Source organism: Thalia democratica, chromosome 5, assembly GCF_965202585.1.
Source record: "Thalia democratica chromosome 5, ktThaDemo2.hap1.1, whole genome shotgun sequence".
Lineage (NCBI taxonomy): Eukaryota > Metazoa > Chordata > Thaliacea > Salpida > Salpidae > Thalia > Thalia democratica.
The window spans coordinates 16,573,490-16,645,578 of record NC_139169.1 but is presented as its reverse complement, the minus strand read 5'-3'; the positions used below and the strand labels follow the sequence as shown (position 1 = coordinate 16,645,578).

Below are 72,089 nucleotides of genomic sequence, written 5' to 3'. Positions count from 1 at the left end.
CGTCAATATATTATATTTAACTTAAAATAATCAAAAATAAAAAACATATCATAACAAATACACTGGGAAGTGTTGAAATTAAATTACTTTTAGATACTGACGTTGGGTACTTCAACAAAAGTGGTAAAAATTCTGGATTTATATGTTTCTGAGAGCAATGGACATTTTATAAGTTATGATTTAAATAACGCACTGAGCACGACTAACAGTTTTATTTACAATAAATTTAAACTGAAACAAATTGTTAGTTTTACTAGTTTTAACTAATCTATTAAATAATTATTATCTTTTTAATGTTGTAGCTTGTTTTAAGTTGAAACAAATTGTGAGCTACAAAAATTTTGACTGTTAAATCAAGTAATTTTAATCCTTTTATCATTTTAGTTCAAACTTTGCCAATATACATTGGTTATTCAGTAATGTTAAATAATTAAAAAAGAAAAACTAAGTTTAAATTAGCATTAAATTAAGGAGCAGGTGTTATAAGTTCGAATACCAAAATATTAACTTTTTTAATTTTTTTTTTCATTTTGGTTATTGTTATTTGTATTCGTTATCTAAATACTAAAAGCTTTAATAATTAAAAATATTTTATTTAATTATACCGTTATTAATTATTATAATAGTGAAAAAAGTTATACTTGGTACTCATTTTAAAACATATAAAAGTTTGGTCTAGCGATTTATTTTTATATTTTGAAACCGAAATACATAAAAGTTTAATACAATTATAATTATTTCTAAAGTATAAGTATATTAATTTTCACCTGCAGGTTAATCAGTTTCATTTGTTCTTACGAGCTGACGATCACCAGTCTTTTATACTAAAAGTGCAAGCACCTGATGCCAGAAAATGTTTGTTCAAAGGAACCGTTAAGCACAATTCCTCAATAACTGCTGATGTACAACTATGCCCTCAAGTGGTAAAAATTAACTTTGAACTTTTTGTAATTTATTGAAGTGAAACGAAGTATGAACTTTACTATTGTTTTTGAACAGGGGTGTCCAACCTAAGGCCAGTATATTGTTTTTATTGCAGTAAATTTTTAAAAAGTTGTATTTATAATTACAATAGTTATACAATTATCAAAATAAATTTGAATAATATACTAAATTAACTAGTCGTATCAATTATTTCATTTAGAATATTTATTTATTGAACTCAAGATTAGTTTCAACAATAATAGAATATAAAAATAAATTAATGGATAATAAATTTTAAAAGTTATGTGGTTGTTAAAATTTATGTTTATAATTCACCAAATTACAATTTAAGTTTTGGACATTACTAATTCAGTATAATTACTTAGTAAGTGCTAAAAAGATTCATTAATGCTAAGAACAAATATTTTTCTTAATTTTAAAATTTCAAAACCAACTGTTAATCAAATATTTGTTTTATAGCAAGTGGAAGCTAAAAAATAACAAATTTAAAGTTCTTTTTTGTAGTAAAATAACTTTAATAAACATATGTACAGTTATTTTAGTTATAACGCTTATAAAACTACTGTTCTTGTTTTTTAGAAAATAACCACGAACATCGGAATAACTTACAAAATGTTACAAAAAAACCTGAAGAGAACAAAAAGATCATCATTGAAGAGGGTACACAGAGATGTTGACGTTTACACTGCTACAGGATTCAATATAACAACAAAAAACAATTCCTTGATATTAAAACATAGAATTAAAAGAAATTGTTAAAACAAAACTTTGTTTTAAGTATTTAATTTTAGTTATATATATTTTTTATTGAACGACAAAAAAATGCGCTCAAAATATTTTGTCCTGAGACCTGGTGCACGAAAAAACCTTTTGGTCATCGAGTCGCACACCACGGATACCTTTTATTGTCTATAGGGACAGAACTTGTCATGTTTTAATGAGTAATGATTTTTTTTAAGAAAAGTTTTTCTAACATATTTACTTTTAACTTTTATGCTAATTTTTACCATATAAGTTCATGAAAAATACCGAAATAATTAATGAGTGTAGTAAATTAGATTTAGTCGTGGGTAGTAAACACTTATAAAAGAAAGTAAAACAACAAAAATACTGTCTGTTTATATAAGAAGACACTACGTAAATTGCAATAATAAACAGCGAGAAAGTACAGATACATAAATGGTTCAGTTTTGAAAGAAGCAAAAGATTTTTTTACTTCCGAAAATAGATCACCAGTCACTTTAAACATAAAGTATCTGATGGATTATGAAGGGTTTAGCAAATCTTCAAGTGAAAAAGATGCAAATAATTGGATTTGGGCCATACATGAACAAGTATTTTGTTTTTAATTTACTGATGAACTGTTTTTAAATGATTTTCTAAATAACTTTTTTTATTAGATAAAAAAATAAGAGAATAAAGACTATTTTTCTCAAAGTAATTTTAAAATAAAAGTTGTAAAAATATTAATAATTAAATAATATTTAGATAAGATACTATTACAATAAACTTGGACGACCACTTAAACTGGAAATAGAAAACATCCACTATATTACACAAAACGACGTGAGAGATTTTTTTGTTTGAATGAAAAATTAATCTGTACAAACGCGTACAAACTTTAAGCTTATTAATTATAATACTTTATTAATCTCTATAAGTTCAATCTTTATTATTATAGTCTGCGGAATTGATAGCTTCTGAAGAAGTTATGATGAAAGAGTTGAATCTTTATAAGCCATCACTCTAAGTGTTTAAGTTTTTAAGTGTTAAGTTTTTTTAAGTTAGTTGAAAACTGTATTAAACTGTATTAAAGTTATTTTCAACTACATCTGATATAACTTTTTTGAAATTTTTAATAGTAATTTTGGAAGACTTACTATTTTAACCAATAGTTCATATAACACTTAACACATTCGTTTTCTAAGTTTGTGATACAACTTTAGTATCACAAACTAAATGAAAAGCACTAAAGTTGTATCACAAACTTAGAAAACGAATGTGTTAAGTGTTATATGAACTATTGGTTAAAATAGTTTTTTATTAGTTCTTAATTTTGTAACAAGAATAGACATTATTAAAAAAAAATTACTCGGATATCTGTTACATAATTAAGGTTAAAAAACTAAATTAAGTTATAAACAATTTGTTTTAGGAGATACTTTGGTAATGAATTCCCATTAAGTAGCAAAAGAAACATAACAACTTTGACACCTCCACAAAAATATCCTGGTAGAAGTTTTAGTTTTGAAGATCAATGTAAACTAGTTTCACCTAAATTTTCATACTTTCCCAGGGTGAGAAATACTTAGATATATACAACTTTAAAACTTTCATATCTAAACTCGAACCTTTAAGTTTTTGTTTTGATAAAAGTAACTGTACTAAAAATTAACAGAATGAATAAAAACTAAATTTTGAATTTCTAGCTTTATCAAACTTTTAGATACATTCGTATTATTTATATTTTCATTTATGTTTTTTTTCTGAAGTTAAAGTGTTAAAATATTTAATGTGGTATTAAACGTTGCTATACTTTAAAAATTTTTAATCACAAACATTTTTAATGTAAAATTCTAGGTGGATCTGTGTTCGCAAACTATCTGTGTGAACAACAAACTAAAAAGTTTCATGAAAAACGATTACAAAATCGGTGAGGAAATAATACCCAAAATATCCAAGTTAAATTTTTGGAACGTGAACGCTTACATTTCGAATACGCTGGAAGGAACTGAGTGTGGCGAAAACGCGGTGAGTTTCGATTTTTAAATATTTTTTATTTAAGTAATAAGTAAATAAAAAATAAAGATTTTTTAGTTTAAAATTTATGGTTTTGTTAACAGGTATGCAATGACGGCAAGTGTATTACTGCTGACAGGGCGGCTGAAAGTAAGTTGGAAACTAATTATAAACCGTATGATGCTGGTTACAAATATCCTTGCGCTATGAACTTCTTCGTTCTTTGGAAATCAATAGACTACTCAATTTTTTGTACGGGAAGGTAGGTTTTAGTTTGAGAAATAAAAGCTTACTAAACTAATAAAACTTACACTAACTTGTACAACTCTTTCTATTTTTATTAGTTGTATAATATCTTTAATACAATAGTTTTTTAAACAATTAATTAGATATACTTAGAACAATTAAAATTTAAAAATATAGAATCATTAGAAAGTTGATTTTTATTTTCTTTAAAAGTTTTAATATAACTAAGCTCTTGTTTTAATTAATTTTAATATTGAAAATTATTCTACTTTTACATTTTAGAGAAAATTGCAAGAAATCCTTGAGTGACATCGAACTTTGGAAACTTTGTCAATTAGCTTGCTCAAAAAATTAATAAGAAAAAATTTACTTTTATAACTAGTTCTTATTTCTAATTAATTATTAATTACAATTTATTATTAATTTTTTTTCTAAGAAAACTTTGAGCTAATTAATGAATTTTTATATTAGATGAAAACTTGTAACATTTTTATAAATTAAACTAATTCATTATATGATTACTGTTTTTAATAGTTTTGAAACATCTTAAAACTAAGTAAACTCAATTAAACTAAGTAATAGTATTTTAGTAGTAACTTAACTGCATATCTTATATGTTATACACAACAATTTTGGTTTACTAGTTTTATACTTTGAAGTAGAACAATAGATTATCATAAGTATTAAGTATAAAATATAACAGCTAACAAATAGAAAAAAAAATTAAGTAACGTTACGCAGAAGCACCTTTATATTTATGAACACAATATTTATACTCTATCTGTCTACTGATGTGCATAAGCTCCTTTCATTTGTGTTATATGTGTTAATAAAGTAAACTATATTTAATGTTGGAAAAAATAACTCTATATGTAAAAATAGCAACTAATTTAATTAAAGTAAGAATTAAAACATTAAGTTAAAGTTCTAACTTTAAAACATTAGTTTTCAAATGTATAAATCGATATTAAAATGACAAAAACGCGTGTCATCCCTGAAATGGTGTCAATATATGGCTGTAGTAGTAAAATTTCTGCCAATAACGTTTGTTTTAAACAGAGGCAGATATAAAGATTGCAGTTATACATTTAAACAGCAATATTTATCTTTATTTTTTATTTAAAAACATGTAGATCATAAAAGATATTCCTATGATAGAAAAGATTGATTTTGGCTGTTCAGTTTAAATTAATACTAATTATATTTACCATTCAATAAACCAAAAAAAGCAATCAGAGTTTACAGTTTACGTCATTAACGTGCGAAACCATTAAAAGCAGAGGTTTTGAAAATGACACCTATTTGACTGTAGATCAAAATTCATACTGAATTAATCTGAAAGCAAAAAGTAGTGAAGAGATTGAAAACAATAGAAATAAAACCGAGGTTTTAGTGAAATACTCCCGGTTAGGTAAGCTAGTTGCAAACTTAAAAACTTTCACGACTAGGGTGCTAAGCAGTCATTGTATTTAAAGAAATTAAACACATAAAATTTTTGAATAGCATGTGGCTAAAGTATTTATAAAGTTCACAAACTCCGTAAAGCTAGTACTGGGTTGATAAATTTAAAATAAACTTTGGCAAACTATTGTTTTTGATTAAGAAATAATGAATGCTGTGTACACTTGATTAAACTGTATGTTAGGAAATAGATCTGTGTTATAAAAATTCAAAACATACTCACATCATTTGTACTGATCTTATTTCAACAAACAAGGATTTTAATAACATTGTTTAAACTATCTAAGATAAAGGGTGTCTAGTTACAGCAATAAATCAAAAATAAAACTTTAGGATAAATATTAAAACAACATTTAAGTTATTATTTGTAGGTCAAGTGATGATTGATATCTAACTTGAATATCTAGCATTGTAGTCAATAAATTAATAAAGACTAAAACAATATATTTAACAATTTTATGTATTAAGCTGCGTTCTTTATCTTATCAAGCATACTAAATTAAAAATTAAACTTGGAAGTTTTGAAATTTAATCGATTTGTATTGATAATTATGAACTAACTTAATTAATTGACATATCTAGTTTGAGTAAGCCAAAAAAATGCAGAAAACTTTTAGATATAGAATAATGACAAAAAAGTACAAAGAGTTATGTATTAAAAATTTAAACTCATACAACAATTTAGAAAATTTAAGAATCAAAACCTTTACGCTGAGTGTAAAATATTTTAACTATATTTTTAAAAAAATACGTTGAAACAAAGATAATTATTTTTTTATAAATTTGGAAAAAAAAAATTAAATATAGCAGATAATAATTTTTAAGTTATCTAAAACTTTAATGATTTACTGTTCAAAAGTTCGTTTCAGCAAAAATACAGCTTTCTTATTAAAATAAATTAGTAAACTAATTAGCTAAAGTTTCATTTAACAAATACTTTAAACGTCAGTTTTCTTGTTGTTTGCAGCTTCTGGTCCTGGTAAAACAATAAAATAGTAAATAGATTTCACTAAATTTAAAAGAAAAACATAGTAGTCTTTATTCATTTAAAGATATATTTTACATAGTTATTTTCAAAAATACTCTATTAAATTTTGTAAAAGTTTATATTTTATAAGTAAAATAAAACCTTATTATCATTAGTTTATAAATACCAAGTGTTAAAAAACAAATTTAAATTAAATATAACCTAATACATTTTTTGTTTTCTTCATGATAATGTAGGTAGGTTTTGAATAAATTATGTGACTAAAACTTATATTGTTAATAGCTTTTTTTATTTTTTATTTCTAAAGTAAATATGTTTTTATAATTTTTTTTCAAAGTATAAAAAGTATATTTATTTCAAAAAGTTGTACGTTAAAGAAATAATTATTAATATTTTATTAATTTAGTGTAACTACCTTTGACTTTTATTACTTTGGTGTAATTGTGCAGTACAAGTGGCCTATCTTCCTTAGTTCTAGTATTAAAATCAATAACCATAAACCTAATATTGGAATTGTTGTCAGACCTACTTACATTTTCTATAGTCCATGACATAGTGTATCCGAAAACATCGGTTCTAATTTCTTTATACCTTGAAATTCGTAAATGTATAACTTAACTTCAATAAATTTCAATTTACGTAAAAGGATCATTAATTTTGTTTTTTAAAACGATTATATAGCTTTGTTCAATTAAAACACTTTTGTATAAGTAAAATGATATAGTTAAACAGCTCTGAATAAAAATTATATTTCATTTCAATTTTATAAACTTTAATTGTATTTTAAAACATAATTAAACTAAATTAAATTACAAGTATAACATGTGTAAAAAATTTTGGCAAAAATGTTTTATACTCTCTATGAAAAAACTTAAATAAACTGTTCAAAAGTATTTGAAGAATTTAGACTTTTTTAGTCTGTTCTTTGAAAATACTACAATTTTTTACATTCTAAAACTAAATAGGGTACAAAATATATTTTAAAACAATTTTAATAATTATCAAACTAACGAAAATTTTTGTAAGCTTTGGTATTGTTTTAGCCATTCTGGTAATTCTAAAGCTTTGTTTGTAAATAGGTCGTATACCGCAACAGTTGTCTTAAAAATAAGTTAATTTAATGTATTTAATTTAATGGATTGTTTCATTTAATAAAATAAATGAGTTTTAAATAAATATAAAATTTGGTAGTGAGTAATTACACAATTTTTTAAAACACAGCTTTCCTTTTGAAATTTCTTTATATGATAAACGTATATTTTTCTTTACCTTTCAACTATACTCCGATATACATAGCAAAAAGTAATTATTAGTAGAAATGCATGTTTTTACTCAATTTCATTAATAAAAGATAAAATACCTTATTTATTCTTATTACAAAGTGAAACCCATCCTCTAATCTAGCAATAGGTGTAAAATTAAACTGTATAGTTTTGTTTTCTCCTTCCGCTAAAGTCACTTCTTCCGAATCAAATTTCTTTTTTATGCCGAGCTCTGTGATACATACATTTTATTAATATATAAAAAATTTAAAACAACTAAATGAAAACTAACTTGATTTGCAAGTAGGACACACAAAGCGAGTCGGCCAACCATAATGGAAGCAAAATTTCAGTGAAAACTCGTTTGATACTGAAAATCTAGGGTTGAAGTTTTTATTCCGGCACCTCGCATCGTTGTAGCAGCTTCTTGTTATCTGCCTGCCGTTGTACCATTTCATGTGCGGAACGTCTCCTTTTAAGTTTTCAAAGCACCAGTCTAACTGCGGTATTCCACTAAAACAAGCTGTTAATAAAAATTGAATACTAGTCATAACAAAAAAAATAATAAAAACTGAAACCGGCTGTTACTAAATTATAATCGAATATTTTCATTCAAAAACTCAAAGGTAAATGCTAAAACATTACTGACGAGTTCGTATTGTTACGTTCTGGTGAATTTCCACATATCCATCCTTGAACTTTCCCTTGTAAGCACACTTCTTCCATCCGGGATACTCTACATCTCCATCATCATCTACTACCTTCTGCGTTACTAATGCCCAAGACTTACGGACTGCAAAAAAAAATTGAACTAGCTTTCAAATCTCTGCTCGAAACAGTTTCATAATATTAAAGACTTTTTTTAGTTTTGTACGTTTGGATTTAACTTTAACATTTCATAATACACTCTTTTGAATAATACCCTATCTGAATAAGATTTGTTTAAGCACTGACGAGGTCTTTGACCGAGACTTAGTTTGTATAATAAATTTTTAAAAGAATAAATTCATAATACACTCTTTAGTGTTTAAATGTTTAAACTCTACGTTTTTTTTTAGCAACTAGTACAGTATTAAACTTACAAACAGTGAAGGGACATCCCACTATGGTATGTATATCTGGATCATATAGAAGCCACTCTTTGTCTACATCTTGAAATGTTGTAGACCCATACGAGTCCACATAAGTAATCCATTCTTGCTTCCAATGCCAAGCGTAAGTTGAGTCCTTGATTGCCATTACAATAATGCTTTTTGCCTTTACACCTTTTAAATATTCAACCATTTTCCCAGCCTGAATAAATTAACGATATAAAAAGTATAAGCTGATTTACGTAAAATAGCCATGTTATAATAGCATTTAAAAGTATTCTGAACTTAATTTTTACAACATTATAATAAGGCGTGATGTGTAGTCAATGTTGTAACTAATTTTTGAAAACAAATACAAAGTATATTTTATAATCTGTTTTAATTTCAAAAGTAAAAACTAAACTAAGATATTATTAACCTCTTCTCCACTTTTATAAGTATCAAAGCTGACGGATTCATATTCATCTGTAGTTGGATCAATTGCAACGATATTGTGTCCTCTTTTGTTCTGGCATATGTTGGGTCCATCATTTATCTTGATTATACATTCGTTTCCACTCCAATAAGAAGCAGACTTCACGTAGATCTCGTAATTTGCTAAATGAAGATATAAAAAAATTAGTTATTGAAAGAAAAAATAAAAGATGTAAGTTTGAATATTGTAATTAAGCAACTTTTACTTTTTATTTTATAAACTAACAAACAAAACTACTCTAATAACATTCCGTAGATTAGCAGAATTATTGGTCTTATGAACAACGTAACTCTAAAAAGTTTAAAACTTTACGTTTTACATCAAACAAACTTTGAGCAAAAAGAATTAAAATTAAATTTTAGTTTTTTTTATTTAAAAATTTTACACTTACTAGTTTTCAAACAATCGTATGCTAATGAAACAGGAAAACAAATATATAAACTAATTGAAATTATCAATTTGCTTTTTGATATGACAGTAGAAAAGTTTTACAAAATTATGAACTTTTAAGTAATTTAGAAAAAGGATTTTATAGTTTTAAATTCACGCTAGAACAAATATTAAGTCTTTTTTTTAAATTAGTTCTGACATCTGCTTACATACTACAGTGTCAAGTAAGAACCATAAAAGCAAAAAAGTAGAGTTTAAATAAGTGTTTATAGTTGTACAAGTTTAAAAAGTACTTAAGCGAAGTTATAGCAATAAAAATATAAACATTTGAACTTACTGTCATATAGCTCATGGTTTGCTAGCTTCGTCCTGTTAAATATTGTTACAAGGTTGATTTGCATTATAATTTTTAATAATGTTTTATTAGAAAGCATTAAAAGGCAAACAAAATTTACACACGTTCTGTGTTATAAAAATCTAATAATTAAACTTGCATTGTTACTTACAAAAAGGTTTAATGCAAACTTGTTATAATTTTTTTGATATAATAGATTTTTAAAATAACAAAAAATTTATTAAAACAACAGTTATATTTTATTTTGATAAAAATCTTATAGCAAAACTTACGCTTTCGTAGAAAATATCAAACAAATCAATGTAAAAACTCTCCTAAAACCACTCATTTAATTAGTATAGTTTTTCTGAAAAATTAAGAACAAAGCAATAAGTTTTGTAAAACCTCCATGTTAGGTTAACTTTTAGAAATTAACTATATTTTAGGCTGTATTTATTGTTTAACTCTTTGTAGCATACATTATATTTATTATAATAATTTAACTATAAAGAATAATAAGGTCAAATTGATAATAGAATACAATTATATACTCGTTGTTCGCCTAAGAAATAAAGAGAAATTCTAATTGAAAAATATTTGATACCCATCTTTCATCACTATGATAACTTTTTCTATCAGAGTAGTTGTTAAAACCTATCAGATTCATATTTATATATTTTTTTATTAGAACCAGTTGACATAAAATTTGAAAACGGATAATAGCATTTTGCTTCACACTTTTTGTTGTTTTATATTTGTTGGTACTTGAAGTAAATTAATAAGTTCTCTTTAAAATTACAAAGTTTAAAATCAAATAACTAACCATATTATTTAAATGTCTAAGAGCACTTGTATTTACAGTTGAGTGACTATTTAATTAATCTTTTGTAAAACTTAATGTAATTTTTATTCTTAGCAAAAAACAAAAAAAAAATTAATTAAAGAAATAATTTAAGATAAATTATTAAATTAAAATTATGCTTTGAAGCATTGAACTGATTTTATTAAAACTATATACCCATTAAGTACAAATTCTAGCATAAATAAAATTAAAATCCTATATTTTAAATAACATACCTAAACTCCACAACACTTTTAACTTTATAATTATACTAGGAATAGATAAACGATGTTTGTAACGTATAAGACTTTTTAACTGTTATGAACAGTTCAAAAGAAATTTCAAAAGACCACTTTCACTTCGAGATTACTTTTTTTTTTAATCAAGTGATTTATTCCCCTAAGTGCGTTTTAAATAAGTATCAACTTAAGACTTCGAGAAGAACTAAATAGTTTATTTAAAACACCAACTATTATAAAACAGACAGTTGTTATGTATTTTTAAATTTTGTATTGACTGTTTTAAACAAACTTTAAACGATTTGATTTCTCTTCAGTCTAAGCCCTAAGAGTAAGCAATTTAATTCAAATTAAAAAACAACAAAATAAATATAAAATCTTGCAAGTTCGCCACAAGTTTGAAATGCAGTCATAAATCAATATGAAATTATTAAAATTTATACAGACATAGCTTTTTAACAAGTCTCCCCTGCGATAAACATTTTTAAGTAAACCTGACAAGCTAACTTAAAAATCTGCCCATTTATACTCAAGTCTGTTTTTTACCTTTGAAATTATTTTTTTATATGTATTAAGTTATTTTTAACAACATTTACACGAACATGTTCTTTTGCCCTTCAATTATTATAAAACTAAAATTTACTTTAGAAGCAAAGTTAGTGTATAATTTTCATTTATTAATACAAGAATCACACTACTTTAAATGCTGAAAACTGGATTTCTAAACTCTTAATAATCAATAAATTGAGTTTTGGTAACTCTGTTATCATATAAATCTAAAAAACAAACCACTGTATAATAAACTAAAATAAATATATCTGCTTATTACAGAAAAAAAAGTTCTTAGCGTTTTCTTTTTGAGCAGAAACATTGCACAATAAAAACATTTCATAGGCAAAATGTAAGTAATAAATAAGCTTATTTTAGTTTACTATGTTTAACAATATCTAGGACTTTTGTAATAATCAAGAAACAGTGTTTTATTAAACATGATAATGAGTAAACTAACAGTGGCAAAGCTAAATACAGAATCGTTTAAGTTTAGTTATTGAATAGTAAATAACAAGAAGATTATCTTTAATAACCAAAGAACTAATTTAAAGTTATAACTTAAACATTGATAGTATAGTTTTTCATTATTCTTAATTGCAACTTTTATAAGTTAATATTAATATTAATAAGTTATACTTATTTTATATCATCTAGAAGATTATCAAAATTTTTCAAAATTCTTGCTTAAGGTAGCCATTAATAAAAAAAAAAGATAAAGCTATTAGAATTTGTTTTAAAACTATTTTTTATTTTTTGCTTACGAAGTTAACTTATCTGTTTTAATTTGTATTAAACATTAACTAGAATTTTTTTTTAATATTTCGCCAAAACTTGTTTGATTGTTTTTCTTTAAGTTTAATTACTTCAAAACTTTATTTATAAAACTTATGTAAAAATTTAAACGTATATGTGTTGAAAATTACATTCCGCTAAAAATTTATGTAATTCAAAATTAAATATAACATAAAGTTGCTATTTGAGACTAAATTTCTATTTTTAGAGTTTATACTTACCTTTATTTTTAAGATTATCAAAAAAAAACTAAACTATTTTTTACGCTTTTATAAATTTATGTGGTAAACTCATTAAAATATTATCGGTTTTGTATTGTAAAATTATTAAATATTAGATTTAACTTAACCTCAATAATTTTTATAGGGTATAACATGGTAAAAATAATACTTTAGTCTGTATTAAGCTACTTGCGCTCGGATAAAAGTGATCATTTATAATATCAAGTACAAACAACTTAGTCGATTAAAAACTTGTTTTTTACACAAGCTAAAACTATTCTGAACTAATCAAAAAGCACTACACAACGAAAAAAAGCTTAATTAACACTAAATTTAGTAAATTGATATCATTTAACACAACAAACGATGAAATAAAAAGGATTGCAACAATTTTTAACAGTATTTGTAATAATGGTCAGGTATTTAAACTTTAAGACAAACAAAACTGTCTGACTTTATCTATTTTCAAAGGTTTAAATATATAAGACACGTTTTTGAAAAGTTAATGTCTGTTTTATAAACAAAGCAGAAAATATTTCTTATTTCATAAGTACAGACTTTTTATTGTTTGAAAAATAACTTATTTACGGTCAAAAACTTAAAAAGTGTCTGCTAACTTGAAAAAAACATTTTATTTTTATTACCTCCTTAAAAAAAGCATTATTTTATTTAAAAATAATCAGATTTTCTTTGTACATTCAAAGCTTAATACGCTTAAAATTTTAAAAAACTAAGTTTTAACTTTTAAAGAATATGTATTTTGTTTATTTTATTAAATCTTTTCTTTTATATGTTTAAATTTGGTTATCTTGTTTGACTTAACGATGAAAATTCCAAATAAAATAAGAAAACTATTGCCGCAAGTAAACTTAAACTGTTCTTGATAAACCTTATGTAATTAGTTATTACCATATAAAACTTAGGTTTTGTGAATATTTTAGTTAAAATTAGAAAAAAAGCACGTTATTTTAATATTTAACTGAATATTATTTATGGGTTTAAAAAAATTATAGACTAATTTGGTGTATAAAGTTAATTACTATAAGTTCTCGATCTTTAAAGCAAAAAATATTTTTTTATAAAAAAAAAAATTGTTTTGAATAAATCACAATCAGCAACAACTTTCAAGCATACGCAAAAAAAAGCATATATGTCATTTAAACTTTGTAGTTTCGAGTTAAAAGTAAAATATGTTATGCCGTAGTTACTTTAAAACCGCGTATCTTATCTATTATCTAACAATTTATAGCTTAGGTACACGAATATTTGCTTTTTTGAATATAATAAAAGTTAATAACATATATATAGATTCCTTGTAAAAAAGCAGAACAATTGTTTATTTAAAATACTAAAAGAACATTACTAACATTTAAGTTATGCAAGAAAAAAAAATATAGGAACTAGTACATATTTTAATTTTAAAAAGTGTAAAACTTAAAGCATCGCTAAAACAATTATATATATTTTTTTTTATTCAGTGTTGTTAAACATCGATGTAGGATAATAAATTAGACGACATTCGTCATATGTGAATTTAAATACTTATTTACTACGTTTAAAAAATAATTGTTGTAAAATTTTATTGTTTGTTACTATAAACTTATAGTCGAATTTTTTTTCTAGTAAAATAATTAATTCAAGCTTTTTGAGTAATGTTCTAATAAACAAAGTATTTTACTTATATAAAATTCCAAAAAAAAATTTCTTAATTATATTAACAACACATCTACTACACTTGTTGGTTGTAGTAAAACGATACAGAAAACAATTTATTATTTAATTTTAATATAAAAAGTTTATACAAAAGTTTAGAACTTAATACAAACAAAAAAATATGAAAAAATAGATCAATCAGAATAATTGTTTTATATTAAAGCTTTGTATAGGTTACCAATTTTTTTTTTGTTTTAATATTTTTTGTAAGTTATGCAACTGATATTTAAACTACATAGCAGAGTTAAGTATTTACGTCATTTGAATAATATCACGCAATTTCTGTATGTTTGATTGCATCTTTGGTTGAAAACTAATTTCAATCATACGATGGAACTATAACATTTGTAAACGATTATAAACTGAAGCTGTTAAAAATAATTATAAATTTGATTTTCTATATACTTATTTTGTAAAACTATTAACAATTTAAATAACTTGCTAGCAATTTTTAAACATTCGTACATTTATTCTAAAAAGAAAAATTAAAGTTTATCTGAGGTGTAGAAGTTTTAGCATTAAATCTCTTCAAAATTGAGTAATATAACTATGTTTTAAATTGTTGACAATCAAAACTTTTAGAAAATTTATAACTTTTAGAAAATTCTAACACTGTATGAAGTGTAGATAGTTTTGGTTATTTAAAACATTTTTAAAAGTAGTAAATAACAAATACGTCCTTATAATTTATAGCTTTTAGTCATAGTTGAGTTTTAAACTGTGCAAAAGTAATGATTTTTTTTAGTTTGTTGATACTAAATCGTACAACTATATTTTTTGTACTTCTTTGATTTATTAAACCATTTAAACATTGCAACATTTTTGTTGCAACTGACTTACTGAAAATAAAATTATGAATAAATAGTACTTGATTGGCTTTAAGAAATAAGATTTAAGAATTTTGTTTTAATAGACATCTATTTTGTTATTTAAAAGTAGAACTAGATATTATGTTTATTTATTGCTTATATCTAAAACTTCTATCTGAATAAATAAATCAGAAAAGTGATAAAAAAATTACAATAGTTAAATTAGACAATTAATTAAAACACCTGTATTAGAAACATAAGTTATTGAATTTTTTCTAATTTTAGATATAATTAACCAGTCTTAAAGCAACATTAAAAAAATGTCTGAAACATCGTGTACTAAACTATCAGCGAAAAGTAAAATTATTAACTCTGAAGCACTAAAAACAATTGAAAGCGGTCCGCCTAACTCAAAGTACTCTGTAGAAGAAATGAATACGACCGATATTGACTACCCAATTATAATGCAAGCTTACACATGTTCGACCGTAGAAGGAAAATATTTAGCTGCGCCTACAAAATTATACAGAGTTGTTGAGAATGGAGAACCGGTGGTGAAGAAAAGAAAGAACCTGATGTTGTTCCATGGAACGGGGTGCAAAGGCGTGGCCGGCATCCTGGAAAAAGGTTACTTGTCAGGAACGGGATCTTACGGACCGGGAGTTTACCTGACCAACTGCAGTAATTTCTCATGCTCCTACTCATTATTGAAGAAAAAAGATGAAAATGAATCTTTTGTGTTCGTCAACGAGATTTTGAGTTCCAAGTACTTGAGTCATGTTGAAAGCAGAAGAAAGCCACAAGATGAACAAAAGAATATTGCTTGTAAGGAAAACACTTTTGAAACGTATGTTGACAACTACACTAAAAAGAAACGAAAACTGGACTTTATATTTGATTCTGAAGGAAGAAAAATTTCTAAGTCATCATATAAACACGAATATAACTCCGATCAGTCTATTTTTCGAGCTCACGAGAATATGGTTATTCCAAGATATCTTGTATACACTGTATGGTAAATACTAAGAGTTTTTAGGTTCAAACTACCATAGTAAATTATAAACAACGTATGTTGTGTTGTATAAATTATATAATTTATTTTTTAATTTTACCAAAAGAACTACGATTATCAATTAGTTTTAATCTATAAAAAACTTATTTTGTTTTTCGTTACAGCGATTTTTGTATAATATTTTTAATTTAGTAGTGTTTGTTATATAATTATAAATTTAGGAAACATTTAGTTAGCAACTCTACAAAATAGATTTTAAAAGTTTTGTTTAATTGTCTGATGCATATTTTTTTATTTTTTTGCTAAAATGATAATAGTGCATTATTAGAAAAAGGTAGTTTTTAAACAATTTAAAAGTAATAAAATTTAAACCAAATAAAGAAAATTTCTAAGCACTATTTTCATTTTGAATTTGTAAAACACGAAACGACGTCTTTTAATATTTATGTGTAATAAAGTGAAGGCTAAACAAGAAACTTGTGATTTAGTCTGTCGTAATTAGTAAACAATTTATAATATAATGGTCAACTGGTGTTATTCGTCCTAATAAACATTTATTTTATCTTTTTCATTTTTTTGCTTCGCCTATTGTTTTTGGGCTGTTTTTTTAACTCTTACTATTTTTAAAAAAGCAGTCTAAAAATTAGTTAGCCGTCATTTGTTCAGTCGTTAGAGAATGGCTCGGTTAATATATCATTTTCATGCATATCACATAAATAGACATCAAATATAGAAATATCAAACTAGTTGGTGGTTACAAGTTAAATAGTAACTTTTTCTATTAATGGTTGTTAAAAACCTTAAAAAGTTGAAAAAAGTAATTAAAAATTATTACATAAAAATTGAAATTAAAGATTTTAACAACAAATACATTTTGAATTGTCACACAAAAGATTGGTTTATAATTGACGAGTGCATCGTGAATCGAATAGTTTTCTTTGTTATGTAGTCTGCGGGTTATTTCTCGTTTTTTTAATTAAAAAAAGTTAATAGAAAAATACAATTGCTATGAAGACATACTAATTTGTTTTTAGTTTATGTATTATAAAAACTTAGTATTAGGTTAAAGGTATTAGAAACTATAGTAATTATAGTCGATAAAAAATAATCTATATCCATTTTAGCAAAACAAAACTTTATGCAAATAAGTTTTGATTAACTGATTAAAACTAATTAAGTTCATTTAAAGATTTTTTAAAAACAAATACAAATTTTAAATAGTAGTATACTTCTTTGTGCAACAGTAACAAAATTTGTAATATTTAACGACCTACAAAAGTTTATCATTAGTACTAAACATGAACTCGGGTGTAACCTTTTTAAGGTAGGCGTAGGATGCTTCCTTTTTTAACTATCCTAACAAAATATCAGTTTACATAGGTCAGTTTTAAGAAGACTACTAAAATTCAAAACTCAAATTTTTTAATGTGCAGAATTAAAAGTGGTATAATTTTTTTATTAAAATTTTATAAGTTATATTCAATTATTTAAATGCTTTACTAATGAAGACTTTGTACCTTTTTTAAATTTCTTCTCTACTTAGGTTTACTTTATCAAAAAACAGTTAAGTGTTATATTCTCAAAATATTTTTGTTTATTGAGAATATGTTTTTTGATTTAATAACGGCAAGCATAGAAGTGTTACCAACACGTAAGACCTAAGGTTTTAATTTTAAGAATTCCTTTTGTATATAAGATTAGTTATCAAATGGAATGAAAAAACTTTGAATTTATTTAAATTTCCTGAAGTTATTAATAAGTATTTACTTTTTTTAATTGTAATAGTTTAAATCAGTGATTCTTAACCTTTTTTCATATTTAAAACTATTATTAATAAAAATTACTAAACTTACCCCCAATATTTAAAGTAGTCTTAAGTTTTGAGGAAAAAACTAGATTTTTCGAACGTAAGTTAATGTTGAATTTTTTTTTTAATCTATGATTTATTAAACTTAAAAAACTACAATTAAATACTAACTTATGGATGAAAAAATACAATTCATAACAATTCACATTATACATAACTTGTAATACTTCTAACTTTAAAAACTAAATTTTAGACTGCGTATTACCTTTTTTTCTTAGTTTTATTAATTTTTTACTATGTAACTGTTAAAAAATTTCATGAATACTCATAACACACCTACCACAATATCATTATCGCAATCTAGACCTTTACACTTGAAAAAAGTAGAGGTTAACTAGAAAGTTAATTCGTTTATGTTTGTTTTTTTTTTGTAATAAAAACAATAAACCTTTTAAAACTAAAATGATCACAAAAATGAGAAGTAACTTTTAGTATTCTAATTCATTTAAAAGCGAGAAAAGATTACAATTTAATAAAGTATTACACACTTAGTCAATTATTAGATTCAAAAATAAAACTGTCGAATGTTTTATAAACTTCAATGTATTTTGATTATTTATCGTCAAAGATTTACTTTGAAAATCATAGAAAAAAAAAACTTGAATTAAATTTTGAGCCTAAGCATTAAATTTTTGAACTATAAAGTAGTTAATGATATAAAATGTCAGACAGTAGTACAGTAACCTCTCGCTTATTTACGCACATTGTTTCCACAGAAAAAGTGCGTAAAGATATGAGAGATCGTAAAGATACGAGAGATACCAAATATACTTTCTATAATGGCTGTTTTTTGAGATTGCTTTTAGTTAAAAGCATACTTGGGTCTTTCCCATTTTAAAAAATTATTTACTTTATTTATAAATATGAAAACAAATGATTAAACTATACATAAATTAAAAAAAAAAGTATTTAAATTTATTTAAAATAATAAACTTGTAGAAAATTTTTACTAATTTTTATAGTAAGTAGATTTTATCTTTATGTAAATGTAACATTTAATTATATCCTACTTAGAAAATTAAATTTATAATTAAGTATTTATTTACAATTAAGAAATGATGTGGTCGTTATATTAAAATTTGTGTTGCTTTATTTTATTATAGGGTAAGAGTGCTGTTCTATATATGTGTTTTATATGTCATTATTTCATTACGCTTTCATTATTCTTTGAGAATTTTGGTTTAATATCTTACTATTAACATTATATCATTTATTTAAATAAAACAGTACAATAAACCTAATTTGTACAATATTAAAAAAAAAAAAAATTTTACTTTTTGAGTTTTTAGAATTTTAAAATGCGTAACTAAACGAGAGTGCGTAACGTCATGAGTACGTAAAGATGCGAAAGGTTGCTGTAATTATCAAAAACTATGATTCAATTCATTTTAACTAAATAAAAGTACTTTATAAATTTATTTTGTAAACACCATTCAAACTTGTTTAAAAACATTACTATTGCAAGAAATTAAAAATAATTTTATTTTTGTCATTTTAAAAGTAGTAGTTTTCGTTTCTAAATAAGATTATACCTTTCAAAATAAATGATATCAAGTACTTTTATTAACACAATGTTAAAAAGCTTATGTTTACAGCTTTTTGTAATCTCCTATAACTTTTAGGCCTTTAAAAAGATAAATTCAAACGAAAGTAATGTTTGCTTAAACTTAACCAACGTACAAGTATGTTCGCACAGTTTCCGTACCAAGTTTGCAAAGGGGAAATAAGGTAAACAATTTTCTTAAGTGTAAGCAAAGTTAATAATTGAAGTAGCTAAATTCGCAGTAAATTAAACTGACGACGTTAAGTACAATCCGTGTAATGCTTTGTAAATAGCATTATCAAATTTTTTATGTTAAATTGTATCTTTTATATATTACTGTTTATCAAGCTTAAAGAAGGGTTTATGCAACATTTCAAACTTTAAATTTTTAAGTACCTCTAAACCAGGGTTTCATAGACTCAATTTCGCTTTTCAGAAAACTGTAGAATTATCGCCCCTACATAATAATAAAAATATCTTGAGTTAGTTTAAAAATACCTCATGAACGTTTATTCGTTTGATAAAAACCGATGCCAATGTAGTATACCGTAATAAAAAATAAAATTTTAAACAAATTCACATAACTTAACTTATACTTAATTTTACTACAAACAGTTAAGAGTCTAATTCTAAAACCATACTAGTACTTAAAAAAGTTGTAAAAATTGTATATAATTTCCTTTTAAAACTTTCATCTAGACTTTGTTATCACACATGAACTTTTTTAAGATCAATTTAAATTGTTGTAAATAGTTTACTTAACAAAAAAGATTGTACACTTTATCTCCAAGTAAATTTAGTTACACAATAAACTATATATCTTTGAAAACATAAAGAGTTTATTTAAAAAAAGTGTTTATTAATGATAAAAAGCTTTTGAAATAATTTTCTGCTTATCAAAATAACGAGTATTTTAAAAGCATTAATCTGAAAACTAAGGAGTTAGTGAATTTTCAAAACAAGAAAACTATTTACAAAATGTAATTAACATTTTGCAAACTCAAAGACACGTTAACATTAAGTTTTTACAAATGAAGAAAACACAAATCTGTAAAACTTAAGAAGTATACACACAAATGCCGAGTAGTCAGTCGAATGAAATTTTTTCAAATTTAGCAAGTCAAGAACTCGAATCTCAAGCTGACGTGCTCGTGCCAGACTGTCGGGTTGATTCTGAAGTATCTCGCTTTTATTGTGGACGGAAACTGGTTTGCAACTACTGTTTCCTTGTCGTAATTTCCAGGAAACAACTGTTTTGATTTTTAGTGTAAGTAAAGCTGAACGTCTTAAAATTAATGATTGTTTGTGATAATTGTATAAACTTATTGTTTACAAATAATGTATATTTAGATTAATAACGAAACTAAATTATTCCAAACTCACAATAGTCGCCCCGCTCTCATCAGTGACAAACTGAAAAACTCGGTTTTCGTCACTTTTGTAACTGACGGTGTACTGCGACACCCACTGGTCTGAACCCTGATGAATTTCACCGTCGCCCCTGCCCTGCGTGGCCACTCCCGTTATTTCCACCTGATCCAGGTAATCAACCTGAATCCACTCGTTTGCAGTATTAGCTGTTTATGTTTTGTACTTACGTTTTTTGAAGAATATATCATCGAACATAACTCAACTAGGTGTATATGTAGGTCAAGTAATGTGTTAGATCAAAAGAAAATTGAGATATTGTTGAGATTCTTTATAAATCCAAGGTTTAAAAAATTTCCAGATTTTAGCATTCAAACAGTTGTTCTTTAACTCAGAAGTTTTCTAGAGTCTTAAAATAAGCTATCTATTGAACTTAAATAAAAAAGGAATCGTCTGTTAGAATAATTAAAACTTATTTTGTTTTATAAGATTTTTAAATACTCTAAAAAAAATTGAAACTAGTCATAAATGCACGGAGCGTCACTTTTGTACGAGCTTTAATTTTCAGGTTATAATTTTTTCTATCTTTAAACTTATTTATTGTTGTTTTCAAATAAATAAGTAAAAATAGTTTGTTAATTTATATTAAAAATGATCAATTTTAATAAAAAATCTGTCCTTTGTGCAAAAAAAAACGGTATATGTGTTTCTGACACCTACCCAAATAAAGTACAACGACATTTATAAAAGAAAATTTCGAAACTAACAAGTTTATTTAAATGAATAAAAATTTTAAAAACTACAACAAAATAAAACTTCAAAAAACTTTACAACTTGCTATAATGTCTTCCTGTCATTGTTTTTTAACATGTCTGTTGTTTATTTAAAGCATTTCGTAACCTGACATTTAAAATTGCTGAGCGAGTAAAGTACGAAATAAAAGTTAAATATGTAAAAACAAGTTGTTTCTTTTTATTTAAAGTTTGTCACTATATCAGGCATGCAACGCTCTTATAAACAAAAAGAAATCCAACAAAACTAACATGCGGCTGCCCAGGCTGCGACACCGGTCTTTCCGAAAAGTCTTCCGTGGTGGAAATGGTAGTCCATATGACTGTACCAAAACGAACTGGCGGACAGCTGGCTGTCAGCAACCTTCGATTTGCTCTGCACGCCCGACCCACAAGTAACTGCTGCCTCTGAGTTTTATGGTTACTTTTAGTGTATACAGTTAAACCATTTTTACAGAAGTATGCAGCTGTTTAATTTAGCTCTCATCATTTTTTCAAGTATGTAATTTTACGGCAGACAGATTTAACCGTGTATAAATAAGGTACCTTCACAAGTCCTGTCGTTGCAGTCGACAGTTATTTCGGAGGCACCTTCGCAGTTTCCATGGATACACACCCTCTTGTCAGTCCGTGAACCCCCCAAACACGCCTTGCTGCACACCCCTTCCTCCCATTCCGACCATATTGGGTCTGGAAAATAAAATGTTTGGTTTTTATGAAGAATAAGAAAAACAACGTTTGAAATTTCTTTAATTGTTTTTGTTTTTGGTAGCAGCTACAAAAAAAATCTACTAAAATAGATTATACTTTATAAAAAGGTTTCAAGGCTTTTTGTCACTTTTAGTAATCGTTTTCCAATTAAAAAAAATTATTTAAACTCATTAAACGCTTAACTTTAAAGTTTTTGTTTAATGTTTTATTTCAAAACAATAATTAATGTTATGTACACTATAATAATCCAACTAACACTTACCTGGATTACAATAGATATAAGCTTTTAGTCACTTAAATAATTGTTTTTCCATTAAAACATAATGCATTTCAAAAAGATTAAACGCTTAGCTTAGAAAATTAGATTTAAAGTTAAAAAAAAATCGAAATCAAATTAAGTATGATCAAACAAATATTCACCTGGATTACAGTAGATGTTAGCGTCGGTGAACGAAGGTTCAAACGCGCCGTCTAAGCATTGAAGCGTAACGTTTGAGTGATCAGCCATCGTGTAATTCTCATTACAATAGTAAGTGACGTTGACGCCTTCCTTCGCTATTACGTCACCGTCAGAAATTACGTAATATCCGTTTTCGGTTTCTTCTGGTGTTCCGCATGCTAATGTATGTTACATTATGTATAAAAATGTACAATGTATCATGAACTATTAAAATATTATGTATATTATTACTTATACGTCAAATCATTTTGCTTAACTTAGCATGGTTTCCGATTATGCGGCTTATTTTGCTTCGGTGGTAACTTACTAAGTTTTGCTTTCGCTGGTCTATACTTTATTAAACAAAACTTGTACGTTGTAACTAGATTCTAAGTTTATAATCATATTGACATGTTTTGAATTACTTTTGTAGACTATTTATATATTATTTGTTTAAAACAACTATTGCAGTCGGCTTTTGCAATTTTTAGTTGCTAACAACTAATATAAATTTAAAATTACGTTTTAAGACAAAATAAAATATTGGGAATATTTTTTACGTCTTGAGATAAACTTGTGATCTGTTAAACTGAATATTAAGATTTTAACTTGCGACGGCTTTAGTGTATAACAAAGTTTAAAAGAAACTAAAAATTGGTTTTGAAAAACTTACACGGTGCTTCAGTGGTTGTCACAGGCGATTCGGTGGTTGTTATGACGTCATCCCTCACGGCGGTGACCACCGCGGAAAAACCCCCTCGACCGACGCTGCAGTCCGACTTGAATACCACCATGATCTCGTTGGACAAAACTTTGAGTTGCTTGGCAACCGTCACCTCGCCAACCAGCCGCTTCGTTCCGCCTGACTGCACATCGTACACCGTGACCTGGTCGGCGCCCTTTTCCACGTCAACCTCCTCGAAATTGACCAATAAGGTGTGGCCCGGGTGCGTCCTCACCAGCCACCGATGCTTCGCCGAGTCCGGGTATTTCCCGTGAGCGAAATTGGCCGATTTCAGTTTGACCCTCATGTGTTCGGGGTGCTCGCTGTAGAGGTCGAGCACTGAGAGGAACTGGTTGGACAGTTTTGAGTCTTTGGAGTCTTCTGATTGGTAGTTGAGGTTGAAGCTAACTTCGTTGCCGCCTGATATGAAGCTTCTTGTTGAGGCGGTTTGCATTTCGTGAACCAGAATTTCGTCGTCTGTGTAGATGTATTAAAATTTAAGTGTTTTAATAAACTAAATATCATTGATTGAATAAAGACTAAGGGTATCTTAATATGTAGGTTTATCAAATTATTAAAAAAATTACATTTTTATCACAATTGGAACTTACCTATGGTTTGGTTTAATTTAGTTTAAGAGTTCTATAATTTAATATAAAATATACTAATATACTAATACTTTTGATTTTATTAAAAGCAATATATTTTCAATCAAAATAATGTTAGTACAAATACAATATTGAATATTTTTTCAACTGTTAATTCAAAAGACACTAAGCCTTTTCTACACTTGAAAAAGTTTAGATTAAAATAATAAAAAATAAATTATTTTGCAAAATGTTTACAGCTTTATTTTGATTTAGTAATTTTGAGCCAAGCTGAGATGTTTTAATAACATTTAACTTCATGGTCGTGCGGTGTAGTATAGCATTTATTGAATGTTTAACATAAAACTCTGAACATTTACAATATTATAAAACGAATACTTTTTACAAACACAATTATGTTTTACAAACAGTTGAAAACATACAATCGTTGTGCCGAAACCTTTTATTATTTTTTATAACAGAGTGATTACATTTAGTTTCAATAAAAGCAATGCAAAATTTAACCAGTCAATGAATCGAGCTGAAGCGGTGAATTTTCCGAAATCTTCCTTTTCAGGGGTTTTACCCTGGGTCCTGTCAACTTTGAGCTGAACTCAAGTAGGTCTACCTGCTCGGGAAGGTACACCTGGAATCCGACGTATTCGGACAAACCTCCGCCGTTTTCCACCGATACACTGACCAGGTCACCATCGTACTCTTTTGTTCTGTTCTGTTTTAGAATTTTTAATAAAAAAAAGTTTTTACATTTAGTATGATAATAACAAGTCTAGTTTGTGTACAACCTTTTACTGAGGTTATGTTATAAAGCAGGTTATATTATTATCGTCATAGCTAGATTATCACATCACTATTTTTGCAAGAAATTTACTTCAAGTTATAGTTTTATAAACAAGTGTAAAGAACTTATTTTACTTTTCTTTTAAAACTTTGAACAAATTTAATGTTTTTTATTCAACATTTTAATAGTTTTAAACTATATAAAAGAAATTTTAAAATTTCATATAATTTAAAATTACTAGAATAAAACTGCAGTTTGTTTTTTAAACTTTTTATAATTGTTTTTTTAATTTTCCTACTCATTAATTTTTTTATGAGTTTTACATTTAAAAGATCATCTTTTTTATAAAAATTGTTTTTGGAACTCGATATAACCATTTTGTTTAAACAATAGTCACCCGTGTACTTTAAAAATTTATTTAAACAGTCAGTATTAAAGTATCAAATGCTTGAACTATAAAATAATGAAAGTTATTAAACAACTAAATGTTTTAAATACTGATACAAGTATTGTGTTTAGCGAAATAAAAAGTAACTAAGTTTACTTGTATCAAACTATCAGAAGAATCTTTGGTGAAATCAGCAATTTCCAAGCTGATAATTTCATCTATCGGGTGAAATTCGGCCGGGTTAAGATTAACAGCGAGCAAAAATAATGCTACCAAGTACTTCATTGCAGTTGCACTAAAATTTATGTTTATTTTGATGGAGTCGCTACTACTTATATACCCTACGACCAACGCCCATAAAAATGAATAACATTTTTTAAAGTAGTTGTAAAAGTTTATAGAATGCTTTCATAATCAATAAGCTGTTGACTTTTGATTGTTTTTTCCGGAATTTTATTTTTTGCATTTTAAAATAAGTATTAACAGTTTGGTTAAACACCTTTTGTTAAAGTATTAAACATATCATTTTGTTTAATTTAAATTCTATTTAAAACTAATTTTATGAATTAAGTTTATAATTTGAGCCTTTTAACTCGACTTTAAAAGAAAAAAAAAATTAAGCTGCGAATTCTTTAAAATAATTGTTCAAGTAGCTTTTAATTCAGTTGATTAAAAAACGGAAATCTTTATAAAAAAACATAATTAATTTACTTTATAGGTTCAACTTTCAAGCTTTAAAAGCGTTTTATAGTAAACGAATTTAATCTTTTTATTTATCTTGCTAAGCCTTAAATATTTTTAATTACGCAAAAACATCTAAATTTTTCGCAGAAAGATTAAAGCAAAAGCTATTTGTTCTTATATCATTAACTTTAAAACATAATTTTAAAGTACAACAGTTCTAAAACTTATAGGTTTTTAAAAACTATATGTTCTATTAAAATCATAATGATAAAGAAAAAAACATAAAATAAACAGATGAATTAATATTAATACAAAATTTTCTTTGTTTTTATATTGAGTATGTGTGAGAAAACAATGTATTAAAATAAACCTAATTGTTAACATCATCAAAAAAGTCTTAGATAACTGTTTAGACAAATAATTATAAAAACGATTCAAAAACTAAAAACGTTTAGATTTCTTTAATAACATTGAAATTGTTAATAAAACTTCTAACTTAGATTGTTAAAATTTGATATAGCTTAAATATAAACGATAAGTTTTCATAAGAAAATTATAAATGTTATAGACGACAGACAAATTTTCATTATCTATTTAAATTCATAAAGTTCTGGCATGTTTTAATTTATTTAGTCAAAGCTGATTGGTTTAAAAAGCAATAAAAATACGCTAAAACTTTTATGTCAAACATAAGTAATAAGCAGATAGATGTTATAAAATATTCCATTTGAGTTAAAATTTACAATTTGAAAATCCGTTTTGCGGTGAAACAGTGTAATTGTGTTTCTTAAAATAATAAAGTTTTAATATTCAATATATTTCTTGAATAGATTACTCTGTCAAATTTGTTTTTATCTCAATAGTTAGATAAATATTATACACAAAAGGTTCAAAAATCATAACTTTTTATATATAATTATAATTGTTAGGTTAAACATAATTCAAAAAAAATATATGACTAAGTAATCGTACAAAAATATTTTATTTATAGTTTGTTTTTAATTTTTTATTTTACCAAAGCAACATATTTACTTCGGTATTTACACAGTTTAAAAAGTTTAGTATTGCAACTATTGGTTATATTAGTTATTTACTGAATAATTCTACTTTGAAATTTAAATTAATCTCAAAATCTGAGTATAAACTAAAATGCTTTACACTTTCAAATCTTTTTAAATGTTTTATTTAAAGTTTTTCTAAACAAAATAAATAAATAAATTATTCATAATTATAATGGTTGCACTATTATTATAGAAACTACACTATTTAAGCTAAAAAATTAGACTATTTCATGAGGTTGTTTTTTTTTTATTAAAATTTTTCCATGATTAAAGTTTTTAGTTAGTTTATAAATATACCCAAAATCTTTTGAAAGTTTTTACATTACAACATATTTTCTATTTAAAAAAATTGTTAGACAAAGTTATTTATTTAAAAAACACTAAAAAATTTTTGTCATATTTGTGTTTAAAATTGCATAAATTAAGTTACGTGAGTGCCAGATATAATTGAATAGTTTTAATACATATTTTTCTTAGGTTAGTTTAACAAAATATACTTAAATAAAGAAAACAAAAAGCTACTTTCCTATTACTCAAATTTGTTTATTTGTGTTGGTTATGTTTTTACCATAGTTTATAAAAACAGTTTCAAATTAAGTTATACTGTTAAGAAAATAATTATGAGGTTATAAAATTATATTGTTTTTTTTAAACAAAAAAACAAATTGACGCTTTAATTTATGGTCAAGCACCTTTGTTTATTTTTTTTTTTACGAAAAATACGGTTCATCGAGCTTATTCATAGTTTAATCATTATCTGTTATTGTATTAACTTATTTACATATAAAATACCAACTTTTAACAGCATTTCTAACAAATTTGGTTCTACAACTGATAGTCTTACAGTTCAATACTTTAACGCGAGAGTAATTTATAAAACCTTATACAAAATTTTGTCCTTAGATAACTAATGTTTTAGATCGCAAGTAGCTAGTAAAAAAAAAATAGAAACTATTATACACTTGTAGATCTTAGATAATGTTTATTAGTTATAATATACTAGTGACATTATACTTTAACAAGATATTCAATCATTTACTAAATACGTGGTCTTCAAGAAAATCGAATTTTGCGCAACTAAACTGACAAAAAAATATTCAGTATACCCCAAGTTGAAATCTGTTTATTTACATGTTACATCGTTTTTACTATATAATTTAAAAAAAAATGAAAATAGTCACGTAGTATATATATTGTTTTGGAAGTTTATAGAGTAAAAAATATCACGTTGTAACTAAAACTGTGGCCCGCAAAGATTTTTATTTCCTCAATTTGGCGTGCGACTATCAAATGGCCACCTACGCCAGAATTACTTGATGCATTTCTATCAAAAATCGTATGTTTAATTTCAAATGTAAATTTAACAAAAATTGCAGAAAAACTAAATTAAAGGAAACAGTTTCGTTAAAAAAAAGTATGCAAAATAAACTACTTATGACGTAAACCTGAGGCAGTTAGAGTCTGTTACTTTTTGTTATAAAAAGTAGTTTTGTTCAAAATATAACATTTTTAGTTGGTGGTTGGACCAAAAAACTTCAAATTAGTAAAAATTTTTTGAAAGGTCACGAACGGATTTTTTACCAAGTTCAAAGTAAAGATATGGAGAAAACTAAACAAAGTAAGCATTTTGCTTTGTACATACTAGTTTAAATGATTCTTTTCATCTGTATTTTCTAATACTCAATAAACATTTACTTTATTTAACTAATAGATTTTAGCTTGTACCAAGGAAATTTTAGTCTTTATTTTACCGACTTACAGCTTAGTTTTTGAGTTTTAACAATAACATAGATTAATTAGATTAAAGTTTAAAAGTAAAATAAAAAACAGTGTAAAAGTTATTTTTTCCAAAATAACCTTTGAAAAATCTTAGTTATGCAGAAAACTTGAACTAAAATTAAAGTTTTGTACAAAAAAAAGAAAATATAGTTATGCAAAAAAATTTCAAATAAGTCAATAGGCTATATAGTAAAATACTATTACGTAGTAAAAGGAGAACTTAAATAAAAACAAAAAGAAAAACATTAGGAGTCTACTATAAACAACAATTAGCGTCAAATGAACATTTATGAGAATAATTAAATATTGTTGGAGTAAAGTTATACAGTTTTCAAAGTTTTTTAAATAAATATACTAGCTTTTGTATTGCTTTTGTGATTTATTGGGTAAATAGTATGAACTAAACTATTTTTTGTTAGGCCTACTTCATATAATATCATACTTTTTTAAATGAAATTAGAAAAATAAATATGCGTTTTAAAACCATTAACTATAAACAAATATATCATTCATAATTCAATTTATTAAATAAGCCATATATTAATTTAATGTATAAGCCAAATTCAATATATTGAATAAGGTTTACTTTAAATAAAAAACATAAAATGTCAAATGAAAATGGAATTAAATTGCTGATTGAAAATTCCACGGTTGGAAAGCAACTGAAAGAGAAATTTATAGCATTTGGAACTCAAAATGATATGGAGTTTAGTTCACTCCAAAGTGATATTTGCAAATTAAAAAATGAATACACTGAGAAAAGTTTGAGTCTTGATCAAAGGTTGGTTGAATTGAAAAATGATGATTCCACATGTGAAAAAAGTCTTAGCCTTGACAAAAAATACACTGCAATAGAAGAAAAAATTAGTGATCTACAGACATTATTCCTCCAGTTTAAACAAGAAATTTCTACAAAACTTGAAAAGTTTCAAACAAAGTTTCTGACCTACGCTGATGCAGTTCGATTGAACAAACCAGCTGAGTTTTTCACAGATATAAGTACAAAATTGAATTTGGTTACCAAAAAATTGAAGCTCAAAGTGATGAAAAATTAAAAGAAAAAAAGGCACTCAATGTGATTGTATTCAATATTCCAGAATCAGAAAATCCTAGTAGCTCACTTGAAAATTCAAAAAGAGATTTAAATACTATTCAAGAAATTTTGGAAGTACATAAAATTATTAAATCTGAATTCAACTAATTGTACAGAATTGGAAAAATTATCAAGAAAAGATGCAGACCAATGATAATTAAGCTCAACAATTTGGAAGCTAAGCAGAGACTTTTAAAATTGAGAAATTTAAAAGTTATTAGCAAAGAAAAACGCAATATATATTAATCCTGATAGAACGGCTTCAGAGCTATTGGCTTTTAAAAAATTGCGAGAAGAATTAAAAGTAAAACAACAACTAGCTGATGATAAAAATCTGAGAGTACAATACGTCATAAGAAACAACAAAATGGTTGAAAAAATACAGCAGCCCTTTCATTACACCACCCTGGAACTCTGGGGTTAGTGTTAGTTGTAACAACTTTGTTAAAAACTCTAATAAATTTAATATATTTTGTCAATCTGTTAATTCTGATGGTAATTGTAGTGATTTTTTTCTTGATAACAGTAATGTTAGTTCTTTAAAAGTTAAGTGTACTGAAGCCTCAAGCACAAATTTTCTTAATAGGTCAAAGTCTAGTAAAAATTTTCTAATAAAAGTTTCCTATACAAATATTAGATCTATCTTAAACAAAATAAGTTTTGTTGAGTTTTATATGTGCACAAACAACATAGACTTATTTTTCTTTACTAAAACTTGGTCAAATCCTAACATTATCAATTCTTTTTTTTTGTCCATATGGGTACAACCTTATTCGCAATGATAGATTGAACAGGGGGGAGGCGTTGCTGTTTTTGTTAGAAATTATTTAAAAATTATTGAAGTTAAAAGTTAATTTATTGCTTTTGACCGTTTTGAATTTATATTTTTTGATTTAATTCTCAACGGGTTAAAGTTAAGATTTCTATGTATTTATATCCCTCCAAATCTTTCTAAATCTATAAAAATTGTATCAAACATGATTGACCTTATTAAACATTTCACACCAAAAAATGTTTCTTTCTATATTATTGGTGACTTTAATTTTCCCAATATTTCAAGCTCAACTTTCAATGAATGTAAATAAAAGTTTAATTAAGTTTTCTTCAGAAAATTATTTAACTCCAATTATTGATTTACCTACACATAAAGACGGTGGTATTCTTGATTTAGTGCTTTGTAATTCCATGGGGTTGGATAAATTAAATTTCATTCAGTGGATTCACCTTTAACTAATACTAATGTTCATTCCCTTATATCTTTTGGCATTAATGTTAATAAGAGCATGAAATCAGCTACTGTGACACTTTACCCAGATTTTTCCGGAGCGGATTTTAAGTGTATTAACGAATATTTGTCAAGTATAGATTAGAAATTTATTTATAATAAATCAGAGAATTTACAGGAGTTTTATGATAAATTTGTTAACATTATTAATCTTAAAATCAAAAAATGTGTACCCTTGAAGAAGAAAAGTAGAAAACGTAAGTTATATCATTCTAATTTAAAAAAGCTACTAAAAGAAAAGCAAAAACTATACAAAAAGTGTATGTTAGATCAGCAGATTACTGAAAAATACAAGCTAGTTTCAAAAGCATACGAAAAAGCTGTAAAAAAATTCGACGTACAACATAAAAAAAGCTTTTGTCAAAATAAAAATTCAAAAAAATTTTACTCTTTTGAAAAATTAAAGCTAAATCTATCACCTTCCTTTCCTCTTTTACTTAGTGAAAATAACTTACCATTAAATTCTGATTTTGATAAAGCCTCTTATTTTAACAAATCATTCCAAAGAGTATTTAGTAAAGATTTTGAAAATGAACATTTTAAGCTTATTGATAAAAGTTGTCCTGAATTGCAAGATTTTTTTATTACTAATAATAAAATAATTGAATCTGTAATTCATTTCAATTATAAAATACCCAGAACAGCAGAAAATATACCTTCGTATTTTTTAAAACGAACTATTTGCTCTCTCATTTTTCCAATCTCATTAATTTTTAATTGCTCTTTAGCTATATCTTTCATACCAAGACAATAAAAAATATCTTATATTATACCAATATACAAAAAAGGAAACAAAAATGATCCATTAAACTACAGACCAATTTCACTAACTAGTAGCTTTTGCAGATCTTTTGAACATATAATTTCATTAAAAATACTTAATCATCTTTTCTTAAATAATCTTATTTCTCCTAAACAATTTGGTATTCTTCCTAAACGAACTTCCTGTGTTTAATTATTATATTGCTTTCATTCATGGTTAATATCTTTTTTTACCAATAAATCTATCAATGTAATTTATACAGACATTCAGAAAGTGTTTGACTCTATCTTTTATTTAAAGTTAATTAAAACTTTATCTCAATACAAAATTAATAGAAATCTAGTTGAGTGGTTTAAAGAATTTCTTCAGGAAAAAACACAAAGAGTAGTTATCAGTAACACGTTCTCAGAATCCTTACCAATTTTTAGTGGAGTTGCGCAAGGAGGGGTTATTGGCCCACTTATTTTATAATCTATATAAATGATATAGCCACAGAAGTTGATTCTAATAGCAACATTAAGCTTTTGCAGACGACACAAAAATATTTAGCTAATCTAACTTAGTTTTACAAAAATTTTTAGATAAAATCTACTATTGGTTAAAAGAAAGGAGATTAAACCTAAATCCCAACAAATGTCAAGTTTTGAATATTCACAGAAGTACGACTATTCCAACGTTTGACTTTAAGATAAACAATGTAATCTTACCTAAAACTGAAGTATTTGAAGACCTTGGAATTTTTATTTCAAATAACTTAAAATGGAACCATCACATTAACTATATTTACCGTACTGCATCAATTTTATCTTTTTAAATTCTAAATAGCTTTATATCTACGGATTTGGTAATTCTTAAAAAATTGTACCTAGTTTAAATCCGTCCTAAGATGGAATATAACACACCTTTATGGTCTCCATGTTCTATAAAAGACATGAACCAACTAGAATCTATTCAAAGAAAATTTACCAGATCAATCTTTAATCGGTGCAACATTTCATATACGTCTTACATAGACAGACTAACAAAGCTTAATATATAAACTTTAGAGTACAGAAGACTTGAATTTGGTCTTATTACTATTTTTAAACTGATTAACAATAAAACTACTATTGATTCTCAAACTTTCTTTAAACCTTATAAAAATAATTACTCACTCAGAGGTAACAATAGAAAATATACATGCAAATATCATTTTAACAATGTTAGTTGGCCAAAATCTTTTTTCTATCGTTCGGTAAAAACGTGGAACGAACTTCCAAATGAACTAGTATCGTGCAAAAATCTTGAACATTTTCGATTAAAATTTAAAAAATTTGATTAAATAAAATATTTACCAGTAAAATTTATAAGTAATTAGTTTTGTTCATCTCTTAAAGCATTAATTTGGTGTGTGGTATGTAGTTTATTGGTAGTTTAATCTGTAAGCTACACCTACCCCTTATAGATCCTTTTCAATTTTGATTTTTGGACGGTCTATTGTCAATGTGCTTGGGGCTTTAGATTTTGAAATTATTGGATACTCAGTTGATTCCTAAGCTAGATTTGTGAATTGTTGCTGCCACATGTTTGAAGTGATTTTTGACTGAATTTGCCGTGGTGAAACTTTGAAAATATGACGAATGGCGAATAGTTGTTTCAATGTTCTGCAAGATGAAGAATTCTGTCTAAAGTTGAAAATAAATGCTGTTCTGAAAGTTCGTGTTTGATCAAAAGTGGTATTCAAGATGGTTCCTAGAGTTTCGAGCTAAGTTCTGAAGAATTTTGACAGGATATGCTTGTTTCAGGGATTTGTTGCTTTGGAAAATACAATTGGAGATTAGTGACTTTGGAATTGTTGAATATTTTGGTTGTGAAAGTTTTAGTTTATTCAGTTTGTGCCTTGTATAAGTTTTATGTTTATGTTTATTTAATCACTGTAATTTGTTTTTTTCTTTTTATGTTAGTGTCTTTCAGTTTAAGTAGCTTGGGTTTTAATGCCTAGGTCCTTCGCTTAACAATAAACTTTAATAATAATAATATTTAAAAAAATACTTTTGTTTTTGATCTCAAAAACTAGAACTAATCATCATAAAAAATTATATGATAAGAATAGCGTAATAATGTTTTATATCTAAAAAATGTGTTAAACTTGTAAAACTAAACTGAGGCTACAACTGGACAATTTCAAACAGTTTAAACACAGTTTAGTGAGTAGTAATGAAAACATTGGTCGCAGTGAAATTATTTGGTACGGCTAATTTAACTGCTAAACAGATCTTCAGCAGTAAAAAGTTGCTTAAAACATTAGTTTTAGAGAGGGGTGTCAAACGGAGTAAAGCATTGGATCAGATGGTCTAACTTTAATAATTAAATAAGTCGTTATAATATTCTAAAACTGTTGAAATTATTATTGTTCAAGTAAACTTTTACTTGCAAATGATTTTTTGAAAATATAGATTTTTTTGTTTAAAGGATAAAACATTTCAAACTAAAATGGCTTTTAATATTTTTTAAGTTTTCTGCACTAAGAAACAAAGATATCACAGGTCGCTACTGTACATAGGTATATTTATAATTAGTAGTAATTTGCAATAGTAAAAAGTTATATATTTTTTTCAAATAATATTATAGGTGACAAATTCTTAAAAGGTATGTTTTAATTAAACTGCTTAGGAAATTCTGTTGCAATGTTAAATTCAGAAACATGTCAGATAATATTTTACTAAATTAATTTATGCGTATATAAAAATACCTGTCGGTTGATTATATTTTATTAATATATAACCATCTATATTTCCCCATTTAAATTAGCGAAAACTAAAAAAATAAGCTCTAAGTATTTTTTACAGATTTTAAATTATCGATTTTAAAAATTACGATTCAAATTAAAAACGTTCAATTTTTTACAATTTAAGTTGCTTCATTTCAAATTAAAATACTTAAAACTAAGACATTTTTAATGGGAATTAATAATTTTACCTGGTTTTGATATCGACACCTAAACTTTAATCTTTATGTTTATTATTTAGTGACAACTCTTTAGTTTTTGATGTTATTGCTTATTTTTTACTGACTAACTACAAATTGTTAGAGTCATAGTTAATATTAGTTTAAAGGATATGCTTTATGCGAAGCGTAAAATTGATTACTTATTACTACTAAAGTAGTTTAAAAATAAACGTAATTTAAAAAAATATAGTTATAATAACTGCAACAAAAAATATGAGCTTAAAGGAAGTATTTTTGACAAAATTCTTAAAATATAAAACGTTAACAAAATCATACTAAAAGAGTTTTTACTTCATTCTAGAACAAAGATTAAATTTTAATGATTCACCTGTGTATCAACAATTTTTAGTTTAGGATTTGAAATAATTTGAATAATTACTATACTTTAATAATACTTAGTCTTTTTATACCATTTGCAACTTATTATTTACAGATAACTCTTTTTTTTTTTTTTTTTTTCACAAAGCTTTTCAAAAGTATACTAGTTTCATTTTCAAGTGGTAAATGTTAAATGAATTTGAAAAAAATTGGTTAGTAAACAGTTAAAAAAACAAGTTTGAACTATGACGTATCAATATATTCAAATAAGTACAAACTTTAGAGATTTAGCAAGTAAAACTAAAGCAAAGATATGTTATATAATAAATAGTTTACTAACCAAAACTTTTTTTTTAATCATTTAACATTTACACTTGAAAATGAAACTAGTATAGTAATCTGTTAATAATAAGTTGCAAATGGTATGTAAATACATATAAAACCCTTCCTATAATAGTACTTGATCTTTAGTTTTTTTTAAGTTATACTTTTATTGTCAAATGTTTTGTAGTAACGTTTTTTTTCAATATTCTAACTTTAAAATACAAAAATACTTAAAAAGTTACATTTTAGTGTTAAAAAGTTTTTATCTTAATTATTCTGTTTATATAGCTAAATTCACTATATTAGTATTTATGAGGAACCAAAATTACTACGTAACACAAGTTCAATGTTATATTAGTCATAAAACACATGCTTATAATAAACTTTGTTCTCGTGTTTCTGATGACGACACAATAATATATATATATATAACAACAAAAGTAAAATATATTTCGTGTTTTAAAAAAAATATTAAAAAAACAATAAAACATATTTTTGAGCATAAAAACATACGAAAGACATCAACGTTTGCTTATGAATTATTAAAGTTAATATTTTTAAAATAAGACTCAAAATCTTAAATAAATCTGTCATCATAAGATAACCATGAATAAATTTTCTTTAATTACTAAAAACTAACTTAATGAATGTAACTTGAAATAAAATGCAATAAACTTTTGCTTATAACTTAAGTATGCTATTTATTTAAATGGTTACTTAATATATTATAAAAAATTCTATTATCATAAACAGTTCATCAACATTTTGTTATTAATTACTTTAAAAATAGATACAATAGAGTATTTACAAGTATAACTTTATCTACTACTTTATGTCGGCATACTTTTTTATTTTTCGACGTTATGAATACGACTGTTTTTAATCGTTTTATTATTTTTTTTAATTTACATATAAATAAACAAACTTATAAAATGTTTATCATACACTTTTTTAGTTCACAGAGATAAAACTCATAATACAACTAAACAGAAGCGTATTTCTACAAAAAAAAATTAAGGAACTTAATAAACTAAAAAACAATAGACATGGTAAGAAAAAGCTCGTGGCAAAATATAAACAGAATAAAAAAAAGTATTTAAAAAAGTATAAAGTGTAATTAGTACTACATTAATTTTTATTTTTTGTATACATATCAGAACATAACATAATCTTGGAACGAGATATGGCATGACAATTGTAAAATTGAATTATCCCAGTTAGATATTTAATGTCTACAAAGGTTGAAGTTTCAAACGTTGAAAAATCACAAGTAGTATTTACAAACAAACATTATTTGCTATGACTGCAAAAACTCGAAATATCAGAAGCAACAGTAAAACAAATCTACAAAGAAAAAAGTCAAATGCTAAAATTTAAACATTATATTCGTGTAATTGCACTTACAAAATTTTATACCCTTGTTTGAATTTTAACGATTAAAAAAAATTTTTTTTTACAATAGCCAGTCCCAGCAAAGAGTGTATATTTCAGCAGCTTCTAATAAGTATAATATCACATTTTAATAACACTAGGTCATGTTCAAGATGACTGTTTTGTACTTTTCAAAAGGGGTCATGATTAAAACATCACGTAGTGAAATATTTTTGTAAACAGTAATACGTCATAACCTTTGAAAAATTAAAAAAATATCCCGCACTTTAAGGGTTACCAAGGTCTATAAACAAATGAAACTTTACTAAAAATGTTTAAACGGCAACTACAAAGTAAAACTTTCAATATTTTGAGTATCAAATGAACACTGCTACCGGCAGCGTTTTGATGTGACTCGACCAGGAAGAGCTCACTTGAAAATATTTGACGTCTTTGTACTCGCAATTGTCTATGTTCACTGAAAAAATATCAGGTTGTTTAATAAACTGATCTGGCACATATGCTTGTCCGTTATATGAAAGTACTTGCAAGTATTACTAACAAGTTTAAAAACAACAGTAAAAAATTATTCAAGCTTGTTAAAAAGTTTTAGTACATAGTAGTTGCAATTTTGACAATTTTTATTTTTTGTAATGCTTTTGATAAAAATATTAAACAGATGTGTACAAAATAATTGGCTGTAAGTATTATTACATCTCTATAAGGAATTTTAAAACTTTTAAAAACAAAAAATTTTACTGTTATCAATGAAACAAATTGTAATTTATTTCAAATTTATTTTACTAAATCTACTTAATATTTTACTTAACTTTTTCTAATACTTAGCGTTTAAAATTTGCTTTACACTTTTAATTGTGATTAACAAATATAATTTCCTAAAAAGTATGGTTTTAAAAAAATTGAAATGGAGTTTTTTTTACACAACTTATGTGTGAGTAAACTTAAACTTACAGTAAATAAAACAAACAGATTTTACTTTACACGAGATTAAACGCGATTCGAAGAAAAATAACTTCGTTGCCAACTTTTAAAAAATTATTCAACTTTTGAGCCAACATTTGGTAGAAAACAAAAATCAATAACTCAAATTATCAAGTTTAAAGTTTATTTGTATTTTACAAAAGTTTGGAAACACAATAAATGAACTAAAAATTTTTATTAAACAAAAACTATTTTCTAAACGGTTGATAAATACTTTTATCAAAACTTTCCATGGTATAGATAGTAGTGCAAACATTTAACCAGTTTGAATATTCATACGTTTACAAAATACTAGTTTTAATCCCAACATCGATGTGATTTCTTATAGAAAAGACATTAAAAATACAATATCATACTAAAAGCGACAATTAAAGAACCTAGTGAAAGAATTAAAACTCGAACTTTGGGGCTTTTTTATTTATGTACCTGAACATAAAATTATACAAAATAAACGCAGGATTGTAATTTTCTCACATAAACCACAAACCTCTCATAGCGGTGTTGTGTTTGGTGGCGCAAACCAGTCGGTTTATTTTTCCGACTTCCAAATTTTTAGATTCCGATTCTCTTTCTTTGGTCTTTTTTCCGGGCAGACGCACTGTGTAAAATGCACACTCTAAATTCAACAGTTGAGAAAAAACTACATTTAACATAAAAGTATATTAACTTTTTTCCAACACGTTTTGTATTCTACTGTACATGTGTTTGTTGTTTAGGGTATTTAATTTTAGTATTTAGTTATGAACTCTTAGTGAGTGAATTTGCAAATTTGATGCAATAGACTTTTAATTTGTTTGGGGTTGATTGTTTTTATAGATACTACACATAAAAAATAACTTTTGTTTATACTATTTTATTTAATAACTTTCAATACAGGCTAAGTAAAAAAAGAAGTTATATCAAACTTGACCCTGAGTAGAAGTTTAGAGAGTTAAGTTAGAGTATTTTGAAGTATTCAAAATTAAAATTAAACCTCAAAATGCATTACAACAGTACTGCGTTGTAGAAAAAGTCCCAAATATATAGTAATAAAACAATCAGTGTATTAAAAATAAAAAAATCTTTCAATTTTTTTATGTTTGACATATTATTGGTTTTCTAAACTATTGACGTTTCTAAATTCGGACGACTCAATATCAAATTGCATTGATTTTTGTATTGATTGTCGAGTATAAATATAACTGTGGTAAACAAACTAATATTGTCTGCAATGAAATGAGTGGGCGTCTGATCACAATTGGCTATATTTACATGTGCTCTTTTCCTACTAAGATAATAAAATGCAATCAATATCTGATTTAAATTTATGTTGATAGGCTTTAAAAAAAGGTTCTTTGCATAAAAAATGATAGGCTTGATTTATAATTTTTTATTTGTTTTTTTTAAGTCTGATGTTTTACTGAAATAAAGCTAAAATTCCAAAAAAATAAATTTAAATTAAGAAATTGTTACAAGAAAAAGATTTTGTAGACTATAAATTTTTTTTAGTTTATGTTGTCTACAGACATTTAAAAAAAAATATAATTTAGCGTTACTAACAACTTATCTAAAATATTTTTCGTATGATTTTTTTAAGAAATTTTTCAAATATTCAAAACAATTTTTTTTAGACTGGTGTTTTTCGATAGTTGATAAAAATGAATAAACTAAATAATCGATTTTGTTGGTTTCTTCTTTGAGGTTTTTAGTTCTCTAAACTAGTTATTTTTGCTGATCAAAAAAAAATTATAAGAGTTTTAAATTTAATAAACAGTTAACACAGTATAAGTTTGGCTACCAAAAATAACTTTTAAAAAAATTATACGTTTTTCTTTCATGCATTTAGCAAGTTTACTTGAGTTTATATAAACGAAAAACCTGAGACTATAAGTACTTTAAATTACGCAAAGTTTTGAATAACGATGCAGTAGTGTAACAAAATCTGTTCTTTAGAAAAATATTTTAAATAAATTTCAACTATAAAATTCGAATTTTTACCAATTTCAAATTTATTTAACAGTACAAGCTTACTAAGATAAATTTATAAAAACAAGCTTAAACAAGTATTTACTGGTTAAGTTACCTACTTATTTATGAAAATTGATTTACTCAGGTAAATCTTTATTTTTCTTAACTGTTAATAACCTAATAACCAGTGTGCATGAAACTATTCACATTTATTCAAAACTGCATACTTTTGATAGTACTTTTAATGAAGTACATATTTGCTTAAATTTAATAAAACTATGCATTAGTATTCGATAAAATGCACATTTCTACCAATATATAAATTGCTAATAGGTTAAAGTTTTCAATAAAAAACATTTTATCAAATATAAAACCAACTGATGTTTTTCTTGCCCTTCCGTTCAACGTCAAGCATGAGTTGCGTGCTGCTTTCCGATTGGCCGCACGAGGACTGGTTCCTGGCTTCTGATTGGTGCAGGCAGGTCACGTGGAAGCTTCTGAAGTTGTTTTTCAGCGACAACTTGTTGCTCGATCCTGGTAATGTTTTGTGGTAAAAATGTTGCTGAATTTATTTTGTGACAAAAGTTACAGTAAGAATATTATAGTTTTAAATCTTCCCTTGGCTGTGTGTTGTTTTTCGTGATTTTTTTGTCTTTATCAAAATCGTTTTAAATAAAAATTTTTTTTTTATAGAAAAGAACAATTCTAATTGCCTACTGAAGAAGAATTTGAAAGTACTTTAGGCAATATAACGAATATTTATAAATTTGTAGATTTTTTTGTTAAATAAAAAAAACTTTTTTATCTAAAACGATAACAAAAGTTGATGAATGCACTAATTATTTGTCTTTATACACAGTTGAGTTTAATCACTTTTTTTTATGTAATAAGAAAATAGACTATTTAAATAAAAACTTTTTAATATCTACATAACATCTATACACACTCAAAAGTACTACAGTATTATTCAAACTTAATTATGTTATGTTGGTTATAAAAAAAAATCTTGTTAAAACTTATTTTATGATAAATAAAAAATCAAAAGCGTAACCATAATTATGTTTTATTTACAACATGAAGCACTTTAATTCGAGCTTGTAAACTGAACTTGTAATATATTTTATTACAAGTTGTTCGCAGTAATTTAACATAAGTTGTAATTAAATCATTGCAGTTATACTGCTGATAAAAAAGGGAGTTGATGTGAAATTTTATTTCTTAACTTAAAATGTGACATAGAAGATAATTTTCAGATTGACTAAAGTTTTGATTTAATAAACAATTAGGCTTATTCAAAAACAAACTACACTGCATTATTTTGGTATAAACTACAAATTACTTTATTAAAAGATCTTTAGTATTCAAAACTGGTAAAAGCACTAAAATAAAAATCAAGATTTCTTCAAATAACACTTGAACGGCAATATTGCCGAGTTTAGCGATTTGAGTAGCAGAAACAAAAAAGTCCAAAATTTTGAAGCACTTTTGTCTCAAGTGTTTTATTTCTATAAATATTTTCTTGAGTAAGTTAATTTTAGCATTTTAGAATGTGCTTACTGTATCATAAAATATACGTATAATTAATTTACAAGCGTACTTAGAAAAAAGTGAAAACATGTTTTTTAGTTTATAAGTTTATTAAACTCATAACTTTTTAATAAGTAGTTAGGCCAAGACAAAACGATGTGAAATTTTATCTTTTTATTGAAACTGACCATAGTGACAGTTTTTAAAAGTATAACTTTTTTAATCTATTTTTCTTCAATTTTCTTTATAACAATAAAGCTAGATTTTTGTCACAAAAATTTATAAACATATGTACACTTTAAAACTGTTATGTAAGTTTTGAAAGTATTTAGTTTATCTTAGAAGTTTCAATTTACAAAAAAAAATCAATCATATCTTTTTAAATTAAATTAAGTTATAAGGTCAGTTAAGAATTTACAGAGGAAAACAATATTTTTATATAACTTCGGAGCATTTGTTACGATATTTAAAATATGAAATGCTTAAATCATTTAGCTCTGCTTTCAATAACAAAACAAATCGATCTAAAATATAAAACAAAAATAGACCGGCCATTTAAATGTTCCTCTGTTAACAAATTTATTTAATTTTTCAGCTCAAATATGAATATTTAATGGGTTTTTGTTCGATAAAAACGCCCCCTTTTTTCGCATGAAAGTTTGATTTACTACAGTTGCGTTTGGCAGCATAATTGAAAAGAATTACTGAATTATTGATTTGAAAAACAAACAAAAACGTTTGTTTTTACAGAAAACCAGTTGTTTTAATTAAGCCTAAGGCAAAAAATTACAGCTAATGAGCCAAAAAAAAAGTCACTATGTTTTTGTTATGATTTATTGCTCTTTTCAAACACAAAACATTCGCTTACTGAGTATTTTTTATTAGAAAAATAGATTTTTACTGTTTGTAACATAAATCGTAAAGTTTAGTTTACATTTTATGGATATTCTAAAAATTCAAAACACTTAAATAATTTTTGTCTTAACTCTACAGCATTGTACTTTGTTATATTTATTTTCGTTATATACACATAATTGGTATTCACACTGGCTAAAACTATCAATTATGTCATTTAGACGTTTGTTATTTTTAAAAACCAGTAATTCAAATAATTTTTTTGTGTAAATTACAACAAACTTTACCTCTCTTGTAACAACGTCTAGACACTAAAATGTGTTTAAAGTTTTTAACTTCACGTTTTGTGTTACGTAGGTTTTCTAAATAAAATTAACTCTGTTCGAAAACTATGTAAAAAAACAAAACTAATCTGTGTTGTGTAAGTATATTAATAATTAATTTATATTAATTTTTTAATTATAGTGTATAAACTTCATTCAATAAGTATACGTTTAAGGTAAATTATAAACAAGTGACTACCTGAATCTTTCCAATAATCGACTTGCAGGTTAGACTTGGAAACATGTTCATTTGCATTGTTCGACATGCCAGATAGTGAGGACAATCTGTTTTAATTAAATGTTTAAATACCATATTAAAGTAATTTGAACGTATTGCTTGAAACATTAATTTAGTAAATAAACGCTACTGAATTATTCAACAGTTGATTATATAAGTAAAATTATTATAATTTTAAGGAAATCAAGACTGAAAAATTATATCAGATGTTTTGTTCAATTTTTTAAAGAAGTAATCAAAAGCGTAAACTTATAAATATTTCTAATGACTTTCTAAAATTTTTTAATGTTAATACTTTCAAAAAAAAGATACTAAAAACAATCCGTTAGAAATAAAAAGTATAAACTATAAAGTTTATAGAGAAATAATGATGTTTTTTCAGGGAAATTAAGACTAATGCATGTATAATGACTTCATAGAGCTTTTATGAAATCGCCATTAAGTAAAAGAAAAACAAATTAGTCGTTTGCCATTGAAATGCACGTTACAAAAGCTAAACTACTTTATATTTTAAAACAAATTTAGGCTAGTTAGACTCTAAGGATTCATATGAGAACTAAAATTTCAAAGTATATCAACAAAATGTTACTTTTTAACAAAATTATGTTACATTTCAATTTATATAAAGTGTTTTTCAACCTTATGCTTATTTACAACTATAACTATATATTTTTATGTACTACTATGGAATTAATTTTTACTGATAGATTATAGTTATAATTGCATTTATTGCTGATCAAAAAAAAATAGTGTCGCATTGATACTTAAATAAATATAAGATAAACTATTTCTTAAGTTCTTATAATAATTAAATAGATTTATAAAAACCTTGTGTTGATTAAAGTTATCATATTAAAAGTATGCTACTTTCAAATATAATAAACTGTAACTTGTTTATTATTAAATATTAGTCTGTAAAGTGACACCTTTATATTTTTAAAAATTTATCAACTATTTTTAAGCATTAAACATTTCAAGATGAATAAGCTTTAAAACTGAATTATTAGACAATACATTAAACTTATTTCACTAAACTTCAGATTCGATATTTAATTTTCAAAAGTTATAGTACAAACTTATACTTTATAAGTCATCATTAAAAATATTAAGTATAAACACAAACTATATTTAATTACTTAATTAATCCTTCAAAAATAATAACAATACATTCTTGATTTATATAATGATTAATAAGTCGGTTTTAGTCGGTCAGTTTACAATTCAAAAAAAAAACGTATAAAAAGTTAATTCGTTCTTACTAACTCATCACTAAAAGAACCTTGTAATTCAATAAATTGGCAAGTATTTATTGAAATTCAGATATAACACAATTGTATTTATTATACCTATCATGCGAAAATATGGCACACAGGCAGTTATACCAATGTTTCTTTAAAATTAGTGCACTTCTTACGTTTATAAAAAACAAGTGCAAAAAATATCGTAACTTTACAATCTTTTCAAGTGAAAAATAGTTTTTAAAAGAGCAAAAACTAATATTTTTAAATTAAAACTACAAACTGCTTCTAGTGTGAAACTCCAGCTTTTAAACTAAAGAAACACAAAAACAAAGTTGCGCACACTTTTAAAGAAACAAGAAAAATTAAAACAAAGTTGTGCACACTTTAAAGAAACGCTGACACGCATGCAAAAGTATTTATATTCGTTAAACATCATCTCGTTTTTCTTCCTGGGAGATATGAGGGGGTCGATCACCGAGTTGTAGATGAATTTCAAAAGTCTAGTGAAAATTAATTGTAAGAAGGCCAATTAAAATAAGTTTACTTTTTAGTTGCATCATACAACTAAAAAGATACAAGTTATTTTTTTAAACATTGTATGTAACTTTTTTTTATACTGTAGTTTACTTTAAAGTTGGTTAAAGGCATACTATTATCAGAGGCAAGCATTTTAAATTTTCTTAACTAAATACAACTTATGTGTTTTAGAACATTTAAGTGTAAATTTAAAGTTTTAGAGCACAAAGTTTTACTATTTACAGTAACAATTACTAACAGTTGATAACAGATGAACATCACTGAAAAACAGTAAACATTTATGATTATCGAAAAAGAAAAAAAATCTGATAATAAAAACTAACAGTTATAAGTAAAACTTTATAATTTTTCTAATGTCGAAGGGTAGTTCAACTTTATATTTCTATCGAATATTAACTTCTTTTACAAAAATTAAAATATATATAGCTTTGAAACTTATACTAATTAATCAACCACTTGTTGTTCAAAATTTTACTCAACATGATGAATTAATAAAAGCTTTTCAGCGCAAAAGTTGCACACAAAAATGGTCGTACAAGCATTGTTGTATAATGTGCAGCAAAAACATGTAATTACTGGATCATGCACTCATTTTAATTATTAATTTCAAAAATTATGCAAGCTCGGCTGATGTAAACCACACTCACACATTTCCTTTTAATAATTTCACACAAGTACAAAAAGGAAAACTTTACTTTCAACACAATAGTTTTAAGAAACACGTTCCAGCGTACTTGATAAAATTTTAAAGCTAATTACTTTTGAAAACAATACCACAAAATTTAGCTTAATAAATTTCGAAAAAAATAAAGATACCACATTTAAAGAACATTAAGTTTAGCTAATAACCAAATGTGAACCACTTTCTGTCAATTATTACTAAAATTATACACATTATTGTAAGAACTCGATAAAATTTGATAAACAAAGAACTATCAAATTTTTTTGGTTATTTCACCTTTATAGGAGTTCAGAGGTAACATATTATTCAACAGCGTAATAACCAAATAATATAAAATTAATATGTCTAAAATTATCATCTTTTAAGTAGATATGTATCAAATTCGACAAAGTTAAGACACAAAGTTGAACTTTTTAAAATAAATAAAAAGTTGCTTGAATCAGTCTTTTTATGTTATTAAGTTTTAAAATCTTTTTACGCTTAAAGTCCTGATAACTTAAACAATCCTCTCGTAAACTTCATACTATTTCACGAAACTGAATCAGCTCAAGTGTTTCGAATTGTTCAACTTTAACATACTAAAATGTTAGAAGTTATATAAATGTGTGTAATTTCACGCTGTATGAGAAAACATGTTTACTAGCCACCTTTATACAACGCTGTGACTGCTTTATTATTACTAACACGTGTTTTTTATATGTTAGTTTAAAACTTGTCTCTAACTTGGTTTTTAATAAAAATAATTACAACGTAAGGTAGCTTTGTAGAAACTCGTTTAATTTGAACTACTTTTAGCACGTTAACAAATAAAATGTAAATTCTAATTACATAAATTATGAAAGAAAAAACCAATAAATTGTAATTGAGCTTAAACACTATAAAAAAGAACAAAATTGTGGTGAATTTATGCCGTAAATATTTTAATAAATACAGTCGGGGTTTTTATTAAATCAAAAAAATTATCATTGCTTTTGATAAGAAGCAACCTTGAAGATATTTCAAAACAATTAAGAAAAAAAAAACTAAAAATATTTGGGTTTAAAATCTGATAAATAATGTTTTTATTTCAACAACTAAACAACTTACACAGTTGGTGAATTCGTCACGCTTGAGGTCGGGCTCAAATTCGTTTCCTGCTTTCCTATTGGCTGCATTGAATTCGATGACGTCAGCACGTTGGTGACGTCATCATTGTTGTCGAAAGTGGAGTGGGGAGAATCGCTCACACCAACTTTAACGTCCTGAATGTTAAAATTATTCATGACGACAACATTTTAGTTCATTTTTCGGTAAAAATATATTTAAAATGTTTTACTACTTGTCAAATAATTTAACTGTCAAATTTATAACAAAAACTATATTGTACTAATACCTAAAAAAAATACTTATATTGTAAAAAATCGTTAGACAGGTTTTATTGTAAAATAAATAGTATTTATTGGCTACGATATGCATTTTATTAGCTTTTACTGCTTGCAGTGTGCACAATGATTGAAAACATTAAATTTTTACAGTAAAAATATCTTAACTTAAATATCTTGATAATCTTACAATATTTATGTAAAATAATGTAAGCATTTTACTTAATACGCATTTTAAAATATTTGCTCTAATTTACAGTTTTATCTTTTTTATATAGCGAGAAGTTATCAATTTACTTCATATCCACACCTATACTTAATTGAATTGTATATCTTACAAATTTTTCTAGTCAGTAGGTCAGACTAACCAAGTTTAGTCTTGCGGGCCGCTTAGTTCACAAAACTTCACATAAAAGGATAAAAAAACTCCTTAGAAGCAAGTTTTTATTTAAATCAAAACTCAAAATTTAAAACTGTTTGCTGAAAGACAATTCAGGGACACATTTCACATTTTAGTAATAAAAAAACTCAATTTTATTTGATTTGCATAACTTTTTATCAAGCTAATTTTTGCCTGGCGTGTTGTAGGTCACCCGCTCCTATTATGGACTGTTTATTTTGATTTATAAGTTACTTTTTTAGAATAATAAGATTATAATTTTTAATTCCTTTTTCATTACAAGCTATAAACTACAAAGGGTTGAAAATTAATTCATAGACAATTTCCCAGAAGTTTTCATGTTTAGGCTCGCTTCTGAATAATTCATAATAAAAATTAAGCGTGTTCGAGTGGCCATTCAGCTGAAGCAGCGACGCTTTTGTTGGAAAACAAAGACTAAACACGTCAATTGTTGCTGGAAACACCGCGCAAAAATGAAACTCGTAAATCGTTCCGCCGAGTTTTATTTTTTTTTTTTTTGACCGTGCAAGTTTTAATAACTATGTTTTATTTCTTTGGCATGTGTTACCAAAATAACACGTAAATTTCTTAAGCTATCAATACTTTAGCTTAAACAAAGTAATATCTGTGTTTGAAGTGGAAGTTTTTTTAATGATTTATCGACTAATATGACTGAGACTATGGACTTTTTTTCTAATTATTTCTTCTGGTAGAAAAATTTAGAGTAAAATTTACTCGGAACTTTACGTGCTAAAAATAATTTCACACAACTATAATATCATATTTAGAAACTATTAATTACAAACTGCTGGCAAACTTGATATCATAAAACAACACTGTTAATACAATCAAACAAGTACTAACGGAAATAAATGGAATGTATTTTTGAGAGGGTCCGTCGTCGCCTTTACTGTAAAAAGTTATTCATTATAGTATGTTATAAATTTATGGCTTTTAAAATTTTCTAGCATACTTAATAACAATTAAAACAATTTATAATGAGTACCAACGTTTACAGCTTTAAAAGAAGGAGTTGAGTTGTAACTTAACAAGGATGTTTGTAATACAATGTTGGAGTATTTTAACTAACAAATTAAAATCAACAAATTAAAACCGACAAATTAAAATCAACATATTAAAAACAACAAACAAACCAGATTTGAATATTAAAAAACAATTTGAATATGTTTTTTAATACAAAAAAATTTTGATGATGACAATTTTTTTTTTATCTATATGATAAATTGTTTGAGTTTAAATTAAATTTTACTACTGAACATGTTAAAATTCTTAAAAATTCCAAGTTTTTTGTTCAAAATTCCAGGTTTTTCAAGGTTTTTTCCAAAATTTGTTAAATTCCAGGTTTTTCCAGGTTATTTTTGCCAAAATTGTCAAATCCCAGGTTTTTCCAGGATTCCAGGTAAAATGGCAACAAACCAGTGTTTGAAGGTGAGCATGACTTCCGATATCTGCAGGTTCAGAACCCCCCGCGCCTCGTTCACGTAGTGGCGCACCCTGCCGGCCAACTGTGACGTCATAACGCCGCTGAGATCGTCCCGCCAGCCGAACTGGTCGAAGTTGTACTGGTACTTCGAGTCGTGCGTCATCAGGTGACGTGTCAGCGCGTGATTGGCTGCGAAAAATAATATTTACTTGAAAAAGCTGAAAACAAAACTGGTTGTTACCGATTGAGCTTGATAATTGTTATAACATTGAAAAACTTTTAATAAAGTTTGTAAAGATGTAAAATGTTTATGGTAGGTGACTTAAGTAGTTTTGTTTAGAACTCTTTTTTCTTATTTAATGTTTTTTCAGTTGTCATCAAGCTTTACTCAAAGGTGGGGTAAAAATTTTATAAAAAGCGTTTTGGCCAGACAAATAAACAAATCAGTGGAAACAATAAAAAAGTGAACAATTGATTGTTTAGTCTTGACTTTTTTAATATGACAAATGAGCGGGCTATTGCTAATATTGTAAATGACGTCAAAAATTTGTTCAGTTATTTTCCAAGATATACTTGAAATCAAATATTTACTTGAAAAATAATTTAACAGTTGTATTAAATTTTCCTTATCATGTATTTTTACAACTGTTTTTTTTTAGAACAAAAAGCATTAAAAAAAAACCATGGTATGCTTTTAAATTGTTTTATATTATACCTAATGCCAAAATTTCGTAAAAGTTTAATCGGATTTTAATGATTTAATATTCAACAAATAACATCAACGCAAAAAAAGCACGCAAGAAACTGCGTGCTTGAAAAACTCGTCTACTTTATTTGCGGTAGGCCAACACTTAACCAACGCGCAGCGAAAATTTCCGTTTAAACCGCAACGAGATTTCGACGTGAAAAATGTGAATTTTTCAATAAACGCCCGAAACGACGGTCTGTTGGCAGAGACGTTCAACATTCACTTGGTAGGTTTCATGACTTTTAAGTGTTTCGCAACAGCATTATCGTGCGTGAGTTACGTGGAACATATTTGCAAAGTTCATGGTAAAAAAAAACCTAAGCGTTCTGCCAATTTATGCAACATTCACTCTAGAAAGCTTTCAATCGGTTTCAAAATTGTATGTTAAAAAAACTTGTAGCTCAAAACATTCCATTTTGTATATATAAGTTTATACAAATATCATATCTACAGCACAAAATTTTATGGTTTAAAATATTATTTTTCAAGGTTTTCTTTTTCTTCTTATAAGCGTTCGAAACAAAAAAAAATGTTTACACGCGTTTAAATGTTAAAACGTTTTTACCAGACTTTTAAAATTTAAAGAAAAAATAATCCATTTGTTTCACTTTTCACGTAACTTTTGTACGTACATAATTGACGTATAACGTTTTTTTTCTTTCGTTCTAAATATAGTGCTTTTGCTTCTTTTTATAAATTATTTACTAGTACATTTCGCTTTAAATATTTAACATTAATTTAAATACAATAAGTGTAAACATTACCAAAAAGGTAAATAAAAACTCGTGAAATATAAAGAAGCATAAAAAAATCGAAACTAATGTAACATTTAAAAATAGAAAATTGTTTCTTTTCATAATAATGTTGCAAAAGCTAATAAAAAACAAAGGGGTTAGGAAACAATTTATAAGTATCCAATAACAAGTTATTTTAAAAACTGTGTGGATTTTTTTTTACAAGCAACTTAATTTGATCTCATAGTCAACGACAACTCAACACACTTTATTTTCAGTTTTCTTCAAATACGCACAGGGTTGCCACTCGTTTTTTTTTCAAATTTTTTTCCAGGTTTTCAAAAGTACACATTTTTGGTTATATTTTTAGTTTAAAGTTAAATTAAAGGTAAGAAACTGTACTAAATACTACAAAAAGATTGAAAAGATACTTTAAAGCTACTTAAAATGTGTCTTTTAATAAAAATATTTTTGGTAATGACTTCAAATTTTTATTTATATGATAAATTTTTTGAGTCAAACCGAAACTTTACTACTGAAGATGTTAAAGTTCTTAAAAATTCCAGTTTTTTTTCAAAATTTCTTAAATTCCAGGTTTTTCCAGGTGTTTTTTGCCCAAATTGTCAAATTCCAGGTTTTTCCAGGATTCAAAGTAAAGTGGCAACCATGTACGCATAAATTAATAAGCAGTGCAGTAGCTTGCAAAGTGCCCTTGTTAAAAATTACATAAACTGTTTGTTTTAAAATATACAAACGAACCGTACGGAATGACGAAGAACAGGATGTACTTGTGAAGGCCGTGAGACCGGGTGACCATTCTGTCCACGTAGTGTCGGATGATCGAGTTGAAGTAGGAACAACTTCCGACGATCAGCACTTTCATCGGGGCGTACAGCAAACTGTTCTTATTCGACCTGTGTAACATTTGATGATGTTTTCTTTTTAAAGATTAGTATCATACGTGTAACGTTTCACCATACAAAAAAGAGCTGATCTAATTGAACCGGAAATTTCAATGGGAAATTTTATTACTTCATAACGTTATACAGTTTTACTTATATAGTATTTAAAATATTTGAAGTAGATATCTATCCTTCTTTCAAAAAAAATGAACAAAATAAAGCAGACTGTTTAATTTAAATTCTAATTAAAAAAATAAATAAAATCTATACATATGTATATATATTTATAATATAAAAAAACAACTAATTTTCGAATCGTTTACTCAGTTTCAATGCTTTGTGCATATCCTCAGAACAACTAAAGAACAAAGCAAAATTTTTAAAGAATCACACAAAAAACACATTGTGACAATTCAAATAAAACTGAATATATATATATATATATGTCCGGTCTGTGTAGTTCATGTTTACTCAAAACAACAGTCTTGTTTGGCCTACATTGTATAAAAATAAACTTTGTTAAGAATTTAATCTGATAGGTATACCAGTTTACTTTAGTAGTAAATTTGAAACAATTACACAGCTACGATTTAATTATCAAAAACAAAAAAATACAACTGACTGTTCTTACTTGACTTTGGAAAAAATAATAGAGTTTAAATTATCAATTTTAACTTTTGTAAATAGTATGTATATTTACTGTTAATCCGTAGTATGGGAATAAAAAAATTTAATAAATTATTTTTATATAAACAAAACAAACATGGATTGAAGTTGGTTTATGATGGACTTGAACATCGTTTTGACGTCATCACTGCTTTTAGTGACGAAATAATGAAAATTGTCGTGGATGTGATGTAAGCTTGCTGCTACCTGAAAGTAAAATTTCAAAGGTTTGTTTCTAATAACTTTTGGTAGGTTTGAAAACAAATTAAAATATATTTCTAATAAAACTTTAATCTAATGCCTAAACTATCTATTAAATGTTCTGAAACGAAAATTCAGGATTAAAACATGCTTGTAGATCAAGCTTTTAAAGTATTCTTAGATAGATTACTTTAATCATATTTGTTTAACCAACTATTAAAATGGAAAAAATTAATTATAAGTAATTATTAAATGAAAATAACTAAAAGCTTGTTTTGAAATCAAAAAATAGATTGATATTTTTTAGAAATTAAAAAACTATTTAGATTGTTTTAATAAACAATTAACAACTTTTTCTATGAGCTTTAAATATTTCAATAACAGTGTTTAAGTATTTTATTACGTACATCTACAAATCAAAAAAATAGTTATAAAAAATAATCAAAGTACCATTTACTCATCAAATCTTGAAAAAAAAAAATTATAATTGTACCAAACATAAAAATTTGTTGGACCAAAAGGATTAGAGTTCAAATAATAAGTGCTTTAAGTTGCAGCAAAAATTAAAAAACAAAGTTATTTGCAGAATAAAATTGCTGCATAATCAAAAACTTCGAATTTTATTACATAACATGCTTACAGTATTTACTATTTTTACTGTTTTACATAAGTAGTTTATTTTGTTTAAAATAGTTAGCCAGTATTTTAACAATGTAGAGTAAGTTATAAAAATACAATATGTAAGCTGTTTAGGTATGTAAGTCGTATGTTATAGTAAAAAACAATGATGTAGTTTAGTCATTTATGTAACTTAATAAAACAACGCAAGTTGACCAAACTAGCTGTAAGACAAGTTTTTATATAATTAATTAAATATTTTAATGTAATTATAAACTTTTACTACTGAACGTGTTAAAATTCTTCAAAATTCCAGGTTTTTCCAGGTTTTTAACAAAATTTCTTAAATTCCAGGTTTTTCCAGGTTATTTTTGCCTAAATTGTCAAATTTCCAGGATTCCAGGTAAAGTGGCAACCCTGTATAATTAATTAATTAATTTTATGTAATTTTACCTGTTGAGCCTGTTTATCTTCCCCGTCGACAATGACGTACATGCACGAGTTCAACTGGTTGACGTTTTCCGAGGTGAACGCGCCATCCAGCGATTCCTTCAACTCCTTGAAGTTCTGTTGAAAGGTGTTGAAAAATTAGAAATTATTCAAGTCTTTGACACACTTACTTGTAAATCAAATGATTAAATGAATAATAACAACGGCAGTTAACTTTTTAACTCTTTATGTTAACAATTTATAACCTTTTATTTGTCCATGTCAAATAGTTGTGCTAGTTGTTTAAATTGTATAAAAAGCTAATACAGCTATTAAAATACAATAACCATGATCAAATTGTTAGTTGAAGTAAAAATATATATATATATAAACAAACGTACAAATATTTCTCTGCTTTTTCTATTGTAATTGGGCGAGTGTGGCCGGAAATTGTAAATTCCGGAATTTTCTTGAGGTGAATTAAGACCTGTTGTTATAAATAGTTAATAATACAAACAAAATAATGTAAGTATAACTGTATCTAAAATTTATAAAACTATTTCAACAAAAATAATTGAAAAATTAAATATCTTAAAATCAAACTAGTTTTGTATTTTTTATTTTGAAGTAACTTCAAAATATTGATGCATGAAAATAAATAACATAATTAATCAAACCTAGGTGATTAGGTTCACCATTTCCTAATGCTGGATATTTTATACGTGAACTTTCACCCTGAAATATGATAAATGTATGATGATACAGAATAATAAATTAGATAGTTCGTTTTGAAAGTTAAATTAAACTATGTTCATTCAAAATTTTATGTATTGAAAAATAAACATGTATACAAAAATAAATTTCTTATACAACTGTAAGAAACAGGGTTGCCAAATGTTTTTGCCAAATTTCACAAGGTTTTCAAAATTTCATCCAGGTTTTTAAAAGCACAGATTTTTGGATGTATTTTTAGTTTAAAGTTAACTTAAGGTAAGAAACTGTGTTAAATAGTATAAAAACATTGAAAAAACACTGTAAAGTTACTTTATATGTATTTTAAAATAAATTGATGATGACAAAAATTTTTATCTATACGATAAATTTTTTGTATGAAATCTAAATTTTACTACTGAGCATATTAAAATTGTTGAAAATTCCAGGTTTTTTAGCCTAAATTGTCAATTTCCAGGTTTTTCCAGATTATTCTATGTTTTTTGGCAACCCTGAAGAAACAAAAAAAAAGTTTTTTTAGTATCTAGATAAATAATTTACCTTTTAACTCAGATTGATACAGACAAAAAGCTTAACATATTTTAGATACTTTTATCAACAGTTGAAATTTTTATAATTTTCGATAACCTAACTTATTATGTCTACAAAACTGTGTTAGTCACAATTTTTTTATAAACTATAATAACAAAATCGAACTCACATTGCCATAATTTTGTTCGGAGTGCAAAGTAGATGTTGAAATCTTTTAAAAAATAAAAGATTAAAATTATAATTGATACACACCGTTTGTTCAAAAATAATATGATATTTAAAAACTTATGGTAATAGTTTATGTCTAGTTTTTTAATTCAGTTAAATCTTAGTCTCGCTACTTAATGCTCGAAAGTAAATTTAAATTTGAATTAATAAATATATATTTATTCTTTCAAAAATTTATTTTACAAACTAAGTTTCGGTCAAAGACCTCGTCAGTGCTTAAATAAATCTTAACAATAAATAATATATAACTTATATATCTAATATATATATATATATATATCTAATATACATATATATCTAATATATATCTAATATATATAATATATAATATAATCTTAATAAATAATAAATATATTTTATATTATTTTTAAGCAGGCAAACAATAAGATGATAAAGTATTAGCTTCGCCAAAATTAACTAAACGTTTATCCTCATTAGCTTTTAGACAAGTTCAAGTTAAAAAGCAAAGAAAACTAAATTAATTGAAACTCACAAATCTCATACTGCTCAAGTCCATTTGCGAGCTCTGAGCCGAAGTACCACCGAAAAATGGTCTGTTTATTATTATAGTTTATTAATCTATTCGTTAACAGTATACAAAAGTTTAAAAACATATTTTTCTAATTAGACTAAACATACGTACAGTAAAAAAAAATAAATAAAATAAATTCAAATAAACAATTATATCAATTCTATACTCATATACAAAATATTACAGCTATTACAATAAAACTACAAAGTTATTGATAAAAATCATCAGTTTAGCACAAACTTGTTGCAATGTTATATGCAGCCTGTTTTATTAGTTGTTATCTCTTATCATTCAAAGAAATATATATATATATATAGTATTGATAAACTCCCAGTTCAATGTCAAGTTTTACAGATACAAAACTGTACACTTGATTGATATAGCTTTATATTGCGTTTAAAAACTTATTCCGCCCCAACATGAACGACAATATTAAATTGGATGTTTTATACTACACATTGGATTGTAGCTAAAAGCCTATTACAATTGTAAATACATTTATGTTTTTTAAGTGCTAAAATATAGGACTTTTTAAAGATAAACTTTAAAAGTCTAGAAATTGGTAAAAAGTTTTGGACACTTATAACAAGTTGAAAAACTTTTATAAAAATTTAAATAAAAAAAAAATAGACAAAATTAAAATTCTGGTTAAGCTAATTAATAAATAAAAATATGCCTAAGAATTGGAGGAGTAGTTACATCTTTTAAAATTTAAAACAAATTTAAAATGTTTAAAAATGTTAAAAACAAATTGTAATCAAAGCTATTACAGCGTGTTAATTTCCTCCTGGAAAGCTGTGCAAATCTCTTAAAGATAAAAAACTATGTTACAGTTTTATAAGTTAAAAAACGGTTATTTTAATGTTGGAATGCCCAAATAAAACCTTTTGATTATCCCAATCAGGCTTTGTAGTAAACAAAACTCAACGAACATAAACATAACCAAAAAAACAAACTTTAGGTTGGGTCGCGGCGTGGAGACGAGCGATATGGCGTCGTCCAGGTCGGGACACGAATCGGAGGAGTTGAGTCCTTCCAGCTCGTCGTACAGGAGGTTGAGGTCTTCCTCCACGTCCTCGTGCAGCGACGCGTCATCCACGTCATCCGATTGCAACCCCTACGTCATAATTAGATTATTTTAAGATTATTTCTATTATTTTAGTATTTATTTAAAGTTTTCAAAACAAAAACTTTAAATATATTATGAGTTTTTGATTTACCATTTTTTCTAACAAACTCAAATTTTATCAATCACGCACATATGGGATTATTAAAAAATACAAAATTTACTATCAAATTATATGTATTAGTAATAATTAAATACATAATTTTTGAAATTAATTATTTTGTGCTTTTTTTCATGTTATGTCACATGATAGTACATTACACCCTCTGATTGCAACCACACTTAAATTGTTTATTCGTTTTAAATTGTGATTTAAAAGTTTATTACTTATATTTCATTTAATTTTCAAATTTATTATCTTAAATCTAACTATCTGACTGAAGTACCTAACTTTTTACAACAGTATTTTGTTACTTTAGATTGGTGTTAGCAAGATAAATATTCTGCATAAAACTCGAATAAAACAAAACTTAAAAATTACACAATTTTTGAAGCGCCTTCGTTATTTTGGTTTAAAAAACAACTGTTAAGTTAAAAAGTTAAGTTTATCCTAAAAAAAACTATAAACCATTTCTTCCTTAACCTTGCTAGAGAATAAAAAAAAATTGTATAATGAAATACTTCAAAAGTCTAATTCAAATTTTTGTTCGCCACAAAAGTTAAGAGACTATTAAGTTTTCAAGATTGTTTAAATTTTCTAACTTTTCTGGTATTTTTCAAAAGTGATAGGTTGATTAAAGAAAATGCTTTCAAATATCAACTAAATTGTGCAGATAATTTGTTGGAATTTTACATGAAAAGCTAAAGTGACCACAGTAATTTACTATAAGGACACACTGGAAACATTTTTTTAACCAAAAATATTCACGCTAGTTTTTCACAACAATTCATGCGTTTGTGTTATAGTGATTTAATTTAAAAATATTTGAAATAAACTAAGTTTGGTTTAAACAATGTAAAAAATGTGTCAAATAATATCTTTGTTGTTAATTTTATATTTTAGAATTTAATTTAGTTTAACGTTAACCAAAAATAAGAATTTTAAAAAACTTTTACTATGGTTTGTTAAGTATAATACTACTTCAAAATTTTTAAATTTTATTACCAAAACAATTTTTCACTCGCTTGAACCTAATCAAACGTAATCATCAGTTGAATAAAATCTGTAAAATTTTTACATTAACATGCATGAAGACAATAAGCTAAACTTGAAATAAAAACTAAAGCAAAAAACTAAATAAAACTTATAGTTCAAAGTTAATAATATAGGAAAATCATAATGTTATTAGGTTAGTTTATCTTTAATTTTGAAAAATGTAAGCTACTTAATAATGTTATAATCTTAAAATTCAAACAAACAAATAAATAAGTAAGTATACTAACATTTAACAAAGAAAAACTTAAAATTTAAGATAAACTAACCTAATAACATTATGGTTTTCCTATATTATTAACTTTGAACTATAAGTTTTATTTAGTTTTTTATTTTAGTTTTTATTTCAAGTTTAACTTATTGTCTTCCTACATGTTATTGTAAAAAATTTTACAGATTTTATTCAACTGATGATCTCGTTTGATTAGTTTTAAGCGAGTTAAACATTGTATTGGTAATAAAATTTTTAATTTCTAATCAATCATTCTCCTTATTTATTTTAAGAACTTTGATTGTCATCTTTAAAGTAAAAAGTACGCAAGTATAATATTACTGCAGAAAATTATATTTACTTTTACAAGTTTTGAATTTGAAATATTTTCTTAAGAATTAAAAAACTAAAAACAGAGTGTGATTTATTAAAAACAGTAAAAAGTATTTAAGTTAAGCACCTCATTGTGTGTGATGGAGATAAAATTATTAAAAATAATTAAATATATGCAACATTATATACAGTTTTATAAAAAAATTGAACAAATATTTTCAAAAGAAATTAAAATAACATTAACTTGATTTATCAAGAAAATAATAAAACTTACGGTATCTTTTATATAACTTACATTGCTAGTTTTTTACATAAGCTCATAAATATTAAAACAACATTCAGATATAAAATTAAGGAAATCATCCGGTCTTAAGTCAAAGGTTGAATAATTTCCAACTTTTTTAGGAAAACATTTGTTTAAAGCCTTAGTTATTGACATTTTAAACTAATCATTATGTTTTCTATGTGATTCGTGTGAAAAATAACAATGTTTTCTGTAAATTCTGTAAATAATCTAAAGTTCTGTTGGAGATTACTGTAGTTTTTTTTTCAAAATTCAAATAGAAATTTAAATACTACTAAAACAATATATGAAAAATCTACTTATTTTAATATGAATTTATATATGCATAAACAAAAAATACAAAAAAGTTATTTGTAGAATAAAACTTTAGCATGAGTTTACACTGTTAACTGTTAAAATGCTAAAGTTAACCGCCACAAAATAACAAACAAAAAAACGAAAAAAAAATTGTGCATCAAAAGTTTGTGCACTTTGGAATAACCGTACTTTCCTTTACAAACTGAAGTTTGGACATTTAAAAAAATTAGTTTGGATTAAAGTTTAAAAATAAGTTTTAAATCAAGCTTAAATGTTCCGCAACAAAAGCGAGTTGCCGGGCATAAATAATTAACAAAATTCCGGTGGTCTTTTCAATTATAACGGTGGAAAATATCTTATTATTTTGAATTATCGACAGGCTGGAACTGAGCAGCTGTGCTAAAAATAGTCACTGTTTAAAAGAAGCATCTTGATTGAAAAGTTGTAAAATACATTTAAAATAAATTAAAGGCACAGCAACTACGAGGTATTAAAAAGCAATTACGAGCAAAATTAAAACCATGTGCAAAACATCGACAGTTGTATGTTTATTAGTAATGACAAAGAGTCTCATGTTAAACAACGTATTAAATTGCACGTGCTATAGTTTTTATTGCAAATTTCAATTGTTTATAAAAAAACAAAAAAATAAATAAAATTATTTTAATCCAATGTATTGTATTTTTAATTTGTACCTACGTAATTAGAATAAACTCACAGTGGTAGTGGATGACCTTGTGCTTTACTTTTAATTTATAATAAGACGAGAAAAAAGAGGTGTGAACAGTTAAAAAAGCTTTGTACGAGTAGAAATTTTAATTTAAGTAACCGCAAAAAAAAACCTTTGTAATCACACACACCAACGAGCAATTAGTCGAAATTCAAATTGTAACATTTCGTAAAAACAGTTAAATTGTTTATGTTTGAAGTGTTTAAAAATATTTTTTTTAATTACGATGCATGTGAAACACGTGATTTATTAACACCACAATTATTTTCAAATATCCTTTTGCCGTATGCTTTTAATTTCGAACTTTCAATTTTTCAAGCTTGTAGATTTAGGTGAGAAAAGAACTACAAAAAAAATTATAAAAATCCTCGGAAAGTTCATAACAGCCATTGTAAATGGTAGATTAAATACCATGCATTTCATTCGTAAACACTCATTTGTCTAATTGATTAGAGGAAAAAAACAAAAAATACCATTCAGAGTCGCGTTTCCGTTTTATTAAATAAGCGTGAACTGGTTTACGAATTAAAAAAAAGGAAAATTCAAAATCTTGTCTCTGCTGTTAAACCACATTGAACTTTAAAGTTTGTTGTTTTGGAAGCAAACATATTTATCAAAAATTGAGCAGCGATGCATTTTTGATAAAATCCCAATTTTTTATTTTGTGAGCGTAGTAGAAAAGGTTGTGTTTGACGTTTGCTCAATCAATAATTTCAAATTTTTTACTCAAATCTCCGTGTTGTGCTCGCAAGTGGAAATTTTCAACTAAAATAGTTTTTATTAACATACCGGGGTACACAAGTTATTTTTTCGTAAATCTAAATATGAAAAACTTGTAAAATACAAAAGTGTGTTTAGCACTATTTTAACTTTAAAAACTTTCTCTAAATTATATTATACTTACTTATTTTATTGCTTTGTTTTAAAACGTAAACAACACATGAATTTGATACTTAGAAAACCACTGTTATTTATAGTTAGAAAAAAATACTTATTTATTTTCTAAACTGTTTTTATAAATCATCAAAGAAGTTAATTGTTTTTAAGTACATGAGCGTGAATATATTTGGTTGGAAAAGTGTTTCTAATATGCGTTTGTAGTAAATTACTGTGGTCATTTAAACTTTCCACGTCAAATTCCTACAAATTATCTGAAAAACATGAAACAAACTAAACTCATTATTACTTTTGAGAACTCGGAAAATAAAATTTTAGAAATAAAGATTGCTAACAAACCTTTAATGTGCTTGTTTTAGTTTTTCATAACTTTAAATATAAAATTACAACTTTATTTTTTTTTACATATAACATAAATTAATAACTTTTTTGCTAATCTACAATAAAAAATAGTTCTGGCTAACTTTATTTAGTATCTCTTAAATACTTTATATACTTTTACTTTTAAAAAACAATAGTTAGAGGCCATAACTTTGCACTGATTTATTTTTAAAGTCATGTAAGTTCACAAAAAACAATGTTTGAAAAAACTAATCATGTTGTGCAAAGGAGAAAGTGTTAATATGAAATTACTCACCTATGCTTGAACTTTGTCATTTATAAAACATTTATCAACTTTTTCACATGCTTAAATTACATAGTTGTGTTTGGAAAAACAAGTCATATACTAACAATTACTGATAGATTATTTAGTTTTCCTACTTTAATGTTGTAAAAAATGCTATTTTAAAGTTTAATAACTATTTTTATCATCTAGTTTTATAAAATTGCTTTATACGTAAATGATAAAAAACAATTGTTAGATTACTTAATCCTGTTTAATATTTTGTTTTATTTAAAAATATTTTTTTTTGTACCTATACAACTCACACATTGAATTATACCAAAAGCATTTTATGATTATGTAACAACTATGATTCACATATTTCATATTTCATATTCTAATAATTTCTTTTTTGTTTCCTTTTTTTATGGTTATGGAAGTTTAAAACTATTTTTATAAAAAGACAACTGTTTTATTAACAAATACTGTTCAAAACTACTTTTCACTTCATAACTATTTTTAATGTACCTGTATAAATATAACAAAAGCATTTTACGATTATGTAAAAACTCTGATTCACATTTGTACTAGCAAACAACTAACCTGCTTGAACTTTCTCAATATCGCAGTTATTTTCGACTTGAGGAAGTTTTGCTGTCTAGATGAGCTGGACAGTCTGACCTTCCTTCTTCCCTTTGATTTCCTTCCACCGTTATAGTCCTGCATAATTATAATATTTAATTGTAAAAAATACCATTAGTACTCAGCTGAAAAGTGTTCAAATCGTAATTGTAGGTTTGTGCCAAACAAAATATTAAACCAAGTACAATTTGATAAGTTTCTTATCTGAAGTTTTAGAATAGTAATTAATAAACTGAAATATAATTTTACAACATCAAAAGAAAATAGTATCGATGTTTAAAACTTAAATATGAGTTTATGTTTAAAAATTAAATTATAACTATTTTAGTGCTAAACTTTACATTGAGATTTACTCTAAATTTAGGTTATTCTAACTTGCAGGACTAATTAAACGAAAGTAAACTGGTTTGACATCATTATCTGACAAAACTTATACAAATTATGTTTACATAGACATTTTATAACACTTGTTTTATTAAAGTAAGCTTAAAGCAGTCTAAAATTTAGTCAAAACATTTATAAATAAATAAAAACTAACAACAGCTATGAAAGTGAAAGTTAAAACTAAAAAGATTGATCCTGTTAAAAACTTCTAAATTCTATATAAATAAATTGTTTATTTATTCTTTTAAAAAATTATTTTACAAACTAAGTTTTGGTCAAAGACCTCGTCAGTGCTTAAATAAATCTACAAAAAGATATGTGACAGTCATGGAAAATAGCATTTAAACAATTGAATTAAAATAAAACCAAATTATTACTGATAATTTTAATATTAATTCTTTATCAATAAAGTTTTTAATCATAACTTTACAATTGACAATTTCTATTGAAACAAAACCAACGTTTTGCTCGTCCGAAGTGGAGTTTTGAATTTCTTCATCCGAGTAATTATCGGCATCTGGTGACCTATCTGTTGTTTGTTTGAGGTATTATTTCAACTATAAACAGCATTTAATTTCAACAAATATATATTTAACCTGTCACTTTGTAACTGGTTGTTAATACTTTCATGATTAGTGTATTAATCTTAAATCTTAAACAAGGCTTAACAAAATAAGCATAAGTCATCATTTGTGAGAAATTCTTTAAAAAAAATTTGCACAAACATTACTTAACAAATAGTTGTAAATTAAAAAAGAATGAAAATTAAATTATAAACATTTATGCTAATGATAGAATGGTTTAAAACACGCCACTTTTAGAGATGAAATTATTACTGAAAAAACACTTTGAAACATGATGAAAAATTTAGTTCTGTGAATGATCAATTTGATAAATATGCAACAAAATATTGTATAACTAAAACATATGTTAATACCAGTAAAGTTAAACCAAGATAATTTTTATTAGCTATTCTTAAAACTTTGCTTTAAGACACCCTACGAAAACAACATATGCTTAGCGTGAATTACCTATGTTTGAGCAACAGATAAAAAATATTAAATGTAAATTTATTTTACAGCATTTTGTTTCACATAATTAAACTAACAATTCATAATAAGCTTTTTATATTTTTATGCTACACAAAACAATTTAACAATTAATCAGAAAAGAAATACCAAATATAGAAATGTATATAAACACTTGTTTCGGTAAAAAAGTGTATAATAGAAAAATTATTTTTTATTAGCTTAGTTATTATTTATATTGTTTCAATCGTCTTTTTTAAACTAAATTCACTGCTTAGTATATAAACTTGTAAATAATCTTTATTTTGTGTTATTGTTTTATAATATTGGATATAAACTAGTTAAAAATTTTATTTTTTAAAATAAAAACTGTAATGAAACTTTAAGTTATTGCTTAAACAATGTTTAAAATGCAACCAATGTAACAAAAATTCTGATAGTATAATGTTTTTATATAAAAACAAAAATTTATATTTTACAAAAATAGTTTCTAAAATGCAAACTAATTACTGTTTTATAAGGAAGTAAAACATAATAAAACATAATTCAAATGTTTAATATTAGATAAAACAAAGTTTCAATTCTCCATACCTTGTTAACATACACTTATAACAAACTTTAAACACTCGTGTAAATATTTATATTACGTTTAAAGACAGTTAAAACCATGATGAAGTGTTCTAAAATTTTCAAGCATGTTTAGTAAACATCAATAAACATTAATAATTAATTTCATTTTGAAATATCAATTACACTAGAACATATTAGCTAAATTTTTTTTTTCCTTAAATAGTTATTTAGTCTTAAATTTAATCGCAACAAATAAATCTTTGAAAAGCTAGTTGGACCTAAAACTGTAAAAACTATGTATTTTTATGTTATACATATTATACAACTATGTTGGTTTTTACTTTACATATTTATAACTTTTATTCTTTTTAATACTATCTTTTTGATATATGGCTATCTTTAAACTATTAAATTACTATATACACATTCTATGATTAAATTTAAAACTCCAAAACTTTTTTAACAAAATAAATAAATTACTAGTAACAAACAAACAGGGGCGGCGATTTTCGAATGAGTTTTAATAAAAACTTCAGGCTGTGAATAAACTTTAAAAAAATTAAAACAGTCAAAATAACATAATTTTAATAGAAGAAAAAATGAAAACTTGTCAAACTTAATTGCTCTTTTATTTCAGTTCAATATTTTTTAACCTCATCCATTGCATTAAGAGGCAAATACATATTTTGCTTATGTATATCAACTATTCTATACAGCAGACCTACCGGTTTCAGGGTGTTTCCCGTGGTGGATGGTCTTTATGTTGAGCGGGCTGCTGGACATGTTCCGCACGTGGATGCGCGCCACTTTGTCGCCCGTCACCGAAGACTTGTCGTCCTTGCAGCTCGCCACCAGCTGGAGCGTCGTCTCGTCCTTGCGCGGCATCTGAATGAGCTGTTGAGAGGATTGTTTACATTTGTGCTGAGACATGAAATGTTCAAAGAAAATGTTAACAGTGGTATTATGTTGAGTTGTACTATTTAGAACAGTGTTATATTATTTTCGTGCAATTTGTATCAGCTGTCGAATATGTTTTGACGTTGGTTTTTTAAATTGTTTGAATGAAAATGGAAATAGTATCATTTTATTTGAAAATACTAATTTTACTTAAAAACCATTTGCAACTTAAAACTCCTACGTTTTTATTTTTAGTAAAACTAGTTTGTTGCTCAAAGCTTGCGTGATTTTAAATTTAAAATGGTGTTTGAATATAACGAAATACCTTACAACCTTTGAAATAATTAAGTTATTGATAGTTAGTGCTCCGCAATTCATAAAATTAAAAATACTAAATATATCAATATTGCCGTAATGTCAAAAAAAAATCAGTATAAAAAAATAATTATTTTAATTTTTATCACACAACTGACAGATTTCATATAATGCTTTTAAGAAAAACTAAGTCTTTAAAAACTTGTTGGAATAATTTACAACATCCTTGACTAAGCTAATAAAAATAGAGCATAAAGTAAGTTAAACAAATACCCATTAGGTATTTAGTGACGCCAAAATTTAAAATACAAACACAGGGTTGCCACTTGTTTTTTCAAAATTTTTTCAGGTTTTCCAAATTTTTTCCAGTTTTTTTTTTCAAAATTTCTCAAATTCCATGTTTTTCCAGGTCATTTTTGCCTAAGTTGTTGAATTCCAGGTTTTTTAAGGTTTTTCCAGGTAACGTGGCAACCCTGCAAACACCACATTTCAAACACCTCGTCCATGTCAACTTCGCAGACGGCGAGCGTCTTGTACCCGAGTATGGCTCTGTTCTTGTACCGCTTCCTCCGCTGCAGCAGCAGTTGCAGAACGTTCCTGTTCCTCTTGATGAAGTGGGGGTACTGTATAAATTCACTTCACGTTAAATTGCAATAGTATATATAGCATTACAATTTGCTTTATGTTAAATCGCTCTTTGTAAATAGAAGACATGTGTTTTCAAGATTTCAAATTATCGTTGGTAATGGTCGAAGTTAAATTAGTTGCAGGTTTGAGTACTAGTTCGTTAGTTCGGCTAAAAATCGATTAACTTGAAGTTTTTAGGTCTGTAATATTGCTAGTACTTTTTTAGAAATTCAACTTATTGTATGTGAATTACGATATTAACCCAAACGTTTATCATCACTAATTAACAAAACTAAACTTGCTAAATTTTATTCCAACCTTACTTACTATTCCAACCTTACTTTAAAAATCAATTTACATCTAACTACTAAACAGTATATATAGCTACATGTTATGTACCAACTTATAACAATTTCAAATTAATAATATATAAACTGATGTTTTAACAAAAGTTTTTTTTTTAATTTCAGTATTTTAACTGAAAACCAGATTTAGAAACTAAAACTGGGCACAAAAATATACAAAATGAATTGAACAACTTTACTAAACAATCTTTAGTTTTACAATTTTATAAGTATTATTTTCTTTATTTAAGAACTAACAGAAATTACAAATTATTAAGTAAATACTTTACTAATATTAATCAAATAACTACATTTAAACTATACTAAACAAAACAGTTGCTCAAAAAAACATATATACATGTATTTTATGATAAATGTTTTAAAAATCAAAATATTCCGCTTTTACACATAACTTTACAAATCAACATGTATTTAAAATTACAAAAAACTTTTAAACCTCAAAAAATACCCTTAAAATTATTTATTTACGTTTAAGTATAAAACTTAAAATATAAACAGAATTAAAATTAAACCTTGATTTTTAAAAGAAAAGCTTTCATATCATATTCATATTACATTTTATGTAAATATATATATATATATATATAAACATTTCTTTAGATGGATTTAATATTAACTAAAGGTATTAAATTTATATTTAGAATAAAATTTAAATCTTGTTAAACCTTAAGACGCAAAACAATTTTTAGAATTACAATAAATGCAAACATATATATATATATATCTGAAATGTTAAAAAACTAAAATATGAGCTTAAATTAATGCATAAAAAACTTATGTTCTAAAAATAAATGACACTAAAACCTCTAACAGTATAAAAATGCATTAAAACTTAATTGTTTAAACTAAACTACATTACAAAAAAAAATTGTTTGTTTTCTTGTGAGGTTTTAAAATCAATCAAGTCTTTCAAAGGCTAAAAATAAATTAAAAACAGATAATGCAAACTTTCACCCAAAATAACTTTCTAAGAAGCACTCTAAGCCCTTCACGTGTCCATGCACTAAGAAACAAAAACTTAAACTCTAATCAGATTTAGATGCAAAGCAGCGGATAAAGCAGAACAATGTTTGTGCAATCACTCTTGCCCGCTTATGCCAGTATCAATAATGCAGAGCTGTCATACAGAACGTTCCAGTTCATTTATTATTAATGCGCTTGTTGTGACTTGTATTTTAAACGGCACAAGACTCTTTATAATTTGATTTGCCCTGTCATATAAGAACTGCATAACATGTTGTGCATAATACACTGTATGAACTCATGATGTTTTGAGATTACTGTGGTTTTTTTGTGTTTTTTCTTTATTCGACACTACATGTTAAACTTTTCTACTCTTTTAGTTTTTGAATCTTTGTGCTTCATCATTTTTTTAAACTTAGCATGAGACTAGTTGTTGGATGTTTTCTAATTGTTTAGTTTTCTTTAAAAATATGTGATTGATTGAAAAGGGAATAATAAAAAGCTGAATTTATCTTTTTTTATGTTTTTTTTATGTATTAATTGTATGACATAATATATTATCAAGAGTTTTAACTTAACAGTTTTGTAAACAACAGTTTTTTTAATTACCTAAAAATATCATAAATAAAACTAACTTTAATTTAAAATATATACAAAACTGTTACTTTACTTCATAATAAAAATTTTCTTAATAACTTTCTCAGAAAATAGTTTTTATAATCACCTTGCTTAGTAAAAACTAAGCATAATAAATGTTAGACACAAAAAAAACATTTGTTAGAAACTTTAAACTTTGTATTTGGTAAAAATAATTTTCTGCTTCATGTATTAAAGTTATTTCAGTTTACTTTACTTTTAAAAAAAACTTTTTAATAATTAAAAAAAAAATGTTAAAGCTTCTCATACAAAGAATCAACTTTTTAGTATTGATGTAAATTTCAAGACTAGCTAAAAATTCTAAAGTCTAAATAAACTTTTCTCAAACGACGTGTAAACAAAGTTATAAGAACAAATATATACAAAACAAAATAAATAACAAGTCCCAATGTAAAAACAAAATATTTTGTTTTTCTAAAAAAAAATCATAAAATCTACCCAAAAGCCTTCTACTTGAAAAAAACAACTAATAAAAGCCAAACAAGTTTTTACAATGCAAAATAAATAAATAAATAATGTTACCTGCATTGAGAAAGTGAGTTCCAAGCTTACAATGGAACTCTCGTTGGGTTGAAGTTCGATTTCGTTCGACCTCAAAGTTCTTTTGGAGCGCTGAAAACATGATGCCAAATGAGTACGTTTCTCATGTAACAATGTTATTTTGAATTATGCATAAACTTACTTGCATTCTGGCGGCAACGAAAACTGATTGCAAGTCTTTTGCCACTTCGTTGAGTATTTCCAACCTTGTAACTTTTACCGAACAAACTCTGTGAAAAATTGTGACGACTAGAACTTGCTTTGAAAAAGTAGTACACATTATCATATTGTTGTAGTATTAATATTCATTTCAAAAATTAAAAAATATTATCATTAAGGCCATAGGGGGGGTCCACTTTGTTTTTTACAACTTGATCTTATTTTGTAGAATTTAATCTCAGCTATCAGACACTTTTAACCGCTTAAAAAAACTCAAAGTAACTTTTGAGATATAAGCAATCAAAGAAAGGGCGTTCAATAGGTTCCTTATGGAAGGCAAAAACTAAAAATGCGAAAAAAGACTATTTCACTAAAAATCTATCTCCTCCTTCATTTTTTGAGTAATCTTTCTCAAATTTTTACAGAATGTGTATCATTAAACTTTAAAGAGATCTATTGTAGGAATTTTTTTAATTTTGAGTAAAAAAAAATTATTGTCAAAAAACTACCCTTTTTTTAGTTTTTTTTGATAAAATTTTTGTTTTTCAAAATTTCAAAAATTCCAACATTCAGATTCTTCAAAATATTAAAAGGAACATTTCCTGAAAATTTGAAGTCTCTAGGTCAAAAAATGAAGGAGGAGATAGGTTTTTAGTGAATTTTTAAATTTCCAAGAAAATTAACCCGGTCCTCCATACGTTTGTATCGGAAACTTTTTACAAAAAATAAAATATCTCAAAAGTTAAATTATATTTTTGAATTCTATAAAAACAGGCTTGTAGTTTGTATTTAAAGCTTTCATATAAAATCCAAAGTTATTTTTTGTAAAAAAAAAAGTCGGACCCCCCCCTATGGCCTTAATAAAAATGACCATTACAGATATATAAATATTTTGTTTTTAACTTAATTTTTATTTTATTTGATCTTACAACTTGTTTCAAAAAAAAATCTATGCTGTAACTAATAAATATAACATAATTTATATTTTCTTCGCAATTTATAATATGTCTATTTTATTAAAAAAAAAATTAGTTCAAATAGCTTTCTTAATTTATATGTTAAATATACATTTTGCTAGTTGTTAAACAAGCTATCAATTTCATTTTACCACTCATTAAAAATTAAGTAACTTTAAAGGTATAGCAGATCAAACTTCACAAGGTAGTTAAGTACCTATTGGAACAAGCAGACTAAAAGCATGAAAAAATACTGTTCAAGTAAAAACCTCTTTTATACGACAATTTTGAAGTAGTCTAATTTTAACTAATTAATAATCTATTTTGTTGCAGGAATCTATTTTTATATGTTTACCTTTTTTTAAACATGAAATTAAAAAATATCTCATTACTTTAAATTTAAAATAACATAATACTATTTTTTTAAAACCATAAAAAATGTAATATTCTTATTCAAAATGTTACATTAAGTTTAAATAAAATTTAAAGGAATTTTTAGTTAAACTTTGAGACCTTTAGCACTTAAAACCTAGTAGGTGGTAGATAGAATTTGATTGATTTTTTTTTGGAAGAATTATGAATGAAACATTTTTGTTTCTTTCATTTCTTCGTTCAAAAAATAACAAAACTCACTGTATCTTAAAAACTAGTTAAGTTTTTTTATTTATATATAAAAAAATATTTTATTTTACATTTTAATCCTTAAATTAAGGTTGGCTGTTTCATTTACATATAAAAAAAAGGGATCACGGTATAGCAATATATACATTCAATCAAACATTTTAAACTTAATTTATTTAATAACTTGAAAAAAGTTTCTAGTATGATTTAGCTTGTTAAAATAAATTTCAACAGCTATTTTTTATTATCAATTTTCTTAATTGACATACAATTAATAAAGTTAACAGGATTTTTATTTGGCAACAACTTTATATATACAAATGAAAGATGTAAAAATCAACAATAAAAAATTTTAAAGATTGTTTTTAATTCAAATTCTGTGTTATTATTTTTATTATGTTTATTATTTTATGCTTAATTTAAAAACCTTATAGAATTAGAATCTTCAAATAAAAAACTAATATTTTGTAAGTTGTTTTTAAGGTAGTGTTGTAAAAAAACTCACAATAGAATATTTTGTTGTTTTTGAATAGATTAAAACTTCCAAGATTATTTTTATACACAAAAAATCTGTATTCCTATTAGCTGAAGTTAAATAATGAAAATTACTTTGATATTTAACATATAAAGTTTAATAGTACCTACAAACTTAAACAATTTACTTTAGCTGCAAATGTAACTTATGTTCTAAGAAAAAAAGTTATGTTTTATTTAAGTCTGAACTTATCAAACATAAAAATCAGAAACAAATGTACTGAGTGCAAAAATATGAAAAAAAAAAATTAATGAGATTATAAAAAGTTTTAAATATTTTTGATTTATAGGGCATAGGGGAGGTCTGACATTTTTTTTTACTAAAAATAACATTGGATCTTATATGAAAGCTTGAAGTACAAACTACAAGCCAGTTTTATAGAATTAAAAATTTTTATTAACATTTGAGATATTGTAATTTTCATAAAAAGTTTCTAATACAAATGTATAAATTGCAAATTTTTTGTCATCAATTTTTTTGGAAATTTAAAAAATCACTAAAAATTTATCTTCTCCTTCATTTTTTAAGCTAAAGACCACAAACTTTTAGGAAACGTTCATTTAATAGTTTAAAAGACTTTGAATGTAGCATTTTGAAAATGTTAAAATACTAAAATTTTTCATTAAACAAAAAAAAAATAGATGTTCTTTTGTTTATAAAAATTTTATTTTCTAAGTTAAAAAAATCTTGCATTCAATTGTTTTAAAATTTATTAATACACTTTCTGTGAAAATTTGAAGATTGCATAAAAAATTAAGGACAAGATAGAATTTTAGTGAAAGGGTCTTTTTTTCACGATTTTAGTTTGCCCCATCCATTACGAACCTATTGAGGTCACAGACTTACAGACTTTGATTGCTCATATTTCAAAATTGCTTAAGTCGTTAAAAATGTCTGATAGCTCAGATAAAACTCTATAAAATAAGATCAACTTGTAAATATCAAGATGGGCCCCCCACCACCTAAGCCCTTAAGGTAAATCTATAGAGCTTTGATGAAGATGATATGAAAAGCAATTTTGATAGCATTAAACTAATAAAATTTCACAACGTAACTTAGTCAATAAAAAAAAGCATTTTTTGCTTATTAAATTAAAAACGATCACAAGGGAACAATTTCACAGAAAAGGATTCAAAGATTTTTGAGTAGATGTGACTAATACAAACCTGGGAATGCAATTGGAAGACGATCTGTCGTTATCCCAACTTGCAAACAAGTTCATTGGAACAGTGGACATGTTGTGTGAGGACTGTTTGCTGGTCATATCATGCTTTTTATATTATCAGTTTCACCAACAAATGTAATTATTAAACAAGTCTTGACTAAGTTGAAAATATATGGTACTTGTAAAAAACTTTGGTATTGTTTTAACCACTACATAAAATTTTGTTATTATATGTTTTATTTTCAAGGTGAAATATAATGTTATTTTGTTTGTGTTTAATTTACAAACAATCAAACACTCATTTATTATTCAAAAAAATCATTTTGAGCTCAGTAGTTACTAGCTTGAAAAAAGTAAAAAATATTAAATGAAAACTTAACAGAGTTTTTAATTTAGAATCAACAAAAAACAAAAAGTTATTTAAAATAAATATTTTTAATACATAGATGATTAATAGCAGAATGCACAAATCAGCATCAATTTTTTTTTGTCATATAAAACTATACTTGTTATTTTTTATAGATTTTCTACTTATATGATTTGATATCTTTAAAAATAGGTCAATATTATTTTATTAGAGATATATTTAAAACATATTAAAAACTAGTTAAAAAATTATATTAATTAGTTTTTCAAACTAGTTTAAAATAAATATTTCAAAAACAAATAAATGTTTTAATTGAGCTTTTTTTTAATATAAAAAACAATAAATCTTAATTTTTAAATCAAACTTTAATTAGCATTTTAAAACCATTTTCAAAAATATTAAACTCACTAGCAAAAAAAAATTTTTTAAATAAAGATTTTCATGTTTTTATTTTAATTCTAGTAAAAATTTACATTGATAAAATTATAGCCCATTAGTTTGTAGCATTTTACAAAATGTAAAACCAAAGTTGAAACTCTTATGATATAAAAAAACTGGTTTATATGACAACATTTCATACACTAAAGTTTAAGAAACAGTAACTTTAGTAAAAAATGTTGAAACTGAAAATGAAAACAAAATATAAGATAAATAATTTTTTTTTTTAGAAATTTTTGTGTAAAGTTGTATAAAAAGGATATACTAATTTTATAAGTTTTTTGATACTATCTTTGATTTATATTACAGACAAATTTTGAATTATTCACCAAAA

At 25.3% G+C, this 72,089-nt stretch overlaps 1 protein-coding gene across 1 annotated transcript; it reads right to left on the bottom strand.

The window, feature by feature from the left end:
- Positions 1 to 36,627: 36,627 nt before the first annotated feature.
- Positions 36,628 to 71,097, bottom strand: LOC145835669 (phosphofurin acidic cluster sorting protein 1-like). Its single transcript, XM_082943360.1, has 22 exons — positions 70,952 to 71,097; positions 67,657 to 67,744; positions 67,497 to 67,586; positions 64,860 to 64,985; positions 63,876 to 64,044; positions 62,014 to 62,081; positions 61,130 to 61,246; positions 55,828 to 55,988; positions 54,833 to 54,893; positions 54,281 to 54,322; positions 53,526 to 53,583; positions 53,250 to 53,335; positions 52,873 to 52,986; positions 51,698 to 51,807; positions 50,792 to 50,946; positions 48,544 to 48,739; positions 47,971 to 48,016; positions 46,432 to 46,586; positions 42,847 to 42,932; positions 40,321 to 40,476; positions 38,483 to 38,593; positions 36,628 to 37,471 (listed from the first exon to the last, which is right to left on the bottom strand). The coding sequence occupies exons 1-22, from the start codon at positions 71,047 to 71,049 to the stop codon at positions 37,371 to 37,373; spliced, it is 2,394 nt and encodes a 797-aa protein (XP_082799486.1). The 5' UTR covers positions 71,050 to 71,097; the 3' UTR covers positions 36,628 to 37,370.
- Between the last annotated feature and the right edge of the window lie 992 nt (positions 71,098 to 72,089).

Excerpts from the sequence above, each read along its gene's own strand:
- LOC145835669 (XM_082943360.1), bottom strand. The coding sequence starts at position 71,049 with ATGACCAGCAAACAGTCCTCACACAACATGTCCACTGTTCCAATGAAC. Across the intron at positions 46,587-47,970 it reads AATACATTCCATTTATTTCC|GACGTTAAAGTTGGTGTGAG; the intron begins GTTAGTACTTGT and ends TTTAACATTCAG. Across the intron at positions 42,933-46,431 it reads GTGACGAATTCACCAACTGT|ATTGTCCTCACTATCTGGCA; the intron begins GTAAGTTGTTTA and ends TAATTAAAACAG.